The 72,089-nt window shown below is 39.7% G+C and overlaps 1 protein-coding gene across 5 annotated transcripts; it reads right to left on the reverse strand.

Moving 5' to 3' along the window:
* Positions 1-15,059: 15,059 nt before the first annotated feature.
* On the reverse strand, positions 15,060-41,196 carry CNR1 (cannabinoid receptor 1). 5 transcript variants are annotated; one of them, XM_033234567.1, is made up of 4 exons: positions 40,637-40,749; positions 39,090-39,127; positions 24,268-24,381; positions 15,060-20,569 (listed from the first exon to the last, which is right to left on the reverse strand). In XM_033234567.1, exon 4 carries the CDS (start codon positions 20,504-20,506, stop codon positions 19,088-19,090), a length of 1,419 nt encoding a protein of 472 aa, XP_033090458.1. In that variant the 5' UTR covers positions 20,507-20,569; positions 24,268-24,381; positions 39,090-39,127; positions 40,637-40,749; the 3' UTR covers positions 15,060-19,087. The 5 variants fall into 5 exon arrangements, with proteins under 5 accessions (XP_033090458.1, XP_033090461.1, XP_033090460.1 ...); XM_033234570.1 differs by lacking the exon at positions 39,090-39,127 and having other exon boundaries at positions 15,060-20,236; positions 20,404-20,569; positions 40,637-40,730; XM_033234569.1 differs by lacking the exon at positions 24,268-24,381 and having other exon boundaries at positions 40,637-41,196.
* Between the last annotated feature and the right edge of the window lie 30,893 nt (positions 41,197-72,089).

A 72,089-nucleotide genomic window follows, 5' to 3' on the forward strand; every position in this document is an offset into this window, starting at 1 on the left:
ACTCTGTTTCTTAAACTGAATCTTGATAAAATCTTAAGAAAGAAAGCAATAGCTAATTATAGTCTGTTTGGTTTCCCCTCTTCATTACCCTCTGTGGAAATTGAATATAGGCCTGCTGTCTCTAGCACGGGGCTCCACAGTCACCCAAATGCTAGGTAAGGCTTCCTAATCAGGAGTGGAAGTGAGGGTCAGCCATACACCCAAGCTAACATTACCAAGAATAGAGCCCATCGATTGTAGCTCAGTGGTATATCACTACTTTTAAAGAAAGTAGGTCCAGGCTGGGTGTGGTGTGGAATTAAAGCCTGTAATTCCAGTACTTTGGGAGGCCAAGGCGGGTGGATCACGAGGTCAAGAGATCATGACCATCCTGGCCAACATGGTGAAACCTTGTCTCTATTCAAAATACAAAAATCAGCTGTGTGTGGTGGTGTGTGCCTGTAATCCCAGCTACTCAGGAGGCTAAGGCAGGAGAATGGCTTGAACCTGGGAGGTGGAGATTGCAGTGAGCCAAGATCGTGCCACTGCTCTCCAGCCTGGTGACAGAGCAAAATTCTGTCTTAAAAAAAAAAAAAAAGAAAGAAAAGAAAAAGAAAGTAGGTCCAGTTAACTGTAGGGCTTTTATTTTGTGATGGGGCATACAAATTGGGGCAATACTGTTACTAGAAAGGGGTCCTGATCCAGATTCCAAGAGGAGGTTCTTGGATCTTGCACAAGAAAGAATTCAGGGCTGTTATAAATAAATTTTTGATGCTGCAAAAGCAATAGCACTCGAACATAAATTTAATTTTCTCAGCAAGGCAATTTTTACTTCTATAGAAGGGTGTAACTCACAGATGGAGTAATGACAAGACCACCCCTGAACAAGGGAGGGGAAGGTGTTCTTATTCCTGACACAGGTAGCCCCTACTACTCTGTCATTCCCCTATTGGCTAGGGTTGGACCTCACAGTCTGAGCTAATTCTGATTGGCTATTTTAAAGAGAGCAGGGGTAGGAGCCAGAGTGGTGGGCTGAGTAGTTTGGCAGGAAGGACGGTTATGGAACAGGTGACTCAGGATGATTCAGGTCGGAGCAGGTGACCAGGGGCGACTCAGTACGGAGCAGGTGACCAGGGAACAGATGTGAACTACTGATTAGAACTGGTGGGAAAGTTGTTTACTGAAACTAGAAGCAATAGGGCAAAGAGAACCGGGAAGTTAAACTTTAAAATGGAGAACAAAGAATAAGAGAGCTGAACATACTAACAAACTGATTCTTTGAAGAGAAACATGGAGTTCGCTATATTTAACAGGGCAAGTCTATACAATAAAATAAAAGCAAGTTTATTAGAGAAGTAAAGAAACAAGAGACTGGATAGTCCATAGTCAGAGCAGTGGCACTGGCTGCTCAATTGAGTATATTTATGGTTATTTCTTGATTACATGCTAAACAAGAGGTGGCATGTTCGTGAGTTTTCTAGGAAAGGAACAGGGATTTCCTGGAACTGAGGGTTCCTCCCCTTTTTAGACGATGTAGGATAACTTCAGGATGTTGCCATGGCATTTGCAAAGGGTCATGGTGCTGGTGGGAGTGTCTTTTAGTACGTAAATGCGTTATAATTATAGTATAATGAACAATGAAAATGACCAGAAGTCACTTTCATTGCCATCTTGTATTTTTGTGGGTTTTGGCAGATTTTGTTTATCCTGTTTTATCTGTAGGGTCTTTGTGACCTGTATCTTGTGCTGACTTCCTATCTCATCCTTTGACTGAGAATGCCTAATCTCCTGGAAATACAGCCCATCAGGTATTAGCCTAATTTTACTCAGCTCCAGTTCAAGATGGAGTCGTTCTAGTTTAAACGCCTCTAACAATACTACTGGTGGTTTTTCTCATTGAGTCTCCTTCAGAGTAATACTCACCTTTTATCTTACATGTGTCTTGAAAAAATCATTCATGAAAATCCATTCCAAGGGATGCCAAATGATTTAACTGCCCAGGGCTGCCACAGGTCCAGTTCAGGCCAGTGCAAATGAGAGCACTATGTCACAGCATGTTATGAGATAGATAGCCTGTTGCTGTGTTCTTCACTCTCCGAGACCGCCCATCTCAAAAAAGAGGAAAGCCCCTGACCTCACTAAAGTTTAACAACTATTACAGGTAAAGGCACCATCTTTGAGGCTGAAGCTAGTCTAGAGGTAACTTTCACTCCCAAAGTTTGTTTGTAAGGAGGAAGTGGTTGTTTGGAGGAAGTTTTCCTATAGACATCTTTTTATTCATGGTTCTTGGATAACCAGATCAACCCACACTCTGCCTGCAGAATAGTATTAATAGTGCTTTTAACTAGACATAATCATTATTTATAAAGGAAAAGGAGGAATGCATTTGGATGCAAAGAATACATCTCTTGACAGGTCACAGTGGCTCATGCCTGTAATCCCAGCACTTTGGGAGGCCAAGGCGGGCAGATGACTTGAGGTCGGGAGTTCAAAACCAGCCTGGCCAATATAGTGAAACCCCGTCTCTACTAAAAATACAAAAATTAGCCGGGTGTGGCAGCATGTGCCTGTAGTCCCAGCTACTCGGGAGCCTGAACCAGGAAGTGGAGGTTGCAGTGAGCCAAGATCATGCCGTTGCACTCCAGCCTGGGTGTTGCAGACGGATGCTGTCTCAAAAACAACAAACAAACATAAAAAATAATACATCTCTTTCCCTTAATGGCAGGGTTAACAGAAGCAGCATTTGATGACACAGCATTGTACTGGGAGAAGGGTGAAAGGAAAAGGAAGATGGATTCCTTTAGTCAGGGTGTAGTGCTTTTTATACTTCTATATGTGTGTAGTGAAAGAAAATGCTTGATATCAAATATAAGAAGGCCCCCTGTTAGTGTTCTGCACTGGAGACTGCAGGCATTTTGATTTGTGGGTGGAGTGGAGGGGTGGGTTGGATTCCAAGTTATTTTAAAGCCCAGGGGTGGGCTGTTTGGCAGCATTAGACTGTGGTCCTAAAGTAGATTCCCAATAGTTCTTTAAAGAACAAGGAAGTGATTGACAAATGAAAACCTTTTGTGTGTGTGGCCAAAATATTGGAACCAGTATGAGATGCCAAATATTATAATGTAAATTCAGAAGCATTCCTGGAGTTTTTTTAGAACCAAACCACAATGAAAGTGCTCCTGATGAAACTTTGCCACAATGAAGAAACATTCAATAGGTCCAGTACCCCAACCTTTGTATCTGCCCAAGGCAGACCATGTTTGCAGGCAACAAGGGTAGGGACGGGTTGCCACAGAGCTGAGGAATACCTGATGATACAGGTAGAAGTTATCAAAGTGGAAGGCACCTACCTCAACATATTTTTTACTCTAGAAAATGGATTATTTGGAGAACAGATGTTCATGATAATAAGAAAAGATGAGAATAATTGGTTTTTATTTTATTTTATTTTTTATTTTTTTGAGATGGAGTCTCACTCTGTCACCAGAGTGAGTGCAGTGTGTGCAGTGAGTGCAGAGGGAGTGCAGTGGCATGATCTTGGCTCACTGCAACCTCCGCCTCCCGGGTTCAAGTGTTTCTCCTGCCTCAGTCTCCCAAATAGCTGGGACTACAGGTGCACACCACCATGCCTAGCTAATTGTTGTATTTTTAGCAGAAATGGGGTTTCACCATGTTGGCCTGGATGGTCTCGATCTCTTGATCTCGTGATCCGCCTGCCTCGGCCTCCCAAAGTGTTGGGATTATGGGTGTGAGCCACCATGCCTGGCCAGTTTTTATTGTTCAAGTGGTTGACTTACATTGCTATTTGTGTGTATTTCTTATGAACTCTCAAAACTATACTATGAGATAGGTACAAATAGAGAAAACTGGAGGTAGAGAGAAACTCAATAACTTGCTCAAGGTCACAAAGTGGTGGAACTGGGTTTTGAACCCAGGCACTGAGGCTCCAGAACTTATGCTCTTAATCAGCTAAACCCCTGTAAACTTAACTGCCTCTTAGTCTCTCTGGATTTATGGACAAAGGAATGCAGCAGCTTTTTGTAGTCTAACCTCCCACAGGTGGAAGAGCCTCTGTTTTCTAAACTTTGCACTTAACCTCACTTATTCTGCAAATTCAGGTGTTATGCAGCGAGACTGAGGAAATTTTCAATGCATTGACTTAATAGTTTGGGTATTTCCGTTGTTATTTCCCTCCCCATTGGTCTCCAGTTGCTTTCCAAACCCATCATCACTGCATTGCTTTTGGAGGATATTACAGTGGCTAAAATGTTTTAATTCCTAGATCTGCTATGTGTTTGTACATGACCTTAAAACTAAGGAATTCTCAGGTGATTCTAGTATCTACATTTGTAAATAGCAGTATCTAGGCTGTAAATGGCAGGTAGTGGCTATTGTCTGATGGGTTTGTACAAAGCAATTTCTTTGTAAATGACTTTTGGCTTCTTGGGTCAAAGCATTACATCAATTAAATCAGAAATGAAAGGTTCTGACGTGACGCCAGTTATTACTAGGAAACAGAAGAACATGCCTACAATAAGAACCATGGAGATCAGAGAACAAATACACTCAATTGAGTGAAAGTAACAAATTATTGGGAAAAAAGTAGAAAAAAATGACATGTATATGAACAATAATATTATTACTAATTTTGAAAGAATATAGAACCTCTTCCGTTGCAGCCCATCAAAATCACCTTTAACCATTTTTGTTTGGAAAAATGACTTACTATAATATTTTCTTTAGAGACTGAAATTCCTAGCTGGGCTTGGTGGCTCATGCCTGTAATCCCAGCACTTTGAGAGGCCGAGGTAGAAGGACTACTTGAGCCCAGGAGATCGAGACCAGCCTGGGCAACATTGCAAAACCCTGTCTCTACAAAAAAATACAAAAATTAGCTGTGTGGTAGCACATGCCTTAAGTCTCAGCTACATGGGAGCCTGAGGTGGGAGGATCACTTGAGTCCAGGGGATGGAGGTTGCAGTAAACTGAGATCACTCCACTGCATGCCAGCTTGGGTGACAGAGCCAAATCCTGTCAAAAAAAAAAAAAAAAAAAGAAAGAAAGAAAGAGAGAAAGAGAAAGAAAGAAAGAAAAATGCTGGGCACAGTGGCTCACACCTGTAATCTCAGTAGTACTTTGGAAGGCTGAGGCAGGCAGATCACCTGAAGTTGGGAGTTCAAGACCAGCCTGGCCAACATCGTATAACCTCGTCTTTAACAAAAATACAGAAATTAGCCAGGTGTGGCGAAACACACCTGTAATCCCAGCTACTCAGGAGGCTGAGGCACGAGAATCTCTTGATCCTGGGAGGCAGAGGTTGCCGTGAGCCGAGATGGTGCCGCTGTACTCCAGCGTGGGTGAGCGAGTGAGACTGTCTGAAAAAAAAGAAAAATGAAAAAAATAAGCCGAATAAGCACTTATTTCATTGATTGACAGAACTGGAAACTTAAAGGACATTAGATTGAGGTGGTGAAAGCAGCTCATAGACATTCTCAGAAATGAGATCAAGTTGTGCACAGGAGAATTACTGTTGTGAATACATCAGGATCTACAGAGCAGATATTATTTAAACACAGACGATGTATATAGCGACATGGATTACAGTATCTCTTCCCTAAATACCAGAACCATATCAACTTTAAATCTGCCTAATGGTACCCTAAGAACTGATGAAGAAAAATCCTGTTGTTTCACCTGAGGTTAGAAGAGGTTTCAGACAGGTTAGAACAATCCATGGGCTTCTTGCTCCACATTGTTCAATGCCTTCCAACTCCCCTCAAGACATGCATCATGCTCCAGTATTCCCTATTCTATATAATTGCCAAATTAAAGCTCAGTTTCCTAAGTCAGACATTTTAAACCAATGTGTGAAAAAAACAGCTTTGGGAGGGTTGAGTTATTTTCCTCAGTCCTTAGAGTGGCTAGATAGGGCCTGAGGCCAGTGGTTTCCAGCCATATGCAGCTTTGGCGGTTTATTCTCATATAATATGGAAATAATATTTCCTATGCATGTTGTGTCTTTTTTTTTTTTTTTTAAGTTAGGGAAGAACTTTAAACTGGGAAGAACTGTCCTGAGTACAGCAGGTAGACACTCTGATTAATATTACAAGATGAGCTCATGCTAATTGAGGAAGCATTTGGAGCAGTGTCCAGCACATGGTGAGTGAAGTTTAAGTGCTTGTCAAAAAATACATATAATTGAAGCTATCATTTAAAAGAATTTACACTAAAGTATAAATGACTAATATGTTCAATGTACCATGAGGGTGTTAGCTGACTAACAAAAGATCTTGTTAATCTGAATTAATTTCTAATTGGATAAATCACAACTTGTGTGATGAGCCCTTGCAATCTGTGCATTTTGTGCCTTGCAAACTAGTCCTATAAGGCATAAAAGGCACAGATCAATGTTGTTTTACAGTAGAAAGCATCCTGTCACCTACACTTCTCTATTCTAACACCCTTACAAGTGATTTCATATCCCACAGCATTTGGTAAAAATAATCATCATTGGAGCAAGAAGTGAAAGTTGGCAAGCAGCATAATGGATATTTAAAATCAGGGAATTATACACATAAATCAATAAATAAATTCTGGTTGAATTAATGCCAAATATTATCAAAGAATAGAGTAAAGCAATCTAGTCTTTGCACAGTGTTTTACCCTGTCAAGGACAATGTAGCAATAAGCAATTTTACCAAAATGTCATAACACAATATCTGAGAGTTGAGAATTATTGTACAATCCTATTAATTTGATTAGTCAAATATACAAGTTAGATTTTTCAATTTATGTTGCACTGATTCCCAAAATTAGATTTCAAATTGGGACTGAAATAGATGTATCAGTAACATGGAGAAGTTTCAAGTATATTTCTAAATCCACTAGGAATCAACTATTGCTTTTTTTTTTTTTTTTTTTTTAATTTTCAGTGCCTTCAATTCTTTGCATATATGTAACCTTTGGGAAAAAATATATATTGCAGGGTTTGACATTATGTATGAATTCTATGCACATAGATTGACTGCTACTGAGGCTCCAGGAGGCTTTGGAGAGAGCAAGGTGGCACTGAATTTGATCATAGAAGACAGAATCATATTTTTAAAAGAATTCTCCCAGCAATTCAGCTAGATAGCAAAGGTTTGTCACTTTTCCTCTCAAACCCTTCTGGCTGTCAGTCCTCTAAGAGGAAGGTAAGGAGGAATGCAAACAAACTGCTGGGGTGAAATCCAATAATAGAGTCGGGCCCTATTGGGGGTTCCTGTGAAGAATCAGGCCGTCTAACATTACTTCCACTGCTATCTCATTGTCCAAATCCTGCCATTAAAACCTTTCATTAGGCTGGGCGCGGTGGCTCACGCCTGTAATCCCAGCACTTTCGGAGGCTGAGGTGGGCAGATCACCAGATCAGGAGTTCGAGACCAGCCTGCCAACATGGTAAAATGCTGTCTCTACTAAAAATACAAAAATTAGCTGGATGTGGTGGTGCACACCTGTAATCCCAGCTACTCAGGAGGCTGAGGCAGGAGAATTGCTTGAACCTGGGAGGTGGAGGTTGCAGTGAGCCGAGATCGCACCACTGCACTCCAGCCTGGAAACAGAGCAAGACTCCAACTCAAAATGAACTTTCATTAATACTGTACCTTACAGACTTAAGGTGTGGCCAAAGAAGTGATCCTGTCTAGTCACAATGCCAGCCTATTTTCCCTTTGAAGCAACCAGGAGAACGATTTAATGGGGCCTCATACATGAGTTAGGGAAGAAGTACAGCCAACACCAAAATGAGCTACTAAATCAGGGTTTCAACTCAGGCCTTAGCACCCTTTCTGCTTCGGCACAGTAGCTTCACTGAGTCTCTGCAGCTTTAGGGAGCCATTGCCTGAGGAAGTAGCTGGTGATCATGGCCATTTTGGAGAGCCTTGGGACAGGATGCAACACACTATAGGAGGCTGAGGTGCTTAGTCTTCTGGGCATGCAACAGACATGGACAAAACCATTGCTGAATGGCAGTAAAATCTGCTCAGCGTTCTTTGCCTTGTTTATGATCTTCTCCTTGTTATTTAGGAACTAATTACGCAGTCTGCAGGATGTCTCTGCTCCCAGGCCTTTGCTGCTCTCTGACCACTTGCCTGCCTGTTATTTCTGTCTGTAGACAGAGGTCAGCGAGAGAAGCCATCAGACTTTAATCAACCTTCTCTCCCACTTGTTAATATCAGTGACAAAATCTTTGATGAGGACAGAATGTTTCATACTTGACTATCAAGGATTCGGGGATCTAGGGATTATTTATGGATTTCATTACACATTTAATTCCCATCCACTGTTACTGTGAATAGCTGAGGTTTGCCTACATCCCTAACACAATTTCAAATCTGCAGAGGGGCTCCTATGCCCTGAAGTGCTGAGCATGTTCAGGTTGCCATGCCTATCCAAGAATTCTGGGTTGCAGAATACAAAAATATGCAAGAAGCACTTGTGTAGGATTACAGGGTAAGATAGGTGAAAATGTTTTAAAGTATAGGAACATCTCACTTTGAACAATAGAGCGGTTTCAGAAAAAGTTCTTGTAAAATGGATTTATGAACATTTAGTGACATTTTAATCGACCAGAGGGGTTAACAACTCAAGGCTCACTGTGCAATGAGCTCTTTTGCAGGTGCAAAGTATTTATGTGAAGAAATAATTCCCTTACCATTTATCTTTTTTACGAATTTGAATTTTAATATATCAAGTTGTCTTAAAACACCTGTATAGCTAAATCTGCCAAGATGCTTTTCATTGAATATCTGGTAGATGAAGGGACTCATTCTCCCAGGGAAATATTATAAACAGCCTGGCTGTTTCCACTTTCAAAGCTGAGAAATGCTTATTGTAAATTGAACATAAAATTTTCAATGGGCCACGCCTAATTAGGTTTCTACACTTCTTGAACACTCAGTCTCCGCATATGGGAGAAAAGCAAGGAGACCAGTTCATATAGTCTGGTTTAGAAGCTTTTGCTTTTTTAATGTTAAATCTATTTGTTATTGTTTTTATGTATATTTGGGTAAGAAAGGCTTATGTATTTGTTTTTGTTTTAAGTTTCTAAATCTTGTATCTTTGCAAATACTTTAATCACTTGCCTACAGAATTTTCATTTAGACTCAAAGAATCAGAATAAGCTCATTTTCATTTATAAATTTCATCTTTTTCTGCTGTTTATGCCTCATCTTTCATCTTCTACTCCTAGACAAAAGCTTGTGTTTTTAGCTCCCATTTTCCAGATGATTGCTCTGTCTTTGCTGTCATTTGTGCAGACGTCTTCAGAGTTCCAGCACAAACATATAGTGCCATAAAAAATAAGCCAGATTTAAAAAAAAAAAATGTTTAAAACATAGTAAATCTGCTTTTGCTTACTGTTTGACTTTCTCTTGGCTCACTGCCTGACATCCATTAGGTACACTTGGAGTATTCTAGCCCTGGACACGAAGGAAAGAACTTGCTTTTAAGATTGCTTTGTATTATCTAAAGTCAGAGATGATAGTAACCAGAACAATGGCCTTGTTGCCAAGTCTTTTGGTTTACAGCTCTTCCTTGGCTTTGGTATTCATTCTCGTCTTTGCATCTGAGATGAGAAGTCCTATTTTGGTTAATGACAACTTCCCTCACACATGCCTAATCATTCTTAGAGGCAGACCTGGAGGCTCTTTTGGTTGTTTAGGCGTATGTTCATTTTTAAATAAAAATGAGTGTATTCTGATTCTTCTGGTCTAAATGAAAAATTCTATAGGCAAGTGATCAGTTAGTAACCTATCCCACAAGACAGGGAGGAAAAATTAGAAATGGAGAGGCATGGAAGCTGACTCCGTTGGTGGACACCACATTTTAACCATAGTATTGTTTGTTTCTGGTTCCTAAGCACCAAGGGTAGTCTACTAGAATGCACACAAAGCCTCAAGAAGCTTCTTTACTTCAGGCATCTCCTTAGGCCACCTTGGTAAAGAATTTACTTCCTAATCAGTTTCTACGAATCAGTATTTCTTTTCCTATTTTCCTCCACTTGGACATAATGTGATTAGAACAAAGAGTTCTCAGGCTTTGGGACTGATCAGACTCATCACGAAAGAAAATGCTACCAACAGTCCTACCTTCATGCAGGAACCCTGTTGTGTTCCCTCCACTTGCACATCATAATGGCTGTGAGAAACGAGGCTAAGGAGGAAGTCAATTCACATAGGGCCCCATCTTCTTGGAGGGCTCCCTGGGAGGGGCAACTGCACCAAGATTTGTGTTGAAGCATATCGGCTACAACGATGGCGTGTCCATCACACTCATCTCTCTCGAGAGCCCCCTGGGAGATAATGGCATTTTGCAGTCAGTGAGTGTGGCCTCTTCTGGGTCATTCCAAGGAATATTTGGATCTATCTAATTTAGGTAAATAATGATGAAATACATAGGAGTTTTCCCTCTCCTAAGAACTGGAGGATGTTTTCTAAGGTTTTCTCCAATCAGTAGGAGGGTACAAACACTTGAAAGTATTCACACTGGATTACTGGGTAAGACAAATTGCTCATAGCCACCCAGGTTGGAAAGATTGGGATTTAACATGACAAGCCATCAGAGACTGAACTGAATGGTTAAAGGGTCTGTGTCCCTTTGTGGAATAATCAGAGATTGTTAATGAAGCACAAACCAGAAAAATTATTAGGCTTGTAAGTGCTTGTAATATAATGTGTCCAAAAATATATGGCAAAGCTCTCTCTCCCTTAAAAAGACACAAAATTTACACCAAAAAATTGTGTGAAATGTGTATGGTAAAATCTTTATAAAAGCTGTGAAATGTGCCATTGATTTGGAAAAGGGTTAACGCCAGAATATTTTAAAGCTTTACTCCCCTCCTTGCAGTGCAACCCAAAGATATCTTCAGTTTTTTCCTTCCTTTATAAACTCAAACTCCTAATTGAAAAGCAGTCTGTGTTACTCAATATGAATGACTTGGGTCCGGTATAGGGTTGGGTTGCTTTGGACAGTTTAAAAAGATTCTCCTCTTAGCCCTTATCTGTTTGTTCCCTGAAGGATTTCTGTATCCCTTCAGGCAAACCAAGCAGTAGCAGCAGCAATAATCTTATTTACAAAAAGGGCAGGAGGGCAGAGGGTTGGAAATCCCAAGGGCTAGCGCTCAATATGGTCCCTGTCATCTTGAGATCAGAGGGTTTGCCCCAGCTCAGGTGAATAATGACCAAGAACACTTTGTGACTGATGACTCTGCTACATGTGGGGAGTTAATTGATGTCCCTCTGTTCCAAGTGAATAATCCACTTTCTCGCAATGATGGTGATGTCATCAAGTGGGAAAATATGCAGCCAGCTAATGTGGAAACAAGATACAGAGTCCCAATCCCCACCTGGATGCTCTTCTGGGCAAGCAGGAAGTGATACTTTTACAGATATATACAATGCTTTGTAAAGAAATCTCATTGAGCCAGCAGAACTAGGAGAAAAGCTATCTAAACTTTGACCCTTTTGACTAATATTATGAATCTGCTCAGACCTCTGTAAACCACAACGCAGGGGCATCAAGAACAGTTAATCACCTTAGCATCTATGACCCTTGGTTATCTGATCCCAAACCCTCATCCTTATTACTCTCCTTCAGGTACCATGTCCTAGACACATGAGGCTATATGTCATTCACTGGACATATCACACTTTCTTACATCTCTCACCTCTTACCCCCAGATAAACTCACCATAATTTAGCTTCCTTTATCCCCATTTTTCCCTTTCTTCTTTTCATAGCTAGCTCCCGCTTTGTCTTCAGTGCTCTATTCAAGCATCACCTCTTCTTCCTAAGTTAGGTTATTTGTGTCCTTTCTAGCTTCCCCTAGCCTCCTCCATTTTAGCATTGATCGCATTGTGTTGTAATTATCTTTTTAAGTGCTCACCTGCTTTCATTAGATCTTAAGTAATTTGATGATTCACCATGGTAGATAATAAATGTTGCTTGAGTTGAACAGGATATATGCACAGCACAGTTGACTTATATGGAAATTGGCTTATGGGTCTCAACTCAGTAATCTAATAGCTAAGAGTCAATCTGAGCTATACCACTTACTAGTTGTGTGATCTTCACCAGGTTACTGTCTGTCAAACTGGAATATTAATACCTCACAGAGTGGCTGAGAAGATTAAATGAGATGGTTCATCTCATACTGAGATAAATACCAACCATTGTTATCAATGCCAAGTATGAGGTAGGTTCTCAGCAAATACTTGCTAAATTGTGTTTTACAGTTTTCACAACTTACATTTCACTGGCTATCAGAGTATTATTTCTTCAATGACGTATTCTATGTACAAGTTAAAAATAAAAGAGAAGTTTTTTTTTTTTAATAAGTGAGCTAAAATCAAAACAAGAAAGTGGCCAATAGGCTAGAAAACTAGCTACTGTGGGTGGGACCAGGAATTATTTTAGTGCCTGGCTCTGGAGATAAAATAAATCTAACTTCCCCTCAGCCACTCTTTCAGCTATCCAAGGTGTGTGATGATTCATATGAGGCCAAGTAACAAAGAACACAAATTTAATTTATTTTGACATCCAGAATGTATTTGACAAAGTTTTTGAATTGCTGCTGTCTGGAAAGTGAAGGAAAGGAAATAGAAACATGTACCTCATCACACCCATGCTCCCTTGCAATGTGGTGTGATGGAAAGATCCAGAGTTTAGAGACAAAAGACCTGGTTTGCATTCAAGAGCAACTTACTAACTACCCACGTAAACTTGGGCAAGATACTTGGCCTCTTTGAGCCTACATATGTAGAATAAGATGTTAGAACTTTAAACATTATTTTTACTAGGCATTCTGGTAGGTAGAGGTGGTGGTTTACATCTTTAAATTTGTTAGCACACGGGAAATTTTCAATAAATACTTGTGGAATATAAGGCTTTAACTGAAAGAAAAGTGAATAAAAGGAGGCACTGCTTAATAAAAATAATTTGGACCTTGGAATCAGGAAGTCCTGGGTTCCAACCGTAGTTATCTTGTCTTTACCTCACAGAGTTTTCTTTTTGCTTATAACATGAAGTTAGTAAGAGGGACATCACAGGGATGCTGTGAGGGTTAAATAATATATGTTAGGTGCTGGCACAATGCCTGACATTCAGTAGGCACAATAAAATAGAGTGTCTTTGTCCTGATCACTAGCTAAACAACTGGTATAGACATTATTAACTGAATAATTAAGGCAAAATGAAGTATTCCAACACAGATTAATTCTAACACTTTACATTGTTGTAGCCTTTTGTAGGTTTCAAAGCTCTTCAGAACACTTTATACCATCTGATGTTACTGCTATTTTCAGAGCTGGCATTTTTACAGATGAGAAAATCGAATCGGGGTTGTGGCTTGTTTGAGTCTAAACCGCTAGAAAGTGAGCACGCACTTCTACATTTCCGCTACGAGTGGGTCTAAATCTACACAGCTGGTAATTCCTCCTCCAGTGTTCTTTCCAACACGGTGGCTGCCTGGGTAAAAACTGGGTATCTTTGACATTTGCCATGATTCTGATATTAGCCAAAAAGATTGTATACTCAGTAAGGAACATATGAACATTTTCAACTAGATCAGGCTTACCCAAAGATGTATTCTATTATTATTAAAATAAACACATGAAGTGCTGCATTAGTCATCTATTTCTTAGTATTAAGAGAACAATTATTTGTTTGCTCCAGAAATATTTGAGCAAGTTCAAAGTAATGAGGTGCTGCAGTTAATACCGGGAAGTCCCAGTGTCTGATTTTTCTCTTAAGCTAAGATTGCAACTGTAATATTTTAATTACTCTTCCCATTTGTCAATTTCTTTTGGTCATTTCCCTTTTTTTTTGGATATGTCACCGGGCGGTATGTAGTCTATAAGCCCAGGTATTTGTTATTTACTGTTATCCAGAAACTTTTGAAGTGGTTAAGACAGTACAAATGACCAGCATTTCTCAGATGTTCAGAGACCCACCCATTATCTGTTTCACCTCCTAAGCTAAACAGATATATAACCTCCAAATTTCTCCTATCAGCATTCCAGGGGTAGGGAGTAAACGAACGATGATGACATGTACAGTTCATTTTCTAAAATCCAATATGGAGCCAAGAACTTTACATGTATCACCTTCAATCCAGGAAAAACTTACAGAATATTCTAGAGATGACTACAGAAATTTTCCAGTTGGAACCATCCATGAGGCAAACTGGAGTTTCTGCATGTCCTAATTGATTTTGTTTCTACATTACCCCAAATGTGTATTTCAATATAGATAGCAACACATATTGATTGTGGATTAGTTTTTAAGTCGTAAGATACTCTATGAAGATACTGAAATAAGTATCTTTCTCTCATCAAGTCTCAGTATGAAATTTCAGAGTTAAGAATACGATAGGAAGCATTCAGCGTGCACCTAGCTAGTATTTACTAAAAGAGGCAGAACGATCGATTTTTGACTATAGTCATTAAGAAGCAAAGATAATCTACTCTCAATATTTCAATATAATCTATTTTCAAATATTTAATTACTTGAAAAATTTAAAATCTTTCAAAATTGACTGCAAACATACTTTATTTCAGACAGTAATATTTAAACTTCATTGTAATGCTTTCTTCATAATAAAATTTAAAGGTATTTTCTCTTATTGCTCAAATGGAAATTATGAGTTTTTACAAACTGTGTTGAAAAGCACTTCTCTCTTTTCTGGGGTTCAAAATATACAATGCTCATAATTTTTTTCAGTTTATATTGTACTATGTCTGTTAAGTCTCAATTTAATTTACACATTATGAATGGTATGTTTGCTTTAATTTACTGCAGAATCATTTAAATCTTTAACGAAATAATGCTTTTTAAAGATGTGGTAGCCTTTTCTGCTTTATTGTGTAAAAAATAGCTTTTTGTGTGTTTTTCCTATGTTAAAAATAAATAGATTAATCCAATATGTCCCTACTTTTCAAGTAAAGTTCTAAGTGCTTTTTGAGGAACAAATTAGTTCGGCAATCTTTTAGAAATTAAATCCTTAGCATTTTGCCATCAGACTGTGAAATAAGGCACAGTTCAAAGGCATTTTATGTTCTTCATGGTAATCTAGAATTTTTATTTGATTCCAGGTAACTTTGGACAATAGACATGATGAGATGTTTTCTCTTTGAATAAGTAACAGTTTAATTACATCACTGAAATAAAATATACTGTGGGCTTAATACATTGTAAATATTACAGAAGAAGTACTACTTTGCTATAGTAATTTAACGACTGAAGCTACATTTAATAACAATCTTACCAGTACTTGTATACAAAGTATTATACAGATTACTAACGAAGATTTTGCAGCAGTTGCAACAATGTTACCAGCTCAACAAACATCTAACAATACAATATTCTTCTAAGAGGAAAAGTAATAATGTTAGATTTACAGACAATAAAGAGTCATGTTTTCCACTTGAAACACTGGAAATAAATTTGAATCCAGATACAAGAAAAGGTTTCCTTTCTTGGGAACTCTGATCCCCAGTAGGCCTAGTACAGTCAATTTACATGAAGACAGCTTTTAAGATGCCACGGCAATGAAAAGAAACTCTCCCATCTGAAAATTACTGATTTGTAGGCCACTGCTCAAACATCTGACTTTTTAGAAACCCATTGACATACATTCAGCCCAAATCAGTAGATAGAATGTTTTTTTTTCTATATTACAATAGGCATTGTTAACATTTCATCAGAAGGCCAGTGCAAGACAATTAATTGTTAATAGCCATTGCCCAGCATTTAGGAGATTTCAAAATATCATACAAATATACAGTTAAGAGTGTGAGAAATCTAATTGTGTGCATGATACGAGTGATCTCTTTTATGGACATGAAATGGCAGATATTAATCAACAGGACAGTAACTAGAGCGCTACTCATTCAGGGCCTAATTCTCATCTGGTGATTGGGCCTATTTCCTGCACAGTGGGTTTAGGCAGCAAAAGGTCCTTGGCATTTAATACCAGAGAGACTTAACTCGAAGTGCCAGAGAGGCTTGGAAATCATCTCAAGTGTAGGACAGATGTCTACAGCATCTCCCAGATCCATATTCTTTCACATATATTTCATACAAAATAAATCAGAGGTTCCTCTTGGAGGCAGCCCTACTTGTCCAAAATGAAACATTCTAGGACTGATTCATCATGACTCTGAGAAAAAAAAAATGAGCAGGTTGGGAATTTGGCCCTTTCTGAAGACATGTGTGATGGTACAATGCATGGTCAGGGTAAGTACATCATCCTCAGAGGAAAGTAAGATACCTCTGATGTCAGACCTTATAAAACTTACTGAAATTTAAATCATGATTAAATTAATGGAGTTAATTATGGGGCTAATTAATGAGTGATATTAACAAATGGTCATTCTAATGAGTATATTCATTGGGGACAACATTTTCATCACTTGGGTTAAGAAATGATATGAAAAGTGTCAAAGTGAATCTAACTAGTTTTCAACTTTTTTAAATGAAGGTTGTGTAACATATGTGATGATACTTCACAGATATTTCTTAGAATATCAATAAGCACCAAGTTTAGTGCTGTCAGCCCCATTGTCCCTTAATTTATTATATATGATTTAAATCTTGAAAGCACAACACAGTATAAAATCTACATCGCATACGCACAAATGCAGTTTCAAAAATGAATCCTGAAATTTTTCTACCATAACAAGAATTTCATCTCTACTAGCTCTTCATAGCTGTGAAAAGAGCATTGGTACTGCCTGGTGAGCTCTGAAACATGTGGATTAATATTCAGGATGATGCCGGACAAAAGACTGGCAATTCTTAAATGGAAACTAGACCCTGGTGAGTCTTTCTTGTAAATAATCTCTCCTCTCTTTAGAAAGAGATCTTACTAATCCCTCTAGCACCCTGAGCCTTCATCTGCATATGACAGAGAGGTAAAGTAAGGGAACCAGCAGGCAGATTCAAGGTGTGCAGATAGACAATGCAAAGTATCTCACAAGCCACATCCTGCCTTAAAGCATGAACAGCAAGAAGGGGAATTGCCCCATCATGCTGCTTGGGTATCTCGAGAGCCAGAAATCACCAGATAGATGCCAGCTCTCTACTTCACTTCAGACTATGCAGACCTTGGGGCCTTGTAAGAGTCATGTTTTATCTGTATAAGAAGAGATTGTAAATACAATTTGTCAGGGTTAAGTAGATTCTTCAGCAATATCATTCCTTACTGGAAAAAGGCCCAACAATGAGCACCCATGGCGCCATTAAGGAGTATGAGACCAGGGTGTAAGAAAGGAGCTGTGTTTATCTGCATGCTTTAGTGTATCATGCTGACCACGAGCAAAGGAGAGGTCTGTTCCTTAGCCCAAACCTACCAAGACAGAGCTGGGTGCTTGGCTGTCACCAAGGGCATGTGGGCAAAGCACAGATGCAGTATATCTAGACCTCAATCCCAATTGTGTTGGCTCTTCACTGCCGTTTTGTGGCTCATCCACTGTCGGATTCAGCCTTTCTAGCCACATGGGCTGGGTGTGATAGTCCTACTTTAACATGATGTATATAGTGCATACTACCTACACACACAATTGAAAAACGTTACCTTTTTTTTTGTTGTTTTTTAGAATTGTCTTCCTTTTAGTGACTGACATCTTGCTCAATATTTGGTGCTCAGAAACCAAAGTACTCTCCTTTCCCGGCAATAACACTATAAATAATAGCCCTTACTTGCATGTCTGTCATTATTTCTTGCTAAACACTGGTCTTATGTAATTCCTAAAGGTCAATTTAGTAATACTTGATCCAATCTCCTAAGGAGGGATGGGGTGAAATTTCTGAATGGTTAGAGTCAGTATTTTTATCAGTAAGATTACAGGAAGAACTCAATTTTAGAAACTGAATCCATGTGCAAGAGTGCAGCAAGTGGTAACAGTTTATACTTGGTCACAGTTTTCTCACTTTATGACATTACTGTAACAGTTACAGGAGAGAAACACACATACACACATTTCTATTCACACTCACACACAGTATAATTTTACTGATCCAGACAATACTTCTTTTCAATTAAAAAAAAAATGAAGACTGTTGTTTGGCCACCCAGGCATGAAATCTACTTAAACCTGGAATATAGGAACACAATACTATTCAAGTAAACAGCAACTGCACAGTGATAACAATATACATTAAGATTAACACATGCTGTCTTAAGAGATCCAGTAATAGCTAAAGACTAAAGAAAGTCAGAGATGTCGCTCAAAAAAGTCAATATGTTTTCTCTCTTCCATTCTGATTATAATCCATTAGAACAGCTATAGTCCAGAAGATAATGTGTCTTCCTATGAAAATGCAGGGCTAATAAATTTTTAAGTATGAATGAATTCTGCTCAATATTTTGAAGTCTTCAAATTCTTCTTGTTGAGGTAACAGAAAAATAAATCTTTATGGTCATTTCAGTGTCAAAATTAAATAGAGATATTTGAAGAAATATTAAGGTTTATTTCTAAAGTTATATCATGGGCAATAATATAGAAAAAAAGTGCTCTCGTTGACATATACCCACTGCTTGTCCATTGTTCTCATCAAAGTCTACCTTTCAATTTTGCTGAACTAAACAAATATTAATAGCACATAATAAACACTGGTAACACATCTCACAGGACATAATACATTTTACAAAATATCTCTACTTTAGTACTATAACTGTTGTAAAAATGGACATCTCTGATACTACGGACAGTTACATTTCACATTATAATGAAAGTTGTGGTTACAAAGGCATTACTCATTTGATGGCATTTTTCAATGGGTACTTAGACTTCCAATTGTGTAGCCAAAGGTTTCCCTCCTATTTCATTGAGACTTTGAAGGATCGTTCAGTCACTTAAGCAACAGGCTTTCTTCACTGTAAACCCCTGGAGAATGGAGTTTGAGTACCTAAACTATGGAAACATTAGCAAACTGATAAGTGATCATGGTGACAATCACCTTTTCACTGAGCGTGGTAAACTTAAAAAAATATAACCGAGAAGACAATAGACTCTTCTAGATTTTGAGCTTAAAAAAAAAAATTCTTTTCCTGTGCTGCCAGGGAGGCATCAGGCTCACAGAGCCTCGGCAGACGTGTCTGTGGACACAGACATGGTTACCTTGGCAATCTTGACCGTGCTCTTGATGCAGCTTTCTGCGGCCCTGTGAACACTGGCTGCGTTGTTTGCGTGTTTGTGCAGGCAGTCCGAGTCCCCCATGCTGTTATCCAGAGGCTGCGCAGTGCCTTCACAAGAGGGAAACATGCTCCGGAAAGCGTGTCGCAGGTCCTTACTCCTCAGAGCATAGATGATGGGGTTCACGGTGGAGTTCAGCAGGCAGAGCATACTGCAGAATGCAAACACTGTCTTAATGAGCTTGTTCATCTTCCCAAAGACATCATACACCATGATTGCAAGCAGAGGGCCCCAGCAGATGATCAACACCACCAGGATCAGGACCAGGGTCTTGGCTAACCTAATGTCCATGCGGGCTTGGTCCGGCCGGGTCACCTGTACCTTCCCATCCTCAGATGTGTGGATGATGATGCTCTTCTGGGTGCCACGCTGAATCATGCGGACGGCGTGGCTGTGAGCCTTCCAGAGAATGTACATGTACGCATACACGATGAACAGAAGCAGCACGCTGGTGACCCCGATCCAGAACATCAGGTAGGTTTCATCAATGTGTGGGAAAATGTCTGAGCAAACAGATTGCAGTTTCTCACAGTTCCAGCCCAGGAGAGGCAGCACGGCGATCACAATGGCTATGGTCCACATCAGGCAAAACGCCACCACAGCCTTGGGCCTGGTGACGATCCTCTTATAGGCCAGGGGCCTGTGAATGGATATGTACCTGTCGATGGCCGTGAGGAACAGGCTGCCCACAGAGGCAGTGAAGGAGGCTGTGACCCCACCCAGTTTGAACAGAAACACATTGCGGCTATCTTTGCGGTGGAACACATGGAAGTCAATGAAGCTGTAGACAAAAATGACGCTCCCCAGGAGGTCTGCCACCGCCAGGCTGCCGATGAAGTGGTAGGAAGGCCTGCAGCGGAGGCTGCGGGAGTGGAGGATGACACACAGCACCAGGAGGTTCTCCAGGACCGTGAAGGTGCCCAGCGTGAGGGACAGGACTGCAATGGCCAGCTGCTGGCTGGGGTTCAGGACCATGAAGCACTCTATGTCCATGAAGTTCTCCCCACACTGGATGTTCTCCTCATTCTCCTTGAAGGATGAGAGAGACTTGTTGTAAAATTCTGTAATGTTCACCTGGTCTGCTGGGACTAGCTGGGGGTTGTCTCCCGCAGTCATCTTCTCTTGGAAGGGACTTCCCCTAAAGGAAGTTAAAGGGAATTTCTGTGGGAAGTACCCTAATTTGGATGCCATGTCACCTTTGATGTCTTCGTACTGAATGTCATTTGAGCCCACGTACAGGAGGTCAGTGGTGATGGTGCGGAAGGTGGTATCTGCAAGGCCATCTAGGATCGACTTCATAACCTCAGTCTTTGATTAGGCTGAGCTCAAAATGACTGAGAAAGTGACCCCCAGGGGGCAATCCTAAGAGGAGGGAAAACAAATAAGCTGAATGGTGAGAAACAGGGAGAATAAAAACAAAGAGACACTATAAATGTGGCAAATGTACTGTCATGGCAACTCATTCCTGTCTTTGAACAGTAGGAGGTCAAGTCCTCATCAGATTCAGTCAGCAAAATGAGTCAGTCACTCAGAGAAAAGCTCCCCAAAGTTCGGGTATGGCATGACACACACCAGAAACATATGATCTTTTCATTATTTAAACCCTCTGTATTGAAGTCAGTGTGTGAATCCAGGAAGGCCCTCCAGGGCCTAAATGAAATGTTTCTTGGGGCAAGGTCCATTTCATAGTCACATTAGGAAGTGTTTAGCACCTGGCTTCTCCTATCACATACACATGGTATCCCAGTGCTGGTGGGGCTGGGGAGAGCACTGATGTGTCACATGACCACTACTCTTGGAGACCTCACCTTGTCAGACTAATGAGACTAAATGTAAAAGGCAACCAAAGAATAAGACGGTGTAGAATCAAGTGGTGAGTTGTGTGGTCTGTGTGTTACATGTAGGGCGGGGAGCAGGGAGCTAGTGAGAAATGAGGAAGCTTGAGGCCATATGGGGAGAGCTGCTCCTCAAGACAAGTTTCTTCACCCAGAGAAGGGGAGGTCTGGACTGAGCCATGGCTGACATGAACTTCTAGGATGTCTACATCAAACAAGAAAAATGTCACAAAGACCAAACTTGCAATGAGGCGTATAGGAAGACTGAGTTGTTTTTTTTTTTGTTTTTTTGTTTTTTTTTTTTTTTTTTTTATACAGAGTCTTGCTCTGTCACCAGGCTAGAGTGCAGTGGTATGATTTGGGCTGACTGCAGCCTCCGCCTCCCCAGTTCAAGCGATTCTCCTGCCTCAGCCTCTCGAGTAGCTGGGACTACAGGTGCACACCACCGTGCCTGGCTAATTTTTGTATTTTTAGTAGAGACAGGGTTTCACCATATTGGTCAGGCTGGTCTCAAACTCTTGACCCCAGGTGATCCACCTGCCTCGGCCTCCCAAAGTGCTGGGATTACAGGCGTGAGCCATTGTGCCCGGCCAAGACTGAGATTTTTAACAGCGGGGAGAAGGACAATGGAGGAGGCCTTCTGACAGCCTCCCTCATGAGCAGGTTGGTGACACAAGTGTGCCTGGTGACAGGAGACAGGCCGGAGAGTGTCCAAGGATTTCCATGTGAACAGCTAAGAGGAAAGGCCCAAACTTTAAGGCTCCTCAATTCTAAGCTAAGCAATTTGGTTTTATTTCAAAATAAATAGCCAGAGAACTGATCTTACTATTTATAAATCTTTGTTTAAAATGTGGGCTATTCATTTCTTTAGTTATTTAAAAAAAATTAGAAGTACAGAGTGGTATCTATAACAATTAAAATAATCATTAAAACAATATATTATTTGTTAATTGGCATTTGTTGTTCCTAAAACATATCACACTGTATGAGGTGGGGGGAGAGACAATCATTATTTTAGAACAAATTTTTAACATGTTGAACTAACAATAAATTGAGTTATTAATTCAGAGACCCTATATATCTGAATAATTCATTTATTCATGTATTAACAAATTATGGAACATCCACTATGCACTTGTATTATGTCTAGCTACTGTACTAGACACTAGTGTTGACAGCATCAAGAAAGAGTCCCTGCCCTTGCCCCGGCGCAGTGGCTCACGCCTGTAATCCCAGCACTTTGGGAGGCTGAGGTGGGGAGATCACGAGGTCAAGAGATTGAGACCATCCTGGCCAACACGGTGAAACCCCGTCTCTACTAAAAATACAAAAAATAAAAGTAAAAAATTAGCTGGGCGTGGTGGCATGCCTGTAATGCCAGCTACTCGGGGGCTGAGGCAGGAGAATCGCTTGAACCTGGAGGCGGAGGTTGCAGTGAGGCGAGATCATGCCACGGCACTCCAGTCTGGCAACGGAGCAACACTCTGTAAAAGAAAGAGTCCTTGCCTGCATGAAGGATATGGTCTAGCAGAGGAGGCAGGCAGCTGACCCAGAAATTAAAAGAAAGCATGGGGAGAGCTACAACTGGGAACATACAGGATGCTCTGAGGATACCCAGTCTAGAGGGCTGAAGGGGTTTCCCCAAGGAAAAGATATTTATGCTAAGAATAGATAGTATCAGTGTAGGTAGGCACAGAACACAGAGTCAATGAAAATAATTTTATTTAAAACCCTAATGCCATGATTCTTAAGAACAGTAATTGGGAACAGGCATAAAGTGCTAAATGCGGCCCACCTTCCCACATTCTGCCACCTCCACTTCCAGGATATCATCACTGCTCACCAGAGCTAGGGCCCCTGCTTCCTGACCAGTTTTCCTGCCCTTCTCTGGCCCTGTTCCTTTTTGATCAATTGCCACACAGCTGTGGGGGTGATCTTCATAAATGTATGCTGATTATGTGACTCCCCTCTTTCAATCTCTTTGCCCTACAAACCAAATATAAACTTTCACGCAGTTTCCCTTTCAGGCCCAGGCCCTCCAGACATGCATGCAAGCTCGTCTGCCTTCTATGTTTCCGTCCAGCTGAGCTCCTTTCCAATTCTGACCCTCAGGCTCTTGTCCTTAATCCTCTCCACATCCTGTCTCCCTAAACAGGATGGCTTTCTATCTCCCACCTACAGGATGAAGTCTAGTAAAAAGTTTCCTGTGATCTAGCCCCTGCCCACCTCTCCAATCTTCTTCTTGCCAGCCCTGGCCTTGCCACTTGGGCTATACCAGATGAATTTTAGTTCCATAAACACAACAAATTGACTGCTCTTCACCTCAGTGCTGTTGCTCCCATTGCCTCTTACACTCCCGCCTGGTCAACTCCTTCCCATCACTTCGATGTCACTTCTTGCCATTGCTCCCTGCTTCCCACGGCGATGAACACCCTCTCTGGGCTCCCAGAATACCCAAACAGAGTTCTATCATGGTACTGACCAGATTTTCTAATACTTCTTTATGTTTGCATCTGTTCCACTACTTCCTCCCACCCACTAGACAGTAAGTTCATTGAAGATCTTACTGGGGACTTTATCTTAGTATCTACTCAGCATTTAGTAGAATGTCTGACACACAGAAGGTTCCAAATAAGCTGGTTGATTGGATATATGTATTTCAAAACAGAACAAAAACAAGAAGCTCTTTTCTACCCAAGGAACAGGAAAGATTCTCCCAATGCTGATAAAAAAAAATGATCACGTAACTTGAATCAAGGTATCTAGCCTGGAGAGCTGCCCAATCCAATTGTGGTAGAAATATGCTCCACTTAGGGAAGGTTATTAGCATTTTAAATGAAGCTGCCTATATAATTATCTAAACTCTCATGGAATGAGCTGTATGCAATAAGCAACTTTGGCTACAGAGAGGCAAACAAGACTATTGGCAATGCCATACCAAATGATGAACAGAGAAAGAGCCCTCAGCACTAATATGGCAGGTAAGCCAAAAGGCTCCCTTAGCTCCTCCATGGTTGTGTAACCCTTTTACAAGACCACTGTAGCCTGTGACGGCAGTAGGAGGCACTGCCCAACTGAGGGCCCCGAATCTCCCATGGGTAACTTCTATCATCACTAAGAAAATTGAGGGTTTTTTTAGTCTGGGCTTCTGAACCGGTTCTGCACACCTCTCCTGCAGATGGGATTCTTTGTCATAGAACAAAGCAGATGGGAGCCATCACCTACTGGACCAGAGGCAGGAGCTCCAGGGTATAAGTCACACAGAGGCACCCAGTGTGCTGGTACAGTCTGCTAACGCCAATCAAGTCAGGGCAGTGTCTCAGGGGCAAAGGCTAGCAGCTACAGAAATAAAGGATGCAGAAATAAAAGACCAAAGGCCAACAGCCAAGCCAGTTGCCCAGTGCTTCCTGGCTCCTTTATCTAAAATATCTCCTGAGTTCCTAACCTCAGCCTGGCTCCAATGTTAACTCTTGAGTATCCTTAGGTTCCCCATTCATCTGTCTGTCTGTCATATCCTTTCTCATATCCTCACTTCTTCTAGAACATGCTCTATATGTCCCACCGTTCAGCTATTTCTCAGGAGTCAACTCTTGCTCTTTGCAAACTTATGTTTGCTAAACAACGCCATTTACATATGGAAGTTTTCATCCATAATCAAAGGGACACAGAAGACAGTCACAATATATGAGAGAGCTGCTCCTTATACGGTCCTGACACATGCACACACCTAGCTTTTGCCTTTCAACTCCCACCCATACTTAAACACCCGGCTTACTGGCCCTGACTTGCTGCTCTTTGAATATACCATCATACCTGCACACCTTCCTCCTTCACCTTGCCCCTTATTCCATCTGGATACTCACTTCCAAGCTCTCTGCCTACTAAACTTATCTTTCTAGGTCTGTGCCAATGCTACTTCCATGTCTGAGACCTTCCTGACCAGCCCCTCCCACTGGGCATAACTTGTTCCCCAGCTCATCCCTCTATTACAGGCCTTATCATGTCATGTAATCAAGAGTTCATATATTTATTTCCATAACTAGAATGAGATTTCCAAACACAGAATGGCATCTTTTTTTCTTAAGTGATTTACCAGCCTGATAGCGTGATAGCAGAGAGCTGAGTTCCCACAGAAATGTTCCCCTGAACTTAATAAAATGGCAGTTGAATTTTTATTAGGTGGTACCTTAACAGTGATTTGCATTAGCCTTTTTCTCAAAATTAGAGGACAGAAAAAGTAATTAATGCAATAGACATTTAGCCTGAAAACCAGAGTTTGAGCTTCCGTCTCCAAGTAGCTCCTGGGAGCCATTCCAGTTATCTTCCCATTCCTTACGCCATGTTCCCTCAATTAACTAACTCCCCCCTTACACTTTCCAACTGGAAACTAGTTTATCAGAAATTTTGATTGTCTTTATGTATTAGATATACAAGATTCAAGATTCAAAAGGTAAAGAAAGACATACAGAGAAAAGTCAATCTTTCTCATCCCTATATGCCAGCCACCTAGTTTTTTTCCTCAGAGGCAAGGAATAAGTTTCTTGTTACCTCTTCCAGAGATACTCCATGCATATTCAAACAAATATATGTATTTACTCTCTCTCTGTTTTCTTTTTAGCAAATAGTAACTAACATTATTATACATACCTTTCTTTTCCACTTAGAAGTACACATTGTGAACAGTTCCATATTAGTATATAAAACCTCTCTCTTCATCTGGCTGCCTTAAGGATCTATTAGATGAATGTGACCAGCCTCCTACTAATGGAGGTTTAGGTTGTTTATCATCTTTTGCTATTAGAAATGATGCTGCAATAAACTGACTCCAACCACATCATTTTTCACGTTTGTGGTCTTTCTAGTCACCTAAGTTCCTAACTTGGACTTACTATGACACCTCCTCTCTCTTGACCTCTACAATCAGGTAGACCGCTGAGTCTTGCTGATTTTCCTCTTTTAAGCATATAGAGAGAGCTTCTTATGGACTGATGATACTGAGCCTATTACATATGTCAATTCCCTTATTTCACAATGACCCTATGAAGTAGGTGCTATTATCCCCATTTTCAGATAAAAGGCACAGAGGGTAAATAACTTGCTATCGGCAAAGCTAGTAAGTAGTAGAGCAAGGACTGCACCCAGATGAGGGCCACATTTCAAGCCCTTAATAGCACCATGTGGTTAGTAGCTACCATACTGGACAGTGCAGGTCTAGGGCCCTTGCTTGTAACTTTTTTTGATACACCGTCTCTTTAAGCTAAGGCAGGGATATTACCATCTTCCTTGTTTTCTTCACTGAGTCCAACCAGTCAAAGCACCTGGTCAATGGAATTAGGAGTTAGCAGACCAAGATTGGTGTTAGATAGTACTTGGGCAATCAGTCTTTCTAAGCCTCAGTATTTCATCTGTAAAATGGAGATGAGGATGAAGACAATAATGCCTAAATCGCAGAACTGATCTGAAATTAAATGAAAATAAATGCATGTAAAACAGTGCCTGACACAAAAGTAAGTCTTTAATGGGTATTATTATTATCATTACTTAGTATTATGGTTCTTTGCTATATACTAATTATATTGTAAGAATATATTATAATAATATAATATGTACTAATTAGATCTCAAGAATGTTCATTGCCTTAATCATTCAATCTTATTTTTGCCTCAGCACTTAAAACATGAAGCAAATAGTAGATACACAGACATGGGTGAGGGATAAGGAACCTTTATTGAATGTCTATGATATACAGCCATTTGAGAAACTTTACATATATTCTGTCATTAAATTGTCAAAGCAACCCTATTAGGTGCTTATTTATAATCTCCATTTCACCGATGAGGAAATGGAGGCCATCAGATGTTAAGTGAATTGCCTAGAATATGATGGATTTGTAGATGAATCAAAGTTCCTCAGACTCCACAGTCTGTTTTTAGATTTTATGTGATGATTTCAGAATTAACCATAACTAGATTAAAGCCATTTTGCATCTTATATTTAAGTCTTCTGGACTCTTAGAAATGTAAATTAAGGCATTTTGCCAATAGTAATTAAGACTACCTGCTACTAAATCCCTATTTCCTATCAAAGCTCATCTAGGTAAGTCTGCCTACTTGCATGGCCCTAACGAGTTAAAATTTAGTCACTATTTGGAAGAGCTATAAAGCTTCTTCAGTGAAGACAAAGGATCGCATACCTTATTCCAGTAATGCAAAAAACATGTTTCTGTGACTTACTTTAGATTAAGATCACCGCAAGTGTGATCACAATTTCCCGTTTTAATGCAACCAAGCACTCTCATTAAAACAAACTAGCTTGTTAAAATCTAAGCTAGGGCATGGTGTGGTTATATGATAATAGAGTAATTTCTGTCCAATATAAGCCAATTTAATTAAAGAATACAGTTAAAAATACACGGAATTCATGTAGTTCAAAGATCTCAGTAATGTCAAAATACTACTGTGCACAGGCTATTTTAACAGTTAATGGGATCATGGCAGGAACACTGCTCTCTGCATTTTGATAATTCTTTCCTTTATTTCTACATTTGGATTATTATAGTAATTTCCACCTTATTATGTTTTGCATCAACAGCTTTCTTTGAGAGTTCATTACTAATATGGCTTAGGCTTTGGGGGACGTAGCTGCCATTAATTTTGTTTTTGTTTGCTACTGGGAAAATCATAATTGGAAATTTCTAGCAAGATGTGTAGATGCACCTATTAAAGAAGCAGTTGGTTTTTATTACAGTTATGGTAAAAGAATGATTGAATGGCATATAAGGGAATTTTCCTAGAATTCTGCCTTAAAAAAATATAGCCAACATATTCTAACAGTGTAAGCTATATAAATCATGACTTCATAGTAAAGATAAAAATATTTTAATGTGTTAAATCTATTATTTTAAAAATATCACTTCCATTTTTAGACTAATAATATCATCTATTCTTTTTGTCTATTTCTTTATATGCAAACCTGCCTCTCCACTACCTCCTTCCAAGAAAACCATATCTATCAGCTAGCAAGCTATGGTATCATCAAAGGAATTTTGTGGGTATGGCTGCTGCACAAAGTTTTTTTTTTTTTTTTTTAATGTTTATCCAGAGTCTTTATTTTTATTTGTGTAACCACAAAGGGTTTTAATGTTCCATGTGTTCTAGGCTGAAAACACTGCAGAAGTATTGGAAGGACTGGTGCTCCCTGATATATCACAGACTGCTTTAACCTACCATACTTCTCTGATATTCTAAGTTTCTAAGTGCTTTAAAGAGACAATGCCTGGCACAGTGTCTACACTGACAGGAGTCCAGGATGTCAAATGCAGAAGTTCCAGGCCCTTGCTTAACCTGTTGTTTTTCTACTTTGTTGGTTCTGTTGTTCGCTTGGCTGGCCTCATAAAAGAGCCTTGTGAAGAGTTCAAGAGAATGCAGGTTCCAGTGGATATATTTGTTGGTTATTTTCCATTCATTTCTGAGAACAAGTCTGTTTTCTACTAATTTGATCAAGAAAATACTGTGCTAATGTATTTCTCTGAAGTTAGTAGGGGAAATTTTAGTTGACTCTTATAACTGCATTATGTCTAAGTCATGTTGTCAATATACATGGCAGATGCCATAGGCCAACATCATAACTTGATGAATGATGTTTCCACTCCAGTTGAATGTGCAATGAGTCTTTTCTAACTCTTACCTAATCATTTGAGTTTTGGAATTATTAAAGAAGCTTGGTCACTTTTCCCTCATCTTCTACAGCAAAGTGAAATGATTGATTGACTTAATTATCCTGATAATTCAGGCAAAAATACATAATCTTTCTTTCTTATATTAATGTCAGCTCCTTTTCCTACATATGAAAGAAAATTCCATTATATTGGTAATACTCAATTGGCTCTCATACCTTCAGTTCTTCATATACTTTGTAACATAAAATAGAAGTTATTTAATGCACCATTTTCTCTAGTCTATTCTTTACTAACACTATATGAGTGTTACATTTTTCGTAAAAATGTATCAATTGATATGAACTTAAGACATTAAGAGACTTATAAGGCTGTATTAGACTGTACTTCTGTTCAAATTTGATGTGAAATACGCCAAAGATTTCACATTTAGAGGCTAGTTAAAACAATTTCAGGGCTCAAGAAAATGATGTCTTGCAATTTCCTTGGGTTAGACACTATGTGGTGATGCTAAAAAAAAAAAAAAAAAAAAGCCTCTTGAATTAATGATACAAATAAAATCATTTGTTGATTTGTATAACAAATTCCATTTACTATTTAATTTTGCTCTTCTGTTTAGCTGTTTCCTCCGATTAAGAGTGCTTTGGCATTTTTCTTGAGAGAGAGATCTTTTCTACATACTGGGTAAAGAAAGTAATGATTTTTTTTTGTTTTTTGAGATGGAGTCTCGCTGTGTCACCCAGGCTGGAGTGCAGTTGTGTGATCTTGGCTCACTGCAACCTCCACTTCCTGAATTCAAGTGATTCTCCTGCCTCAGCCTCCCAAGAAGCTGGGATTACAGGTGCACGCCACCACACCTAGTTAATTTTTAAATTTTTAGTAGAAACAGTGTTTCACAGTGTTGGCCAGGCTGGCCTTGAACTCCTGACCTCAAGTGATCTGCCCACCTTGGCCTCCCACAAGTGCTGGGATTACAGACATGAGCCACTGTGCCCGCCAGAAAGCAATGATTAAAGCAGCCTTCCTCTAACAGAGAACATGCAAAGTTTTCAATTAAGTAAAAGCCATGGCCATATTCAAAATACTCTATAAAACTGTCTTTATCTTGCATATGAGATTTGGTCATTAAAAGAAGGTGATATATTATTCTGGTCCACAAAATGTGTAGAAGCTAGTAAATAGGCTCTTACTTTTGCAGTTCATTATCAAGGAGTACATAGCAAGAGTGAAAAGTATGCTACATGATATCCAATTGTGCAGCACACCTTTCACAGTTTCTTCTCTCTTCATCTATCAATGAAGGCATATTTTCTCTTTGAGTCCAAAAGCATACAAATTAAGTCCAATTAAAAGCCAAGTCTTATTTCTCCAGATTCAAATCTGAGAGAATTTGGGTAAACGCACAATAAAGAAAATCTGAATTTCCAAATATTTTCATTTAAGAAACATTTAAACTTTTATTATATGCCAGTCATGGAAAAAATATATTATTTTTCCTTAATATTTACATGAAGTGGGTGCTATTACAATCTCTATTCCACACATTCAGAGAGAGAAATGCTTTACCCAAAGTCTCTAACTAGACGGGGCAGAGCTGGAACTTTGAGTTCCAAGAACTATTTAATAAGATACCCTTTCATTCATTTACACGGAAGAAGAGTTGGTTTGGGAGAAGGTACACATTATCTAATGTGCACATGATGTTACACAGTGAACAACTAAAATCTGAAGGAATGATCTGTTGACAGCAAAAGGGCTGCCCAAAGCACTTGCAAGTCATCTTTGCTCCACGGTCTTCAGGAACAAAGTATGCCAATTAACTATAAGCTATAAATCCTAACTCTGCATTAGCACCTTGTTTGCAGTCACTGGTGCTCATGGCGGTAACTGGCAAATAAAACCTAAGTCATTTTTGTGACTATTTTGAAAGTAAGGGAAGGTATTTTTTGGCTTCATTAGTCAATTGTCAGGAATATAGATAGTAATGACACTTTCCACAACACCAGCGGGACATGAAGAGGGCACCTTCTTTACGTCTGTATGAGACATGCTTATTAGTAAACGAAACCTTCACACATCCATTCCCTATATGGAGAAATTCAAACACTCAGAATCACTCAACTTCCCACCATGAGCCATGTGGTTTTCTTAGACCAGGGAGAAGAAGACTTCTGTGGCCCATTCCTAAGTTTCTGGCTGGAATCAGGTAGACAAATTACATAAACCCTGCATCATTTCTTGTTCCAACAAATGAGTGACCGTTACCATCTCCTGGTGCCCAGTGGATGTAAAACTGCGTTACTACAGCAATGTGGCTGATAAAGTTCTAGGCCTTCAAATGTTAGATTTAACACTTTTTTATTGGGCATACAGTCTGTGCCTAGGATTGTGGACATTATATTCTAAGATATAACATTTTTCTGTGACAGATGACCCCCAAAATATGTCCATGCTTCACACCCATGTAAGCGACATAGGTCAGGACAAGAAAGCAAGGGAAACGGTTCTCCCCTCCACCCTCCACCTCGAATACAGCCCACCCTTCTGTCTTCCTTTCCCTAGTTGAAAGAGTAGAATAGGTTATAAAAACATATAAAGGGAATATATTTAATCATCAGATAGTATTGGGCTGTGTAAATTCTCTTTCTCTATATGCTTTGAGGTTTTCTCCCAGGAGAGGTGATGGGCATTGCTGAGCCATCCTGTAGTTGTCTTCATTGTGTCTAAACCCTTCAGACCATGAACACCTTGAGAGCTGGGAACTATCTTATAGGTCCTCTGCCTGGCACAGAGTAGGTATTCAGTACCTGTTTACTACGTAAATGTTGGTATGCATCAGCAACATGGAAGATCCAATGTAACAGAACAGCTTTTAACCATGGACAGTTTTTTTCTGGCATAAAGCCACCTGATCATGAGGGCATTAAACCTGAATCTTGGTCTCATACAAACATCCATCTGAAAAGTGTCCAAATGGGAAAATTACATTAAATCCATCAATTATTTACCCCAGGATCTCTTATTTCAGTATCACATAGAAATAATATTGATGGCAAGTGGAAGTTATGGGCTAAGATCAGGTATTTACTTTTTATTCCACTTCTTGTTCGGCCTGAGTATATATTATGAACTGCAAAGTTCAGCCGCATAACAATGACATATCAAGAGGTCTTTTGTGACATGCACAAACTTGAATGAATCTTAATTATATGCTGTTGATAGACCTTTAAAGACAGTATATGAAATTACTATTATAATGGACTTTTTTCTTCCTTCAAATGCACGTTATTATGCATTTATGTTCCCAAATGAGTTTCTCCACTTGCAAGTGTGTTTCTAAAACTAAACTTCTCAAGAGAAGTCATATGAAAATTCAACCACTAGATGGAGTGGCTTTTATAAGCCTTCAGAAATCAATTTGTTATTCTATTCGGTGGACATAGTTCTTGCTTTGGTTGAGCAACTTCTCCTCCTGCTACAACATTTTATGTATTTTACAACTGAATTAATTAAAATACAAATAGGAAAATATGTTATGGAGAGTTAAAATGGGTTATTACTACTGCCTACGAAAACTAAATTTCTAATTACTTTTCTGAGGCAAAAAGGCATTGAGAAAATTTAATATATTGATAAAAATTAATTTTGAACATTTGGAATTCTGCCTCAAGAAAGTAATTAAGAATGAGAAAATGAAAGCAGTTCTACCTAAAACAAATACATTTATACCAAGAGATGTTAAAAGTAAGAGGGGTGGTCTCAGGAACCCACAATCAATATTAATAACCAACTCATTCTATTTTATAAAATATTCAGCTTTCCAATTTCCAAATATGAAATCATCACCACCGGTCCTAACTCTGTGACGAAAAGAATGGAAAATTAATCTCCTATTATTGTAGGGACTAAACTGGAATACTTAACAAGAGAAATGAATCTTGGTTCAAATATTCAAATTGAGGACATCGTGACTTTCTAAATAATTCAATTTCCTTCCTATCATTCTCTCACTAAAACAATTTTAAGTAAGTTTTTATTATTGTGTAAATCCAGGGTTTCCTTCAGACATTATTTTAAAAACTAGGTACTTATGTATCACCTACTTTAGTTGAAATGTTTAGGAAATTTTCTGTGTGTGCTAACAATGCAAGACATAAACAGAAAAATATGTTTTCAAGATGTAAATAATTACATACAAACAGAACTGGAAGAACGAGGTTTCAGTAGCAATGCAAAATGTGCTTTGGAAATGTAGTTGTGATTAAGAAGTATGTATGCAAATTGGATGCAAGCGCAGAATTTTTATGCCATTGAAACCATGAGGCTGTTCTATTGTGTTCATTCAGGATGGAGCCCTTCTTAGGGTTTGTGTGATACAATTAAGAATTAAGAGATTTCAGGAACTGAAAGTGTTCAGAAACAGGGATGTGAACATAGTGAATTAGTAAATAAGACAGGTACTAATGGGCTGGAAAGTATAATGTACATCTGAAAGACCAGTCTGAGAAGTTACACAACGGTTTATAAGTGCATGCGGGGTTAGCCTACAGGTCAGTGGCTCTCAAAGGGTGGTCTCCCAACCAGAAGCATCAGCAGCATCTGGGAACTTATAAGAAACACAGATTCTCAGGATCCAGATCAGATCTACGGAAACAAAAACTCTGGGGCTGGGGTACATCTCCATTCTTAGCAAGGCCTTTAGGAGATTCTAGCACATTCTGATGTTTAAGATCCACTGTGAAAGATTATGGAGACATATGAAAAGGACTAAATGAGAAGGGGAAGTAGATTTAACCTTTAAGAAAAACTAAGGTTAAATAAGAAGAAGGAATATTCTATAAGTATAGGTTTTTAGATCATTGAAACAGATTGCTACGGGAGCCAGCTCAAGATAAAATAACCTCCCACAGAAGATCTGTATAACCAAGGTATTCCTATTTGGAATAGAATAATGTCATTTAGCCAGAAAACAAGAATTAAGAGTGGAGAACCTCTCCAGTTTTTTTTAGTCTACAATTCAGGGCTTCTCTGGACTTTTTCAGGAAACATTTTTATGTATTTTGTCCAGCAAAGGAAAGTGGCTTCAAAATGTAATGTGCACTGATATAATATACAGATATATATTAAGATTAAGAACTCCACACCATTTTCTCCTAATTCTACTTACAAAGGCTATGCAAAGCTTTATGGGATTGCTAAGCCATTTCCTTCACCACCACTGTGAAGGAACCCATGATTACTGAGCATAACAAGAAAAATCTAAAAGTAATTAATATGTCAGCTTATTTCTTTTAAGCTGGAAATACTTGTTTCTGCTCTTCTTTTTCCCCAAACCATAAAATACTACACCTTAAGAGATGAACCCAGGAAAGAACAAACTAAAATGAAAATTTTGCTGTAGGCTCAAGTAATACAGATCTACTGCAAATTATTTTACAGAATTACTCTGGTAATTATGCAATTTACACTTCTTATAGTGGACATATTTCAAAAATACCTAAAAGTTACAAATATTTAGAAATATATCCCAAGGCACTTAAATATATGACTCTGGGCAAACTGTTCTCTAATTATTTTGTCAATAAAAATGGATCAGATTACTCACAATTAGTTACTTTAGCTGAGGACTATAAGGATTCAAAGATTTCTCCCTTTTTGTTTATAAGACATTAGATGTCATTTCCAAAAGTAGCTGTGTATCTTCCAAAGTCAAATTCCCACATATGCAGAGACACAAAATTCTTTGGCTAATCTTGCACTTATTTTAGTTATATGTTAAATTGTCTGGCTTTCGTTTTTCACATGCATACTGCCTGCTCACCACAACTTGTACAAAAGCTAAAGAAAACATTTAGCAAATTCTGGTAGCAATGCATTTCAGTGAGCTGAAAATTGGATCCATTTAGCTAAACACCATGGAATAAACCAAAATACTCAGGTCATAGTGGCATTAAGTCCCTCGTATAAAGAATAAACAAATTTGATTTATTTTTAAATATAGGTGAGTTAAAAGCAAACACAAGTGACAATGGTCTAGTACCTAAATGATATATATATATATATATTTTTTTAAAGATCAACAATTATATTGGTTAACTTGCTATATTAAAAACATCATTTTTAGGCCGGCCATGGTAGCTCATGCCTGTAATCCCAGCACTTTGGGAGGCTGAGGCAGGCAGATCACTTGAGGTCAGGAGTTCAAGACCAGCCTGGCCAACATGGTGAAACCCTGTCTCTACGAAAAATACAAAAATTAGCCAGGCATGGTGGCATGAGAATCGCTGGAACCCAGGAAGTGGGGGCTGCAGTGAGCCGAGATTATGCCACTGCATTCCAGCCTGGGTCGACAGAGTGAGACTATTTCAAAATAAATAAATTAAAAATAAATAAATAAAAACATCACTTTTAGCTTCTTGACCCAAAGAAATCAATGTTATGAATTATTAGTACAAGTGTCCGTATAAGTAGAAATTTATTTAAAACAAACTTTAAAAATGTTTTTTTTCTTTTTTATTGTATTTATTTATTTTTTGTTTGTTTTTTGAGGCAAAGTCTCACTCTGTCATCCAGGCTGGAGTGCTGTGACGTGATCTTGGCTCACTGCAACCTCCGTCCCCTGGGTTCAAGCAATTCTCTCACTTCAACTTCCCGAGCAGCTGGGATTACAGGGACATGCCACCATGCCCGGCTAATTTTTGTGTTTTTAGTAGAGACAGGGTTTCACCACGTTGGCCAGGCTGGTCTCGAACTCCTGACCTCAAGTGATCCACCCGCCTCAGCCTCCCAAAGGGCTGGGATTACAGGTGTGAGCTACCTCGCCTGGACTAGAATTTGTTTTTTCAAAAGCATGTTAGAATGTATCACCAACTTGAATGTAACACTCCTTAAAACTTCACTCAATTTTCAGGACTCATATTGATTCCAATTTTCTTCTCTAAAGTTATGATTTAAAAGAATGAATAAAGAAATGGTGAAGGAAAGAGGGGGACCCTCTCATTTAAACATAAATTTTGAAAAACATCATTTCATAAATAATTAATTCAAATAAGAGTGGAAAAATAAGACATTAAGTAGCAAAATATTGTATTTTAGGGAAAATTTATTTGCCATTTGTGTTGAGAGAAAAGGCAAATTAAATTCTTGCATTCAAAAAAATGCAAAATGTACTTCTGGAAACATTCAAAAATATAGAATATTATGCAATAGCACAATGGGTTAAAAAAGAGTTTGCTCAAAAACAACGGTTTCCATCTAACCAGTCTCTACATATTCAAAAACAAAAGAAAACAAAGCAAAGAAAGCAAAACTTTGAAAGCTTTCCTAAAGTGCAGGTGTGAACATTTCTCCAGCTGGGGCTAAAATAGAATTCATAGTATTCCCAGAACAACTGCGATGACTCTGCCATGCCCATTTGCTCAGGTTTTGGGAGTAAACAATTCTTCCCTCAAAAACCCATGCAAACTACGAACCTCAAGAATTTTATGATGATTAAGTTATTAGCTTAACCTGTCCAAGTGAAACTTTTAAATTAGAGGTTATCCATTATTAATTAGTCTATATGGAAAATACTTCAAATATATGGAAAATATCAATGGAAACCAGATCAAGAATATATTTATACATGCAACTAATTGTCCTCTAAACTATTATAAAAAATGTACTTTTTTTCATTATGAGGCACCTTGTTTAATCAAGAAATATAACCCAGGAAAGCTTTTAAAAAATATTTTGATAATTACTAAAATATTTTGATAATTACTAAAAGTAATTACACTACTTTATGTCCTGACTTTGACCTCTTATTACCAATATGTAGTAAACATACCTCTTATCCATGTGAGGAAGTTTGAGATGGAAGTTGCTCTAACACCAAACAATTTCAAAAGTAGCAAGAGAGGTGACAGGGTCCGCTAAAAATCACTCACCTTACAAACCTGCCCCCCTAACAAATTTCCTATAGTTTTAACTCACTTGTGGTAACATTGTAATGTTATATAAAAAATATAACTCTCTTAATATGCATTCTGAGATGTAGTAATAACCTTCTGTATTTTCCTCCAACTTGTATAGCCCTAATTTCCAAAAAAATAATAACTAAAAGGATTGGCTAAAAAAAAAGTCTTAAACCCATCAGTAGTCATGATAAAATTATAGTCAAATGTGGTGATGCTCATCCTGGTATATTTGCAAGATTCTTAGAACACATGGCACTGGCATGGATTTCCACCTATCCTGGAAACCAAGAACGGCCTTGTTTCCATTCAAGGTGGATATCTGTCTGCTTTAACTCTTCAGTGTCCCTCTGCACAGCTGCGTGAATGCGGACATTTCCCCAAATTTGTAGTATTTATTTAAAATCAGAATTATATGTTCAAATGTGTAAAGGCAACATATGTAAATTTTTATTTCAGTCATGATTTACATCTATAAAAATGTTTATACATGTAAATAAAAGTGTGTTTATATGTCCCGTTGTCCAAAATTATGCAATATATACTTTGATACTATACATATATTCTGGGTGAAGTTATTGCTTCTTTTAATCCACGAAACATTTTGGAAAAATCTGAATTTATAGAGTCAATCCAATCTAATCTAAGAAAATACAGTGAATTAAATGCTTATCAAAGCATTAAAGAGCAATTCAATGGCAAAGAGCTGAATCCCCCAAGTCCCCAAAAATAGCATTCAGGCAGCTATAATATCAAGTTACCATTTCTCTGAAAATAGGATTAGGAAAGAACTGGAGAGTCAGGGAAGAAAACATGAAGTTAAAATATTGGCAACACAAAGTATATAAACTGATTTTGATTTCTTCTTATTCTTTGAGTTATCTACCAGTCTTCAGTATATAAGAGAAAATCAGCAAAGAAGGCTGCCTCTCAAAATATAGATATGCAGTATGTAAACCTGGCCCTAGCACAGTCTTTCAAACAATGTTGGGTCCAGGTTGTTTTAGAGCCAATAGCAGAATTATAACTCATTTAAACCCAAAGCCTGGTTTCGCTCAAACTATTTGTCAGTTCAATTAGAAAATGATAAATACAAAAATAGAAGAAACAGACTTACACCGGTGGAGGCATGACACCCTTTGCAGCAGGGAATGAAAGGTCTTATCTGTGTTCTTTATGAACTGAGTTAATATGGAATTTGGTAAGTAAGATGGAGCCTGTCCTTTAGGTTACTGCCTGTTATCATGCTTTAATTGCTTTAATTAGCATTTAATTCACTGTATATTCTTAGATTAGACTGGATTAACTTTATAATATAGATCAATTCAGATTTCTCCAAAATATTTCCTGGAATAAAACAAACAATAACTGTCACTCACAATTCTTATAAATTCAAGAAGCTATAACCAAATCTTTCATTTTGCGAATTATGTGTCATTAGGTATTTTCAAATTCAATTTGTTACTCTTGTTTTTGCAGCATTCCTGGATAGCTAGTTACGGGAAATAATCCTTTATTAGGCCAACTGTTTTCTGGTAAGAAACATTTGGTAAGCGTGGTGAACTATAAACTGCTATTATAAATTCCATCTCATAATAGTTTATTCTTACACAGCAAAGTATTTGAATTCTAATTCCAAACACTAATATGCAAGACAACCAAGGAGCCTGTCTAAATTTCCCGGTGGTTAATGTTAATTTTGAGTCAAAGCAAAGAACAGTGTTATACGACTGTTTTGAAACAGTTTCTCAGGCTTTACCTTAGTAATTAATAAGCTGACACTGCATACTAAACACTTATCAACACAATCAATGGGGCTGCTTCCTTCTTTGGAAAACAGGTAAACCGAATCAAAGAGTTTTCTTTTGGAAGAGCCTGAAATATGCCACAAATATAGTGGTTCTTTTGAAGAATTTCATTCCCAGCAGTTTCATCTTGGTAACATTTAACAATTTCACTATTTTACCATTTTGAAATGCCGAAAGAACACACTGCTCCTGCAGCTAGGCTTATTAGAGAAGAGCAATCTCACAGGCAAGACAGAGAGGAACATGGTCCACTGGGAAATGGGTAACAGAAAAAGACAGAAAACAGTGGATAACAAACAAAGCCAAGCACTACTTCAATGTGAGATCTGCTTTTCATCAGAATTTAAAACTTTACACACTAAATAATAATCACTTATGGCTTATTTAAGGTTCTAGTCATAACATTCTTTTTACATATACATATATTAATGCTATTAAAATTCAGGGGCATGAATATCTAATTTGCTTTCCTAACAACGAGTATGCAAGCACAGTCACTTTATTCTTGAAAGGCCAGAATTGAGCATTTCCACCTTGTGGCATCATTTTATCCCCATGGACACTTAGAAACACAATGAGACCTCTCCCCATCAGACACTTGATACATACCTCAGCCAAGAGCGCTCCTCGCCTGGAGTGGGAGACATCTTTGAAACAAAAAGAGTCGGTTTACAGTAAGTTCTCCTGATAAGCTAAAATGGATTAGTTTTATAAAACCATGTCCAACATCAAGCCTATTGCCCCACTATGGTAACTGTCACTGAGCCTACAAATAAGTGCCTGTAGTATGCAATGTTTAAAATTCTGGAGGTGCATGTCTTCTGCTCACGTATGGATGTAATCAGAAAATAATTTGTCTCACTTAAGAAACTCTACATGGCCTTTTATTTTTATAAAATTGCTCTTAACTGAGTTAGAGAGCGGGGGAGGGGGAGGAGTACCAGGGAAAAAAGGGACAGAGAAAAATCAATCAGTGTATCTTCCCTTGCAAACTGTCAGTAGGGTAGGATTAGAAAAGCAACACTTGAAATCAGATAAAGTCCTACGGGAACCTTAAAGGTTGGTTGCTCTGAGCTTCTCAATATTCTGCAAAATAGATTGATGTCAATGGTGACCCCACTAATACTCAGTGTCCACTGAGTTTCCTCTAAGAAATTGCATTTTCCCCTTTGTTCGAAAGATATTAACTTGGTAACAAAAATGAGGAGAAGTTATGGGCACCATAGAGATATATTTCAACACCTTTAAAACCAGTAAATCTGTTCTAATCTCTTATTGGATTACGTGCCCGAGGAGGCTTAATATATCAGGAAATCAACAACAAAGGCAAGAACAGCACTTATTTGGAGGAAAATAAAAAAAGATGGGAGGCAAAATGATTAACACGTTACTAAACCTTTTTTTTCGTTTTTCTCATCTGTTCAATTTTAAATCTCTGAGAGACAATCTATTAAAATTAGAAACATGCATGTTGCTTTTAAACTTTCAAATGACCAAATGACAGTTTCTCACGTCTATTACAGCAAACATATTTGTATTTGAGAGGTGATCTGTTTATGATTTGTAAGCCTTAACAAGGAATGTCTTGTAAAAATGTAACATTAACTTTAGTCATCTAACGGCTAGTTCTGAGTGAAATGGCTCCATCAACACTCAATTTTAGGTATTAGTTACATGGACATTTGTTTTTCCTCAGAGCAGTGGTTCCTGTAGCTTTTTCTTTATCAAAAGTTTATTATTTGACATACATCTCTTTATATGACATTTACTGTTTTACATTAGTGTTTCTAGGTTTGCAGCAGAGATCGATGTATTTCCCTGGGAAGACTTAGTAGATAATATGGTTTATAGACATTCAGCACAACTCAAGCGCCCGTTTTTCAAACATGCACAATTACACATTTTCTACAAACAGACATCAGTGCATACAGAGCCAGGTGCACACACATTCAATAAATAGTAAATGGTAGAAATCTCCAGAAGTAGCACAGATCACAGTTAACAGGCTGGGGCCATACAGCTAAGTAAACACCGACGCACGATTCGCTCACACGGAATAAGAACTCCACGAAGGACACTTGGGGACCACACTGGTCATACCCGAGGGGGCGGGAGGCGGAAAAAGTATTTCCAAACGCAACTCTGCTAGGTCTTACCCTTCGCATCCCCTGGTCCTTGGGACAGAAGCTCCCTTGGCACCTCTCGCCCAGCTCAGGGACTGGTTGTCCGCTAGAACGAAATGTCCCCCACTGACTACGGAGAGCTCTGCAGGGAGCCGAGGACCCCGCCCGGGCCAAGGGAAGGCGCTGGCGCCGCGGGAGACAAGAAGAGGCGGAGGCGGAAAAGAAGTGGAGAAGCAAGGGATGGCAGAGGGAGTAGCGTGCGGGAGGCGGCGCCGGCGCCGGGCTGCTGGCGAAGCGGGGTGGGGTGAAGCGGGGTGGGGTGGAGCGGGGTGTGCCTCCGGCGGACGGTCAGCAAGTCAGTCCGTCCGCGCGCCGGCGTCCCGGTCTCCAGCGCCCGCCGGCGACAGCGACTGGGACTGGCGCCCCGCTGCTCCGACCGCCGGCGAGCCTCGCCCCTTCCCCGGCTCTTCACTGGGTCCTCCCGCGAGCCCCGCCTGGCCCGGCGTGGGGCCGCCCGTCTCCGCCAGCCTGGGCGCCCGTCGCCTCGTCCCGCTTGCGCGGTCCCTGCCTCTCCCTCCGCTCGCGCTGTCTCTGGCTCCCTCTCGCTCCAGTCCCATTTATGAAGCGCGGTCCCATCACGTGTTAATGAGCCTTTGTCCTGCCCTGGCAGCGGCGGCGGCGGCACAGACCCCGCCGAGGGAACTGCGCGGGGAGGGACCTGCGCGCGGCGCCCGCGGCTCCAAACTTTGCTTGGCACGGGGGACCCGCCGCGTCGCCAGCCCTGGGGCCAGAGGGGACAAGCCTCTCCGGTCCGCGTCACCTACTTCTCCTCTTCCTCCTCCTCCTCCGCCGCCGCCGCGCTCCCGGAGGCCCCCGCTGCCATGACCCCGCTGTGCTCCGGGATACCCTCACACCCTGGCCAGGCCATGTAGGGGCTCGTGCCTGCGCCGCCCACGACCTCGGGGCCATTAATCACGCGCGCCCGGACAACGCGCAGCGCCAACATCTTGCGCGGGGGTCACGTCTGGGGCACCGGGCTGAGCCGGAAGGGGAAGGGGAGCGGGAGCCCAGAGGCCGAGGCGTGCCGGGCCTGGGGGTGCGGTCTCGCGCCCCCTCCCTCCGCGCAAGGCCGCGGCAGCGAGCCAGGGCCAGGCTGAGCTTTGGGACCGCGCTGCGCAGCCCCCGAACCGTTCGCTACCTGGCTGCGGTCGCGCGGCCACCTGTCCTCCGCCCTCGGGGCGCCGCCTAGCTTCACGCTGGGCGCCTTCTCCAGCGCCCACCGCCCCTGCCCGGCGCGACCACTTGGGCTCGCCCCGCCCGCCGGTCCCCAATGCAAACAGTTGGGCTCCGTAGGCGGCTGGCTCCGCGCCTCCCGGCCCGGCGCGCCCCCTCCCCGGCCACCCGGGGCCCCGCTCCTCGCACCTTTTCGCTGGAGGAGGACACCCCACTCCAGGGCCGGGCTGGGGGCTCTGGGACTCGGGGGCGGCCGCGGCGGGCGCCTGGGGAGCCGCGGTGTGCTCGGCGACCGCGGCAGGAATTAGGGGACATGCTCGTTAATTGGTTCCACTATCAGCCGCCGTCTGCCTCCCGTGTGCACGGATCAAACCTTAATTGGTCTTTACATTTATCATGGTGAATTGCGAACCTCCAAACAAGCCCGGGCCGCCGCTTCTGCCGAGGAGGCGCTCCCCTCCCCCCTGTCCCTGGGGCCAGGCAGGGTGTGCGGCGGCGGTCGTGGTTATTTAGACATCTTTATCTCTCATGAGTTGGGTCGGGAGAGGATCGCACGGTTTCCACTTGACGGAGCCGCGTCACGTCGGCCACAAGGGCCCCGCGCTGGGCACTGGGTTCAGTTCCCGGCCCTCCTCTTGTGGCCGCCTTGGCGTTCATTTTATGACACCTTGCGGGTGTTCCCAGACATCATCCCGCATCGCTCTGTTTTACCGACCTCCAAGGTCTTGCCGCCCCTAATCAGACCCCAACAGCAACCGTAATATATCTAGACCTCATATTTGAACTACATGGTGAGAATCCGGGAAAGCGAGCCTCTCATCCCAGGGAAAGAAGGAAGATTGTTGAGTTCAGGGTCCTGGAGTCGGGAAGGCTGTAAATCCGTTTTGGAAACGTCAGGCCAAATCGTACAAAGGCTTCCCGCAGAGCACTAGTGCAATTTTTGAAAATCCCCCTAGACTGCTTTAGACTAGAAGTATTTCCGTCAAGCAAATGACCATTTGACTCCATTGAGAGAGTCCACCGCTGAAATGATTAAGTCCTACTAGGTAGGTGGTTAGCAAAGGTTATCAATAAAGGTCTGATGGACCCATCGATAGATGGAAAAATGACTGGGAGATAGATAGTAGATGTGGGATTAGTGCTGAGCCTTAACCCTGCTGCTTGGGACAGGCTCTACTCACAGGTATTTTTAGCCCACCTTCATGGCAGAGACAGCTCCAGAGCAAGGTTCAAAGGGAGGGGGAGGAGGCTTCACCATCTGTTGCTTTTTTCTTTTAGGGGTGGTGGTTGTTAGGGTTGTCCCTTCACCTCACACCCCTGGCAGTAAGAAATATTTGCAAAAATTTTCTCTCCTCATGACCGCCCAGACTCCAATTTCCCAAGAGGCCAGATGAAAACTTCAAAGTCTCTCCTCCACCTGGCAGCTCAGGTTCCAAGTATTGCTAGTAACTAAAAGAAAGAATCAAGGCAGCGCTTCCTCTGACTGCGATAAGGACGTCTTTAGTCACAAGAAACCTGGGGGAGCTGGACTCCTAGAATGTTTTCAGGCCACAGGATTTCACCTGGATGCTGCCACCTTCCCCTGTAGCTGGAGAGCCTGTGCTGTTGAAGTGGCAGAGCTGTTCAACATCACTCAGCTAAACAACACTGACACACCCTGGTGGTGCCCCTTCTCTGTAAGGAGCACTCTCCCACATGTTGATCTATACCTTCGTGGTGGTCAGTATCAACCTGTGAAAGGTACTCCATGGACATCTTGTATCTCAATTCAGCCACACCAGCTTTTGCTTTTTCATAAAGGGGAACAATCTGATTATTGTGTCTTTACGTCATCCCAAATATTTTTTGATTGATGGTGGGTTTCTTCACTGAATTCTATGAAATTCCAAGCAGAAATCTAAGATTGTTGATGGGCCAGTGTGATCTGTGGCCAGAGCCAATCACTCAGAATCTCATCTAGTAGTAACTCCAGCAGAGATAACTGTTTAGTTTGTTATTCTATTGTTGTTCAGAGTTGGGGGAAAACTGGAGACTGACAGCTGAATTGTACTGACTTTCCATTTAGAGCTCAAGGATAATACTCAGTAATGGAGTCAAAATTTGACTTATGACCTGGCATTTTATCACCACAAGTGAATGCTGTGTCCAAACCAAGAGAGTTATGTTGCTTGGCAAATACCATTCTTGTGGGCATTCATGTGCATCTTTAAATTTTCGTCAAGGTATCACACTGACAGTCAAGAGAGCTGCTGTACTTTTCCCTTGGATTGGGGCAATGGGAAGAGGGGCAGAGATCAGACAGCAGACGGCGTGAAGGAAAGATGCTCTTCAGTACCTTGGAGTTCACATTTTGCAAGGATCACCTTTATGTGGGAGGAAATGATTTAGTTTCCACATGTGGTTGGCCATCCACTGTACTCCTGAGACAGTCAGCAAGAATGACAAATGCAAGCTGTCAGCCTCCCTATTAGGAACATTATGTTGAGAGTACACATAAATTTAACATGAAGTGCTGAATGGCTCTTGGTCATCACAAACCCAGGTTGAATTTGAATCCATTACCTTCTGAGGAAAGGCCCTGGCAGCCCCTTAACAGGCTTCACTAGTCCCTTCAGTACTAGGCTGCCTGGCTTTTCAGATCCTTATCCTTTTAAAATTAGAACAGGGCTATGATGAGCCAATTTACTGCCGTTCTGTGTAATTTAGGTTACTCACTCAGTGAAATGTAGAGGATGAGAGCACAGTTAAGGCTGCATATTTCAACTTCAAAGAAAGATCTCAATTTATGCCTGCCAAAGTGTTAAGAGTTCCACTGGCCATAGAGCATCAAGGAAGCATGTCTGCTTTGGTGAGATAGCTGTGGATCCAAAAGGAGCTCTACTTCAAGATGTTTTTGGTTTTATTTTATTTTATTTTTTGTCATGATTTGTCGTGCTTCTCTCCCACTCCCCAAATGGGTGGTCTGTTGGGGATGATGAGTCATTATTTCCTGGTTTGGAAAGCAACATCACTCTCTTTTAGAGTTTTGGGGGTTCGGTCCAAGTTTGGTCCTCACGTTTTCTTTGGTATTTTCAGTGTGATGCTCACACTACAGGGCTGGAACGCTCGCTGATTAAGGACATTTTAGGAATGGTATTATGACTACACGATTTCATTCTAATTCGGAGCATTGCTTTAGAGTTTCGACAGCTGTTATTGGCTCTCCTTTGGAGCGTTTTGTTTTTCAGTGGCTCTGCATTGCTAGATGGGAATCTGCTTCTTCACTCCCAGTCTAAAGGGTAAGTGTCAGTAAGCCTCAGACTGGGCTGGGGCTCTGCCATCCACAGCGTAAGGTCTGAAATGCCTGCTCCTGAGATGCTCCACCTGCGATGCAAGAAACTGAAAGAAACTCCTGCACCACTTCTGCGTGCTTCTCAAGAACTACAAGTTGGTGTTGGAAAAGAGATTGTTTTTCACTTCACGGTCAGAAATTAAACTTTGTGAGACCTGCTGTAGGTGGAGAAGTGGGTTGCCAGGGTAGGCAATGAATGGGTAAGGAAGGAAGGGCCATGGGCCTCTTTGACCTTGGGAGATACTGTGTTGTATTAGGTACAAAGAAAAGTACTGCCACTTCTCAGTGATCTTCCCATATAACTAAATACACGCTCATTAGGGCTTTTTTTGTTGTTGTTCACCTTCTCACCTTCTTTCATTAAATCCAGGTCTTTAACATTCCGGCTGAGCAGTGTGGGGAAGGCTGAGAAATGACAGGAAGGCATTTTCCTTTGTTCATATGTTTTGTTTTGTTTTTCATCACCAAGCAGAGGATCAGTAATGAGGAGATGGATCATCCTTTCATTTCAAACCATATGAGGAGTATGTTCCAACAGATAATAAACAAGAACATCGTGCAAAGAAGGGGGGTGAGGAGGCAGGTTAATAAAGCTTTTGTTCCCCTTTGATTAAACTCTTACAAACGAGTCATCACAACTTTCCAATTAAAAGGCTCTAAATATTATATGTCTAAATATTTCACTTTTAAAAAATAGGGCAAGCAGCAGTATTATAATGCTAAAATACGGCAAACAATAGAAACATACTACTAAAAGATAGGTACTTCTTAATCACTTGGCCTTCGGAGTAAACTCTCTTCTTGGTGTTTTATTTCAACTTCAGGTAGAAACTTGAAAAAGAAAAAGAAATGACCATCTGTCTTGGTCTATGAGGATTAAATGAAACAATATACATAAAACAACCAGCGTGGTACCTGGAAGTTAGACTGTCAATCAACGATTGCTGTTTTTATTTCTCCCACAACTTCTGCTACACTGTAGCTGCATCTGTGTTAAGCGTATGGAGAGGACCACAGCATGGCTGAGGCTCTTTAATTCTCAAGCCATAGAGCGGGCAGCTGATTCATAAACAAAGTGCTCACATTTTGAGGGTTTCTTGGGGCTCAGCTGTGACTTCTTTGCTGTCTCTCCCTTTCTAAACAGATGCCATAGATTGTCTGCTTTGCACAGTGGTCTGGATGTACTGATACCTTCAGAAGCCCCCATTATCTACTCCCTGCAGTTCACCAGCTTTTCCTTGAAATGCAGCTGCCAGTAAAAATGAGAAATGGTAAAAGCCAATGGAGTGTGTGGTTGGTCTTTGGATTCCTTGTCTGGCTTGTTGTATCTAAAACATTGTTAAAGAAACAGGTACAGCTTAGGCCTTATTGAAGAATTGAAAGGATCAGATTGTTTTTGAATTTTTTGTTTTGTTTTGTTTAAAGAACCATTAATTTAGACAGGCTGTAGTGGGGATTTGAGAACATTTGGGGATATAGATTTTACCCCCAGTTCTGGTGCTGATGGCCCAGGCTATCATGCTCCATTTCTAGGTCTCATTTTTCTATTCTGTGTGATGGGAATAACACTAACCTCTCTAACTTCCTTTATACAGTCTTTGTGAATATCTAATAAGATAATTAAAGGTAGAAATACATTGGTAGAGCTTCAAGAAAAATTCAAGCAATTATTATCAATAATTTATTTGATTTAATGGTCCACTAATTTCTTAGTTGTATCAAATTACATAGAATATTTTAATTATTATTCTCATTTCAAGAAAGAACAATAAATACATTGTGAATCTTAGCGCTTCGACAGCAATGATTTTTGTATTGAAGGCCCATAAAAGAGGATGTAATGTGTTAATAACTAAGTTAAAGGCTCTTAAGCCAGAATACTAGATGAATATAAAGGATGATTATATATATTGAAAGCAATTTTAGTTCATGGCACGATGATCTTTAAGCTGCAAATTGACTGATTGCTGTGGTCTAAATGTTGGCGTCCTTCCAAAATTCATGTTGAAACTTAACCCCCAACGTGATAGTACTAAGAAGTGGGAAGTTTTGGGAGGGGATTAGGTCTTGAGGGCTCCACTCTCATGAATGGGATTAGTGCCCTAATAAAACGGGTTGAAGGGAGCTACCTTGCCTCTTTCACCGTGAGAAGATACAGCATTCATCTCTTCCATCACAGCTTGGTCTTGAACTTCCCAGCCTCCAGAACTGTGAGAAATAGATTTCTGTTATTTTAAAATTACCAAGTAATTCTACAGGTTTTTGCTATAGTAGCCCAAGTGGATGAAGACATTGATCTGACATCGTTAGGTGACATGGCCATAATATGTTAGGACTAATGTACTCAATTGATTGGGTCACTGAGTCAAGTCACAGGTTTAGTACTCAAGTTCATCATCTAATTTTTAGCCCTTTATTATTTTTGAGTAAAAATAGCATTTAAAAATACTGTTTTAATAAATACTGAAACTTACTCATTATAAAGAAAGACTGTGTAATAGAAAGTTTAAGTGAAAGTCTCCACCCCACACTCCCATCTCTCAATTCCTTACCCAGAGAAATTTGCTGTTAAGTGTGATATATAGTCTTTAAGCCATTGTTTGTATATATAATTGGTTGGATGAGTTAAAGGGCAAATCCCTAGAAGTAGAATTTTCCAATCAAAGTTTTGTGCATTTCAAATGTTGAAAGAAAATACCAATTGCATACCAAGACCTTTAAATGGGTTTATCAACTCATTTAAGCACATGGCTGGATACAAGTGAAAACCCCACCTGAACCCATCTCTAGGACAGCATTAGGCTAGCTCAAGTATGGTAGACCAGGGGACAGTAGCACTCCACATCCCAAGGGCTTTGGAAATTTGTAGGAGGAGAGGTATTCTGTTGTCACCATGACTGGGAGCTTAAAATAAGGGATTGGGATATTAGGCTTGATGCAGTGCACAGGGCAGTTTCACACAATCATATGTTGTCCTGTGTCCCACACAATTTACAAATATTTTGGTGGGCATTCATATTGGTGAAGAACCTCCTTATTATTCTGGGCCCAGAGCCTAACTACATTTTACATATAAATTCAAAGTTGGTTTTTGTTCATCATTCTAGTCCCAGCATGTTGTTGTTCATGGTTTTAGGAATATAATGTAACCACCATGTAAATTGAGAGTTAAAACATTATGGAAAATTGCCTCACTGTGGTATTTAAGCCATAGACCAACATATCTTTATTAGTCCACATTCACTACTAGGGCATTCACAGGGATTCTATGTATAATCTGACTAAGCCACGACTATGCCTAAGCTTATAGATTTAGAGAATTATACTGACTTTTAAAAAAATGTGTGGAGTAAATTATATTATTTATTTCACTTAAGGTACACTACGAAAATATTTGTTATAAAAGGAGCTGTGTCAGGCCGGGCACAGTGGCTCACACCTATAATCCTAGCACTTTGGGAGGCCGAGGCAGGTGGATCACCTGAGGTCAGGAGTTTGAGACCAGTCTGGCCAAAGTGGCAAAACCCCTTCTCTTCTAAAAATACAAAAATTAGCCAGATGTGCTGGCATGCACCTGTAATCCCAGCTACTCTGGAGGCTGAGGCAGGAGAATCCCTTGAACCTGGCAGTGTGGAGGTTGCAGTGAGCTGAGATCATGCCATTGCACTCTAGCCTGGCAACAAGAGCAAAACTTCATCTCAAAAAAAAAAAAAAAAATGCTGTGTCTGACAAGGTTGAAACCCACTGCTCCAGAGAGCAGTCACATTTCCTGATTCAGATATGCTCTGCTGGCTCATGTGGTCTCTGCTTCTCTGATTCCACTTGGCTGTCTCCTGAGGTGCTCACCTCCTTCTCCATGCCCCAGAACCCACAGGTTAAGAGTTACTCCAAGCTTACACCACAGTCTCAGAGAACATGACCCAGACCCAGACAGGTCCGTTCTGCCTTGTGCACTCCAAAGAAACAGGCAACTTGTTGGCAGAAGAGTTCCTCTCAGCTCCTAGGAGAAAGCAAGTTGACCAACCTAGTGACCATGAAGCACACCTGAGAGGAGTGAAAACGAGAAGATACTCACTCCCTGCCTATGCCAACTAGTGCTTTTTGCAGTTGTAGGTATGGAAGGAGAGAGTGCAAGTGTAAGAGATTATTTAGTTGCATTTCAGGATATTTCTCAGTCTCCCTCTTATTCTTCTAAAATGATTTATTACTGTTTTTTGAGCTTTGTTTTACATAATGTAAAATTCCTTTCTCCAAAATATTGACTTCCTATGGAATTACAAGACTCTGAAATTTTAAAAAGAAGAAATCTGGATCCATCACTAAAACGTCAGCCTCATCCACCAGAATGCAAGTTCTATCAGTGTAGGGTTCTTCACGTTTTGTTCATCATTCTAGTCCCAGCATGTAGAACAGTACCTAATATGTTCTCAATGATATTGATTGAATTAATAAATTCAGATGTTGTGTAAAGAATCCTTTCCATTTTTTTTAAGTTACAGAGATGTGACAAATATTCCTCTTATTTCCCCATGCAACTGTACTTCCAAACGTCAAAGGTCAAACCTTTTTGTACAACCTTGTTTAACCCTAATCTCCTAATTTATTCCAATGTCATGAAGAACCAGTATTGTGCTGGATCACTGTAACATAGGAATATTGCACAGACTTATAGATAATGAGTATCATCTAGAAATCATGAAATCCCTCTTAGGGCATTTCTTTCTTGAAACTGTGTGTTGTTTGTGTTTTTGTTTTCCTTTTCAGTATTTCTTTTGCAAATCAAATCTATCACTCTTGTTTCTTTTTTAAAGCAATGTGAAAAATCAAGTGTCCTGCTTATTGACATTGTTAAGACAGAATCGCAGTGTTCTGGGGGTTATAGGTCATCAAGCTTTGAGCATATATGTGCTGAAAGTTGGTGTGCCCTGGAGTGTGCCAGGCAATTTTCCTTCAGTCTGTGCTATAACCGGTAGTTTTTGCAGTTTTAGGTGTGGAAGAAGATTGCAAGTAGCAATCTGAAAAATCTGCCTTATCTACCTCAAAAGAAGGGGGCAATGACTTAGCATTGTTCCCAGACTGCTCTGTGTCATCAAGGGTACATGTTTGAAAGACTGGTTGTCTGGCCAGGGGTGGTGGCTCACGCCTGTAATCCTAGCACTTTGGAAGGCCAAGGAGAGTGGATTACCTGAGATCGGGAATTTAAGACCAGCCTGGCCAACATGGTAAAACTCTGTCTCTACTAAAAATATGAAAAATTAGCCAAGTGCAATGGCACGTGCCTGTAATCCCAGCTACTGTGGAGGCTGAGGCAGGAGAATCTCTTGAACCCGGGAGGTGGACATTGCGGTGAGCCAAGATCATGCCCCTGCACTCCAAACTGGGGTACAGAGTGAGACTTCATCTCAAAAACAAAACAAAACAAAACAAAACAAAAAAACTGGTTCTCCATTCCTGTGGTAGGCAGTGTACCCCACAAAATATCACTTCCCAATCAAAAGTCTATATAAAAGTATTAACTGATCATAAAAGAAACAAAATAATAGGCATTCTTCCTATGTTTCTTCATTTATCTACCTTTTGGACATCTGCTGAAATTTGTGTATCCACCATAACTCTTACTCAGTTACAATCATAGTATAACCATTGTATTAGGACTTGAGATAGATGCAAAAATAAGTATGATGCAGTCCTTGGCCTTGAAGATTTTACAATGTGGTAGGGAAATATCGATATAGAGATTTACATGCAAAGAAGTCCTTGAATTGGATAGATTAATGTGGAAACACAGAAAAAAGAGTAATTCTTCCTAAAGTGAGTGAGTGGGTAGTGGAAGAAAATTAGGAAAGGCCTCATAGGAATGAGATCTGTCCTTGGCTCTGAATAATAAAAAGCATTCAAGTCATAGAAGGCACCAAATGTAAGGCTGAGAGTAGAAATAAGGATGGTGTCTCTAGCAAATGGAAAGTTTGGAGGACTTAAAGGGAAAAGTATGGAAATAAGTCAGGAGATGAGACTGAAAGTGGAAGTTTGAAAACTTTTCTTAAAGGATATTATATATTGGGCTGAGAAGTTTAGACTCAAGGACTTATCATATGCTAGATGGAGTGGAGAGAAGACAGGCTGCAGGCATAGTGATCATTAGAACACATTTAGGAAAACTTAGGAGGAGAGATAGCAGGGCATTGGCCTTCAGTAGAAGTGATAACCTCAAAGGCCTTTAGGGCTCTGCAGGTATCTTGAATAATTAAAGGGCTGAGTATAAGGCAACAGAAAGTCGTGGGACCTACAGTGGCAGAAAGACTAGGTGCCGCAAAGCACTGAAATTCAATAAAAAAAGTAACAACAATGACATCTTTGTTGAAAAAATAGAGCTCATCTGGGAATCAGATTTGTTCTGCGGATGTCAGTTCGCCACTCCTTGATCAATATAGAATGATCTGTTTACTCTCTTTTTGGTACCCTTTAGGAAGAGACGGCATCCCTGATCTTCTCTGGTGAACTATGCTGGTGTTCGGTCACTCTGAAAGTCAAAGACTTTGGTACTTTCTCAACTTCTGCTTCTTTAGTTCAAATTCATTTCCTTTTTTTCTACCTTCAGTGCGGCCACAGATAATTTGGTTCCCCCCAACCCCCATTCTTAGAGTCTTTCATATTTTTTACCTTCCAACTCAAAGTACATTTTGTTTAAAATCAATACATGAGATTATAGTAATAACCACAACTAAGATTTGCATAGCACTTCATGGTTAAGATGCACTTTCATCCCCTTCTTTTAAGGTAGATACGGCAAATTTTTCAGTTTAAAAAAAACCCAGACTTCATTTAAATGGCATATGCAAGTCATACAGCTGGAAGATGGCAGTGGAACTTTGGTCTCTCTCTCTCACTAAGCCAGTTTGCTCTTTTCTTGACCTCATCGTGACTTCCATGGCCTCTTTGCAAGTTGGATGACTCACTTGCGTATTTGTTCTGTCTAAGTACAGAGAAGAAGAATACTGGTTCAGAACTTAGAAAACAATGGCATTTTAATAAAAATGACACTTTGGACCTTAAAAACATTAAATTAATCTTTTCTTTAAACCCACAATTTTATTGAGTTGACAGTATGCTAGAATGATGAATATTTAAAGGTTTAATTTTTTTTAATATGGAAAATTTATTCCAGGCACTACTTTTAAAACTCTTGAACTTTGAACTCATTCATTCGTTTATCCATCAAACCTTTGTTATCAGATATTGTGCTAGAAATACAAAAAGGAATAAAACATGATTTCTGGCAGGAACTCAAGCTCCAGATCATTTCTGATGGCCGCCATGCTGGATCTAAGAACTGACTATCTTCTGAAGGCTTTTCCTCTAATGCCCTTCTGAAAGAATTTGTACAACTATATCAATCATTTTAATAGAACCAACTCAAGTTTTACCTAACTATAAGCAAAACTGGCAAGCATATAGCATTCTTTGAACAATAGGTAAACAGAAAAATCATATTGCCTATAAATGTATTTTTAAAGCAAAAAAATGTGGGGGATGAGAGTGATGATCCAACTCAGAGAACAGCCATTTTCAGTAGACTGTTTTGAAAAAATAACTGATTTGTCTTCTTATTAAGATTCAAGAGAGAATTGCATTTATATAACTTGAATAAACATCTAAAATAATTAAGGATTGCCTGAATTTGAAAATCATGACTGCCAAATTTAAAACAGAGATGGAAGCAGCCAGTAGAAGAAAATCAGTTAGTGAAATACAAAAGAATTTGCAAAACTCTCCCAGAACACAGAAGAAATGGGCAAAAGGTTGAGGTGATGAGTGAGATTTAAAAATATGGAGAAAAGGCCATGGAGATTCAATCAAGGAAGATAGAATTCCCAAAAGAGACAACTGAATTGATGGGCCAGAAACAAAGATCAAAGTATTAAGGTAAGAAATGATCCAGAGAAACTCAGTCTAAACATCTAGACATTGAAAGTATGAATAACATTCCCATATGGGAATGGTTGACAATGCTCAACCATTAAGAGAATGCAAAAATCCTAGACATTTTCACCACCCTGCCCCCCTACTCCTGCCCTCACCACCTGCAACACACATAAAATAACACCAACAACAACCCAACAAGTTATCTACTGCGTCTGTTAGGATTCCTGTAGGAAACAGCCACCATCTCTGATGGCTTCATGAAGAGACTTTAATAAAGGCACTACTTACAGAAAGGATTAAAAGAGCAAACAGGAAGGTGAGGCACCCAGAGACTAGCAACAACCTGTTGATGTCTCTTGGGCTAAAGAAACAAGAACGGGAAGTAAAGTTAGCAGAGCAGGGTCCCTGTACGTGTTCTAAAATCACAAAGGAACACAGCTGCTGTAAGAGATTCTGCACTGAGCAAGGGGAAATGGGGAAAAGGTAAGTTCTGACCTCTCTCTCCCCTCCTGCCTTTTGATCACCTGCTGGTACTTTCCATTGCCTGAACCCAGCCCACAGCCAGCAGGCAAGGGGGCCAACAGAGGCAGAAAACAGCTGTGAGCCTTCTAGTGGTCACAGCAGGGTAGAGAAACATTGAATGAATTTGGAGGGCGGGGTGAGGACTTGAATAAGGAGAATAAGTAGTATATTTATCAAGGATCAAAAAACTAGTTCAATTGAGAAATAGTTAGCTTTGGAAAAAAATACTATAGTACATGGATTCCATATTCAAAAATACTGTAGTACATTAATTTGTTGTTCACATGTGAATGAAGTAAAATAATCATCAAGGATAAGCAAGGGCTTAGGGAACCTTCTAGAGGATTCAATGAATATAAGACAAACTCAGTCTCTGCTCTCTGAGCTTATATTCATATTAAAATTAATTTGTAATGAGTAGTGTCCTATGCTGGGAGGAAAAACTTCTCCTCTCCCAACTCAGGTCCTGCTGGTTGGGGGCCTGTGAATTAACTGATAATAAACAGATTAGTAGGAGAAAAAGGTATTAGGCATGCAGGAGTACCTTATATAGAGAGTAGCTCCCAGAACAGTTAGAGTCTCTTAGACTATTAGTCTATCGGTCTAATAAGACAGTCTATTAGTCTCTAATAAGAAGGGCAGAAGTTAGAGTTTCAAAGGTTGGAAGGTTCTGATGGGGCTCATTCACACCATTTTTTTGGATTGTCCTGGTGTGCAAGGTCACTACCTTCCTGAATGGACACCTCCCCACCCCAAAGGGGCTTTAGGGGCAGCTGACTCTCATAAAGCACTGTCAGATGAAGGAAATTCAAAGATTTCTTTCTGAATCTTCTGCAGCTCAGATGTCTTTACTTTGAAGTATCTCCATAGCAGTTTGATGGGCTGTTGGTCTCTTCACATGGTGATGAAAGTGGAAGCACAGGGTGCTACAGGTATACCTCGGAAGGGAAGAACCTGGTTCAGCATGATTAGGGAGACCTTGGAAGGAAGTGGGGTCTTAGTTGAGACTGAAGGATGAGTAGATGTTAATCAGGCACAGCACCTCAGGAGAAATCCAGGAAGACGGATCAGTGATATGCACCATCAGGGTGGCACCCAGTAGGTATTGAGCAACCATGATACAAAAGTTAATTAAAATAACCTAACAACTAAAAGTCTTAAGAAAATGTTCACAGGGAACTGATGTCATATATACATTTAGGAAGTATCTACTGATCATCCGTTATGGAGCTGGCACTGGGACACAAAAACAAGTAAAATGTATTCAGACCCATGCTTTTGACTGGGCAGTCCTAGAGGGAAGCAGGTAGAGACTTAGAGAATTAAAGAAGCCCTTGATGAGAACTGTGTTCAAAGCACCATAGAGAAGTGTGGTTGCTGTGATGCATCCTATCTTCCCACTTGCCTGCTGGAAAGAGCTTTGATTTGGTGTGCTGCACTTGACCCGTGGATCATCTCTTTTCCTCCTCAGAACTTTGCTGGTATGTTTGGGGATATTCAAAGTGTCACTAATAAACTTAATATTAATGCCTGTATCATCCTTGTCAATGAGAACTGTAAAGGAGATAAGATTTCTTATCCATTGCTAGGTTCATAGCTGAGGCTTCTATAACAAAAGACAGATACAGATTAACAAGAGAAAAGCAGACAAACTTATTTAATAGAAGTCTTGAATGACACAGTAGCCTTCAGAAATGAAGATTCAAAAAGGCAGAGAAACCTGTGTATTTTCATTCCTGAGTTTGATGAAGAAATGGATCGCTGTGGAAAAGTATGACTGGGTAAAAGAAGTGTGGTCTAATGATAGTAAGCCAGGAGGAACTTAGCAAAGCCTGTTTGTTCTCTGGGTCTTCAGAGCTCACATGAAGGTCTTATGGCCTATTCAGGCGAAGGTCAGAAACTCCTTTTCTAGAACTAATAGCCTGCTTCAGGGGAGAAGGGTGGGAAAAGGTCAGAGAGAGCCCTTCCTGCTTCTGCAGCTTTCTCAAACACCAAGGTGCCATATTGGGTGATAGCATATCCTCATCCTCATCAGAATCATATTCTCAAAGATTTGTCAGCCAGTTGGCCATACTAACTCTGTCTCCACTTTTTCATCTCCTTTCATTTCTATACTTTATCATGGTAAGAGAAATAGTGCAGCTAACTAACTGTTTAGTTTCCCAGAAATTTGGGTGAAGTTACTGAGGAAATACCTTGTCAAAAACCTCTTTTTAAATTTGTTTATTCAAATGAAGAAAGCATAGGGAGTTCTTCAATAGTTCTACATTAAAAGGCATATCTTGTATTGACTAACAAAGATTTTCTCCTTGACGAAACTTTAGTAAGGCTCCTCTGAGCCCTCTGCTTGACTAGACCCACCTTGGGCTTGTCTCCATCCTTGCAGCAGAGTCCAGTTTGGGCAATAATCCATTCAAGTTGATTTAGCCAGAATCTTCCATCCTCCATATCTGATCAAATTACCTGTACCCATCCCCCACCATGTCCCAGGTGACATCTAATCACCCTGGCCTGCCTTCAGAAGAATCTTGTTAGGTCAGTTTAGTGAAGAATTACCCTACTGATATGGTTTGGCCCTGTGACCCCACCCAAATCTCATCTCAGATTGTAATCCCCATAATTCCCATGTGTTGAGGGAGGGGCTTGGTGGAAGGTGATTGGATCATGCTGTTCTTCTGATAGTGAGTTCTCACAAGATCTAATGGCTTTATAAGTGTTTGACAGTTCCTCCTTCACACGCTGCCTCTCTTGCCACCATATAAGACATGCCTGCCTTCCCTTCCACCATGATTGTAAGTTTTCTGAGGCTTCCGCGTGGAACTGTGAGTCAATTAAACCTCTTTGCTTTGTAAATTACCCAGTCCCAGGCAGTTCTTCATAGCAGTGTGAAAACAGATTAATATATCTACCCTTTTAGTAAGGTTCCATCCATGGAACTCCCAACTCTGTTCATTGGCTGTAAATTCCCACTTCTCCTTGCTGTATTTGGAACAAGCCCAATTTTTCTCCTCTACTGCAAAACCCCATTGAAGGAATCCTGAGTAAAGTCTGCCTTACTGTTCTTAACAAAAGTGTGAGAATAATTTTTTTAAACATGACACACATTTCAGTAATCATTATCCTTAATAATTCTTTAAGGGACATACAAAGAAAAAAAGTAGCACAAAAAAAAAAAAAAAGGAAATAACCACATAATGTACTTGGTAATAAGGTACATATAGCCTAAAATGAGATCATTAATTAATTAGAATTGTTCAAAGTTACTTCTCCTCTGGAAAAATAAGACTTTTATATTTATAGTTAAATGTGTAATTAAGTATTCTATGCATGTCATATATAAAGATACATTTATGCAATGTAATTTTAATCTGCTTTCTATAATATTATTTGTCAATAAAAATAAGAAAAATGCAAGAGTGCTTTGGACTTTAATATGCAGAGTCTTAACTCTCACATACTGTCACTTTTGTGGGAAAATGTAAATGGTTGGATAAGAAATATGCTAATTTAACTTATTTTCAGTTATGAAAATAATGTGATTCTTGGTAGCTACAAAAACAGAGTAGTCTTTAATGAAATGTATGCATGAAGGGAGCTATTAAGTCACACTTTATCTTCTTTATCTGGATTTGTGATAAAATGTTCCCTACTGTTTAAAAAAAGGTGCAGTGAATTGAAGAGCTAAACTCTCTCCATCAAGGGACTAATGATTCTCCTGTTAAAATGTAAATGGAGTGTCCTTGAGTGCTTTAAAGCTTGCTAGGAAAGACTGTGGAATTGTCATTATCCTGTCATTACTGTGGCTCCCCACAGGAGCAATTGTAAAGGGGAAGGAGGGTTGAACTGAACTTCTAAGTGCCAGGGACACTTCCTGTAGCATTGAGACAGTGAAGAGAAGAGCCTGGTATTCCAGAGATGGCAAGTGAGGACGCAAGCATAGGAAACCATTTTGGAAGGTGATGTATTAATAGTTTGGATATTTGTCCCCACTCAGATCTCATGCTGAAATGCAATTCCCAGTGTTGCAGGTGGGGCCTGGTGGGAGGTGTTTGGATCAAGGGGGTGGATTTTTTATGAATGGTTTAGCACCATTTCCTTGGTGCTGGCCTCTAGATAGTGAATTCTTGCAAGACTTGGCCATTTAAAAGTGTGTGGCTCTCCCTTGCCCCACTCTCTCTCTTGTTCCTGCTTTTGCCATGTGATGTGCCTGCTCCCACTTCACCTTCTGCCATGATTTTAAGCTTCCTAAGCCCCCAGAAGCAGATGCCAGTGCTGTGTTTCCTGTTCAGATTGCAGAACTGTGAGTCAAGGAAACCTCATTTCTGATAAATTATCCAGCCTCAGGTATTTCTTTTTAGCAGTGTGAGGACAGCCTAATACACAAGGTCAGCTTAGAGAGACAGTCCTGAGTAGACGCAGAGGCCACAGCCACTGTTGGGGTGGGTCAAGACAGGTCTGAAAAGATTACAATTTTTTTTGGAAGCCAAAATAAATCAGTCTGATGCTGGCCTCAATCTGAACTTTATTCTTCCAGAGCAGAAAGGGGCTCAAAGGCAAGAAATTGTCCTTGGACTGGAGAGCAGAAATGAAGTAAAACGGCAGAGGTCCATGTGCCTCTGAAATTGTGTGTAAAAATGCGTGTGTCTCTGTTTTTTCCTGGGGAGAAGATCATATCTTTAGCAAGCATCAGATTCTCAAAGGGGTCAATAACTCTATCCTCCTTTCCCCTTCTCCCTTCGCCAAAGAAACTGAACTAGAAATGAAACTTCCCATTTATGAAGTTCTTATCATCTGAAAGTGAAGTGTCAACAGGGGCCACTTCAAAGAATTTATTGTATTAGACTTATGCCAAGAGAATTGATTACCCTAAGCTTATATTTGTAATGCTTTCTGCCTCAACTGTATGTCATTTATCTCCACACTCCTTCACACTATAGTGAAATTTAATTGTGCATTGAAGTGAATCTGTGTTAAACTAATGGCGTAAGTGGAATGAAGGAAAATCTTCTGAGAAGAAATAAAAGTCCAGAACTCAAAGGACTAGACTTTCAATCTATTTTCCATAGGATATCTTGCCTCCTGTTCCTCTCACCTTGAGGCCCTAGCCCCATATGTGGCATCAACAAAAACCTGCATTTTCCTACCAGACTGTATTACCCACATGACTTTCACCTTTACTCACAAGATTCATTTTCCATATGATATATATGTTTGGGCCCTTTCTCTGTCTGTTCCCATGCTACTTAATGTGGAGTGGCAAAAGCTGGGTACCACACAGGAGCAACGTGTCATTATCAGTGTGGCAGTGTGGCATTCACTGTCCATGTCAGGTTGGGTTTGCAGGTGGCTTGCAGTCCAGGCATCTGGCAGCTTCTCTTTATGTAAGGTTAGTTCCATTGCAGTTCTGAGCAGCGTTCTCAGGAGGCAGGTAGCATCAGAGGCACATAGAAATGGAAATGGTTGGCCCTGAACTTGGTGACTGGGCTCCTTTTCTGTCATTTAAGGATTTATTCCTCATCTAGCTGGAGGGGAAATATGGGCATGTTCTCAGTAGTTATAAGTTTAATGCCAGAATATAGGCACACATTGCTGGCATCTTTTTAATGATAGGATAAAAAGCTTTCAGAGGCGAGAAGGTAATGGTGGGGAGCAAGAGACTGTGACAAAAATAGGGACGTCATAATATGCCTCTCCTCCACATTCCTGAATTAGAATGTATGGGAAATTGACTCTGGGGTAAAGCTATTTCTGCTCTTCTCTGCTCTCATCCATTTAGTGCAAATGAAAATGCTGAAAAATTATGGACCCAGAAATCCTAATGTACATGATGTAACGGAATCTTAAAGACATGAACAAGAACATCTAAAAATATTTTTCTTGATAGAAATCTGATATAACCAGGACGTTTGATAAGATTATAAATTAATTCACCTATTATTCTAGCAGCAAAACTAGTTAGGCTAAGGATGTGGTGTGTAGTGTAGAAAAGAAGGCTTTTTCCTTTCTGGAAATACTGTTTTTCAAAATGAGTATTCAAATTTTGTAAGATGAAAATTCATACTAGAATTTTATATACATATATTTTTCATGTGTTAAGAATTTTAGAACAAAAACCTTAATATACTCCCTGAATTTTACATTTCATACAAAGGATATTGAATTAAGTATTCAAGAGTGTTTTAAATATATTTATTTTCTGTGGCATTATACTTAGCCAAAATCATTTTATGTGAGATGCATTTTCTATATTTTACTTTTTTTTTTTTACAAAATATAATTATGTACTTGTTTTTATATTAAAGATGATTTTGAAATAATTTGATATTATGGACAGTTCTACACTTCACAGATACATTTGTAAAATTTTAATGGAGCATTTTGTTTAAAGGAGGGACTTTATATCAGACGAACAATTTCCCAGGAGAACTCTTTTCTCAGGTATGATCTCCTACTATTGTAGTTTGAAGTTCAGAAGTCTTTAATAATGTCGCTCCAACAGTATTTGGGTTCTATAAATTAAATAGCTTAAGTAACAATAGGTGAAGGTTGCCAGGCACGGTGGCTCACGTCTGTAATCCCAGCACTTTGGGAGGCCGAGGCGAGTGGATCATGAGGTCAGGAGTTCAAGACCAGCCTGGCCAAGATAGGGAAATCCTCTCTCTACTAAAAAAAAATACAAAAAATTAGCCAGGTGTGGTGGCACGTGCCTATAATCCCAGACACTCTGGAGGCTGAGGTAGAGAATTGCTTAAACCTGGGAGGCAGAGGCAGAGGTTGCAGTGAGCCAAGATTGCACCACTGCACTCCAGCCTGGGAGACAGAGCAAGACTCTGTCTCAAAAAAAAAAAAAAAAAAAAAAATAGGTGAAGGGCATTTATCATCATATTTGTTTATATTTTTTTAAACAAATGTATTTTATATACTAGCTCTGTCTACTGAAAAAGCCTAGAAAGTGACCAATCCAATACCAATAAACTCCTCTACCAGCCAGATGGTGGTCTCTAAGCAATCATTTCCCACTAGAACAAATTAGGGCTTGTTGGAGAAATGGCCGATTTCAGGTCAAGGACAACATGAGCCTTGCATATCATATGTGAAAGGTGGGAAGCTATTAAAGCCAATTGAAGTTATGTCAAAAAAACTCAGGAGCCAACTTGGGGAGGCATCCACCTACCCAAAGATGAAATCAGTGGATTATCAAATATATGTGATACTCAAATTGAAGCATAGCGAATACACTTAAGTTCTTAAGTTCATAATGACATTGGGGGGCAAAAGCTCATTGGAAAAAAAATTGGTCATTAGTCAACTTTGAAGGATGCCAGGGAATCAATTCATTATTCTGATACTGTTAATAAAGGGAAAGAATCTAGCATTCTGGTTTTCCAAAATGAACTGTACCACAAGATAACCAAATGTTTGAAGAGGGGAACTTTCTTTTTACAGAATTTTAACAAATGGTTATAGAAGGAATAATATACTTAGAATGTTACCAGTTTGGAAGCTTGAATGAAATAATGGATCTAGGGAATGATTATCATGAGCTACTAGCATCACAAAAAGAGACAATCATATATTATGTGCCTCCTGACGGAAGTACACACCACTATCCATGAAATATTCCTGCCAAATATTGAACCTGATCCAATCAACCTCTGCATCCAGCTATCAAATTATAGGAGATACATAGGATAGAGGAACATGTTAAACTATTCCACTGGCATGGAACCAGCACAGTCTAGAAACTTAACAGTACAAACAAAGCACAAACCAAGGTATTTTCAGCAAATGAATTTTCAAGGGGAACAGACAAAGGGAGATGCACCTATGAAATAAATGAGATTTGAGACACATCAATCAATTGCAATGCATGAACTTGATTTGATACTGATCCAAACATTTCAGTCATTTAGAAATGATAGGTAAAAGGAGAAATTTGAACACCAACAGGATATTTGATGATAGCAAGCAATTATCATTAATTTGGGTATGTGTAATAATAATGTTGTAGTTACATTTTCTAAAAAAGTTATTTTATTTTATTTATTTATTTATTTTTTCCTGAAACAGAGTCTTGCTCTGTTGCCCAGGCTGGAATGCAGTGGTGCAATCTCGACTCACTGCAACCTCCACCTCCTGGGTTGAAGCAATTCTCCTGCCTCAGCCTCCTGAGTAGCTGAGATTACAGGTACCCCCCACAATGCCTGGAAAATTTTTGTATTTTTAGTAGAGATGGGGTTTTACCATGTTGGCCAGGCTGCTCTTGAACTCCTGACCTCATGGTCCGCCCACCTCGGCCTCCCAAAGTGCTAGAATTACAGGCATGAGCCACCTCACCCGGCCAAAAAAGAGTTATTTTAAAGTTTTGTACTGAAATAGTTACAGATGGAGTTTGCTTCCAAATAATCTAGGTGGTTAACAGAAAGAGGAGATGTGGGTAAGACTACAGATGAAACAAATTTGGCTATGAGTTGATGATCATTAAAGCTGGTGCTTGTCCAGGAAGATTCACTATTTTACTTTCTCAACTCTAGTAAAAATTTTTATAATTAAATGTTTAACAAATATTTTGAAGATTTTTCTTAACGATTGTTCCAGTATCTTTTCTTACCTATCCTTATTAAAGTTTTTTAAAAAGGCCAATTATGATCTCAAATAGAAACGACTCAGATATCTTAGTTCTCTTAATTGGTAAACAGTCAAAACTAAGCTTGTTTCTGAAGCTCCATTTCCTCTTCCAAGACTTCTGGCAGTTTTCTTCCAAGACTTCTCAGTTAACTCTAGCAGTTAGAGAAAATATGCACTTTATTGCTATTCCAAAGGGAGACAAGCTGGGCTGCAACAGCCAGCTCTGCTGTGACACAGAGCATGTTCTTTCCTCCTGGCTTATAACTCACATCTACTGAACAGTAAGGATAAGAATTTAGTGGTGCATGTACACTTCAATAAATGCCCACTTGAGGAACATTTTCGAAGGGAAACATAAATATGCAAACTGAACTCAAAATTTCAAAATGTCATAAAGAAAAATTTTATTTACATATGTGTATATTTATATATTGAACCACAAGCTTTGTCTGAGTACTTACCTTTTTGGTAAGCAAGATAAAATTTCTATCCTTAAAGAATTCAAAACCTTAAAATAAAAAAATCAATGTTTACAACTTATTTTTATAAATATTATAATAGTGTCTGTCTATTCACTGTTTTGCCTTAGCATCTTGCAATATCTGGCACACAAAGAATCTAAATAAATATTTCATAGCTAGATGGATGGACAAATGATGTTATTGAGGGATGTGGTGGGAGGTAAAATAAGAGACACCTGCAGGTCAGGTCAAGAAGGGCCAGGCATACCATGCTAGGAAAATAATCTTTATCTGGAAGGCTAGGAGGATTTTGTTGTTATTGTCTTTTTAAAAAAAATTTTTTTTTTTTTAAAGAACAGTTTCTGGTTCACAACAAAATCGAAGGTACAGACATTTTTCTTCTATTCTCTACCCCGACATATGTATAACCTCCCCAACTATCAACATCCTGCAGCAGAGTAGTACGTTGGTGACAATCAATGAACCCACATTGACATATTATAATCACCCAAAGTTCACAGTTTACATTAAGGTTCGCTCTTGATGTTATACATAGTGTGGGTCTGGACAAATCTGTAATGACATGGACCCACCATTATGGTATCACATAGAATAGTTTCACTGCCCTGAAAAGTCCTCTGTGCTCTGCCTAGTCGTATCTCCCTCCTCACTAACCCCTGGCAGCCACTGATTCTTTTACTGACTCCAAAGTTTCTCCCTTTTCCGGAATGTTAGATAGTTGGAATCACAGAGTATGTAGGCTTTACAGATTGGCTTCTTTTACTTAGTAACATGCATTTAAGTTTTCTTCATGTCTTTTGCATGTCTGGACAGCTCATTTCTCTTCAGTGCAGAATAATATTCCATTGACTGGATGTACCATAGTTTATCCACTCACTCGCTCAAGAGAGCATATTGGTTGCTTTCACATATTGGCAATTATAAATATAACCGCTATAAAAATTTATGTGCAGATTTTTTGTGGACATGTTTTAGACTCATTTGGGTGATACCAAAAAGCACAATTGCTAGATTCCGTGATAAGAGTATGCTTAGTTTTGTAAGAAACTGCCAAACTCTCTTTCAAAGAGACTGCCATTTCTTATTCTTGCCAGCAATGAATGGGAGTTCCTGTTGCTCCACATTCTCACTGGCAATTGGTGTTGTCAGTGTTCTGGATTTTGGCCACTTTATAGGTATATAGTGGCATCTCATTGCTGTTTCAATTAGCAGTTCCCAGATGATATATGATGGTGAGTATCTTTCCATATGCTTATTTGTCATCTGTGTATCTTCTTCAGTGAGGTGCCTATTCAGTCTTTTGCTCATATTTTAATCTGATTGTTAATTTTCTTATTGTTGAGTTTTAAGAGTTCTTTGAATATTTTGGATTACAGTCTTTTATTAGCTTTCTCTTTTGCATTTTCTTTTTCTCTCAGTCTGTAGCTTGTCTTCTCATTCTCTTGACAGTGTTTTTCATAGAGCAGAAGTTTTTAATTTTAACGAAGTCCAGCTTCTCAATGATTTCTTTCGCACATCATGCCTTCGGTGTTGTATCTAAAATGTCATCTTCAAACTCAGGTTATTATCTAGGTTTTCTCCTATGTTATATTCTAGGAGGTTTATATTATAGTTTTACCTTTTACATTAGGGTCTATGATTCATTTTGAGTTAATTTTTGTAAAGGGTATAAAAGTCTTTGTCTAGATTTATTTATTTATTGCATGTGGATGTTCAGTTATTTTAGCATCATTTGTTGATAAGACAAGAGGAGTTTTAAAAACTTTTAGAAATGAGAATATATATCTTAAGAAATCAAAAGAGACATTTTAAAATTGTCTTTCATTTACTCTTCCAGGATAAAAATGCACCCTACCATAATCAAATAAGGTTTTAATTTGCCAATATTAGACATAAAGCAATTTATAACCTCTATCCCAGGAATCCAAAAACACTTATTTATATATTCCATGGTCTTCAAAAGAGTGAGGAATCTCATTTTTTCAATTGCTATAAGGGGACATATGCATATTATTATTAATATAAAATATATAGCTGAATTCACTGAAGAAACAATCACACATGAGGTCTCTAAATTCACAAAACAAAAATATTTTATGAACTAAAGACAAACTGTCAATTCACAATTGATTGTTGTATATATTCATCATTTTAAATAACAAAATAGGATTTTTGTTGTTTAATAAAAATACAAGCTATAAAAGATAATTATATCAAATATAGTTATCATTAATACCTGAAATTCTTGCTGTTACTCAAAAACTGCAAAAGGAGGGAAGAGTCTGTTGTAGTAAAGAAAGAAAAAGACAGACATTACTATTAAATACAATTCATATTGTACCTTGTACCCAGATTGCAAAACTGTAAATTCCATTTGCATTGATTCTAAGTGCAATATAGATAAAGCTAGTTCAAAAACATAATTAATTCTACTAAGTTTTGGGAGCAAAAAGAAATAGTAATATTAATTAATTCACTCAATATTCATTATGCCTCTACTATGACTAAATAAATGAAGAGACTTTTGTTCTATAGTAGAACAAAAGATGCATCAGACAGAGACCCACTCCCAAAGACCACACATTCTGCTAGAGTAGATAAGAAACCAACTGAAATGACATAGTTAAAATAGAAAAAGATCTGGAGATAAAAGAGGCACAAATTAGTTGCTAGAGATTTCAGGGAAGAAAAAAATTATTTCCAGCTGGGAAAATCAGGAAATATTTCACGGAGGAGAAAACATTTGAGCTAAATCTTAGGAAATTGAGGGACCCTACCATCTGCCACAGCCCTTCTGTGCAGAGCCTGCTTGTTTCACAAATCTCAAATACCTGAGTTTGAGGAAATGAGGGTGTTGTCCTCTCCTTGCACCCTCTTCTTGTTTCTATACCACTACTCCTCCTCTATCTTGTAAAAGCTCTGTTCCCCTGAGGTTCACGCCATCGAACTTTCTACCCTCTCCCACTTCTTGATGCTGACGGCCAACAGCCCCTGATGATTCCCCTTCTGTCACTGCCAAACTGGGTTCCTGGGACATCTTCTTTTTCACTACGAACTCCTATGATTCTTGCTGGATTCAAGACACACATAAACAGGGCTGCTGCTTACAGCTATATAAGTCCAGGAGGCTGCTCCATCTGTGTCGCCATCAATGATTTACATAGAGAGTTTGACAGATTCTGGCAGATGATGATAAAACATTTTGAGGAAGGGGGTGCCATTTTCTAATTTGCATAAACTCACCATATTGGCTGGTAGCAGGGCTGCATATGGATAATTCATTCAATGTTCTGACCCCTTTGTTCTTTGACCTCCTCCACACCTATTTCCTTGATCACTACCTCACTTCAGGCATATGATCTCAGAGTCACTTCTTGGATTTTGTCGCCCCCGGATATTAGATTATATCCTAAACAATGAATCTAGAGACCCTACTTTCCTACCTTAACTTCCCTTGTTTCTAGCTCGCTTTACTCAAGTGTGTCTTTGAAACAGTTTTCCTTTCTAGTTGATACCGTCAAGTCATTCTCTCTTCTATTTTATCTGTTAATTAGGTACCGTTATCTTTTATTCTCTCCTGTCTAGCTCTGATTTTATGGTCTTTCATCAGAACCATTCTGTTACATTTTCAATATCCTTTTGTCTCTTCCTCTTTCACATTCTCTAGAGGAAAATCCGATTCTATATGTACCCAACATGTGCCTTCTCTAGGCTGGCACTAATGCAGCTAAGCATTGTTGGAGAAATTACACAGCCACCCCATCCCTTAGCAGACTTTCCCTAACTCATGCAATTCCAGTAACACTGGTCTTTGGATAAATAATACAACAAACTGGGCTATATTGCCTTTGAACATACTGTTCCCTCTTCTTGGAATGCTTTTCCCCAAACTCTTAGCGTGGTTGCCCTCTATGTGGTCTTCAACTCTCAGCTTAATAATAGTGCTAATTAGTAGCTAATATTTACTGAGTACATTCTTTGTACCAGGTGTTTTATAAAAATTAGTCCGATCTTCCCAATACCTTTAGACGCAGATGGTATTATCTTCATTTTACAGATGAGAAAATTAAGGATTAGAGAGGTCAAGCAACTTACTCAAGATGACACACACATAGAGTGGTAACTGCAGAATTTGGTCCCATGCTAGCTGTGGTCTTTCATGCTTAGGTAACCTGCTACTCTGTTCTGGGCTATATCCCCACACTCCCCTGTTACTCCTTCACAGATATACCTTCTCAATGACACCGTTAAAATACTTTATAAGAATCTTCTCAGTTTGCAATTATACATTTATTTACTTGTGTATACCTTACACTTTCATTGTTTCCCTCCTCTCGCTAGACTTAAGCTCTGTAGAGGTCACATGTCCATTTCACATACCACTATGTCTTTAGGGCCTAGCAACATGCCTACCCTATAACAAATATCAGTTAACCCTTGTTAAATGAATAAAGAAAATTTAATATTGGGTAAAGCAAGCAGAGTAGGGCATTCTAGTCAGAACCAGTAATGAACAAAGGCCCAGCAGGAAGATTGGGGATACACTCATGTGATGGCCTCATGTGTTTGTGACATGGAAGAGTTCCCACTCTGTACATTGGCATCAGTGAGATAAGCAGGGCTAATGAATTAACAAGGACTATATAAAACTAAAAAGTGGAAGGCACCTTGCCTACCTGGGTTGGGGACCAGCTGCGAGGTCACTGTCATTGTCAGGGAAGGTGGGGCCAGCTCCCTCTACCCTGAGGTGTGGGCTCAGAAGTGTTGGAGTGCTGCCCTTCCACTCCCATGTAGGCTCCTGCTGAGGTTCAAGGGCATTTCCCAAATAAGTAAGTATCAAGCTATTGGACATGGATTGCCACTATGGCACCTTCTGTAGAGTGGGATGGGAAATTTGAGATGGATAAGAGAGGTAAGACAAGTAGGCTGCAGCCGAGTGGAATTTTATTACCTTTGACCAAAATCATTCTAAAGACACTTAATACAGCAAAGGACAGGTACATGTAATCTTTAAAATAACTGACAAGATCAAAATGGAACAAAGCAAACGTGAAATTCCGAGCGTGCAAAGAGAAAAGACTGCAACATTAATTTTACAAGGGGACTCTTCAAGGCAATAATATATCACTGGGTCATTTTAACAGCCATGACTAACATAGCTTTAACTTTAGATTTTAAAGAAGCAAGTGCAAAAAGAGAGTCTCTGAAAGTTAGGTACATGTTTATGTGCTGTAGTAAGTCACTTGCCTTTTCTGATTTTTTTTTTCTTTTCTCTTTTTTGTTATTATCATACTTTAAGTTCTAGGGTACATGTGCATAACGTGCAGGTTTGTTACATATGTATACTTGTGCCACGTTGGTGTGCTGCACCCCTCAACTCGTCATTTACATCAGGTGTAACTCCCAATGCAATCCCTGCCCCCTCCCCCCCTCCCCATGATAGGCCCCAGTGTGTGATGTTCCCCTTCCCAAGTCCAAGTGATCTCATTGTTCAGTTCCCACCTATGAGTGAGAATATGCGGTGTTTGGTTTTCTGTTCTTGCGATAGTTTGCTGAGAATGATGGTTTTCCAGCTGCATCCATGTCCCTACAAAGGACACAAACTCATCCTTTTTTATGGCTGCATAGTATTCCATGGTGTATATGTGCCACATTTTCTTAATCCAGACTGTCACTGATGGACATTTGGGTTGATTCCAAGTCTTTGTTATTGTGAATAGCGCCACAGTAAACTTACGTGTGCATGTGTCTTTATAGCAACATGATTTATAATCCTTTGGGTATATACCCAGTAATGGGATGGCTGGGTCATATGGTACATCTAGTTCTAGATCCTTGAGGAATCACCATACTGTTTTCCATAATGGTTGAACTAGTTTACAATCCCACCAACAGTGTAAAAGTGTTCCTATTTCTCCACATCCTCTCTAGCACCTGTTGTTTCCTGACTTTTTAATGATTGCCATTCTAACTGGTGTGAGATGGTGTATCATTGTGGTTTTGATTTGCATTTCTCTGATGTCGAGTGATGAGGAGCATTTTTTCATGTGTCTGTTGGCTGTATGAATGTCTTCTTTTGAGAAATGTCTGCTCATATCCTTTGCCCACTTGTTGATGGGGTTGTTTGTTTTTTTCTTGTATATTTGTTTGAGTTCTTTGTAGATTCTGAATATTAGCCCTTTGTCAGATGAGTAGATTGCAACAATTTTCTCCCATTCTGTAGGTTGCCTGTTCACTCTGATGGTAGTTTCTTTCGCTGTGCAGAAGCTCTTTAGTTTAATTAGATCTCATTTGTCAATTTTGGCTTTTGTTGCCGTTGCTTTTGGTGTTTTAAACATGAAGTCCTTGCCCATGCCTATGTCCTGAATGGTATTACCTAGGTTTTCTTTTTTTTTTTTTTTTTTTTTTTTTGAGACGGAGTCTCGCTCTGTCGCCCGGACTGGAGTGCAGTGGCCGGATCTCAGCTCACTGCAAGCTCCGCCTCCCGGGTTCCCGCCATTCTCCTGCCTCAGCCTCCCGAGTAGCTGGGACTACAGGCGCCGCCACCTCGCCCGGCTAGTTTTTTGTATTTTATTTTTTAGTAGAGACGGGGTTTCACAGTGTTAGCCAGGATGGTCTCGATCTCCTGACCTCGTGATCCGCCCGTCTTGGCCTCCCAAAGTGCTGGGATTACAGGCTTGAGCCACCGCGCCCGGCCTACCTAGGTTTTCTTCTAGGGTTTTTATGGTATTAGGTCAAACATTTAAGTCTCTAATCCATCTTGAATTAATTTTCATAGGAGTAAGGAAAGGATCCAGTTTCAGCTTTCTACTTATGGCTAGCCAATTTTCCCAGCACCATTTATTAAATAGGGAATCCTTTCCTCATTTCTTGTTTTTCTCAGGTTTGTCAAAGATCAGATGGCTGTAGATGTGTGGTATTATTTCTGAGGACTCTGTTCTGTTCCATTGGTCTATATCTCTGTTTTGGTACCAGTATCATGCTGTTTTGGTTACTGTAGCCTTGTAGTATAGTTTGAAGTCAGGTGGCGTGATGCCTCCAGTTGTGTTCTTTTAACTTAGGATTGTCTTGGCAATGCGGGCTCTTTTTTGGTTCCATATGAACTTCAAAGCAGTTTTTTCCAATTCTGTGAAGAAACTCATTGGTAGCTTGATGGGGATGGCATTGAATCTATGAATTACCTTGGGCAGTATGGCCATTTTCACGATATTGACTCTTCCTATCCATGAGCATGGTATGTTCTTCCATTTGTTTGTGTCCTCTTTGATTTCACTGAGCAGTGGTTTGTAGTTCTCCTTGAAGAGGTCCTTGACATCCCTTGTAAGTTGAATTCCTAGGTGTTTTATTCTCTTTGAAGCAATTGTGAATGGAAGTTCATTCCTGATTTGGCTCTCTGTTTGTCTATTACTGGTGTATAAGAATGCTTGTGATTTTTGCACATTAATTTTGTATCCTGAGACTTTGCTGAAGTTGCTTGTCAGCTTAAAGAGATTTTGGGCTGAAACAATGGGGTTTTCTAAATATACAATCATGTCATCTGCAAACAGGGACAATTTGACTTCTTCTTTTCCTAACTGGATACCCTTGATTTCTTTCTCTTGCCTGATTGCCCTAGCTAGAACTTCCAACACTATGTTGAATAGGAGTGGTGAGAGATGGCATCCCTGTCCTGTGCCAGTTTTCAAAGGGAATTTTTCCAGTTTTTGCCCATTCAGTATGATATTGGCTGTGGGTTTTTCATAAATAGCTCTTATTATTTTGAGATACATTCCATCAATACCGAATTTATTGAGCGTTTTTAGCATGAAGGGCTGTTGAATTTTGTCAAAAGCCTTTTCTGCATCTATTGAGATAATCATGTGGTTCTTGTCTTTGGTTCTGTTTATATGCTGGATTACGTTTATTGATTTGCGAATGTTGAACCAGCCTTGCATCCCAGGGATGAAGCCCACTTGATCATGGTGGATAAGCTTTTTGATGTGCTGCTGAATCCGGTTTGCCAGTATTTTATTGAGAATTTTTGCATCGATGTTCATCAGGGATATTGGTCTAAAATTCTCTTTTTGTGTTGTGTCTCTGCCAGGCTTTGGTATCAGGATGATGTTGGCCTCATAAAATGAGTTAGGGAGGATTCCCTCTTTTTCTATTGATTGGAATAGTTTCAGAAGGAATGGTACCAGCTCCTCCTTGTATCTCTGGTGGAATTCAGCTGTGAATCCATCTGGTCCTGGACTTTTTTTGGTGGGTAGGCTATTAATTGTTGCCTCAATTTCAGAGCCTGCTATTGGTCTATTCAGGGATTCAACTTCTTCTTGGTTTAGTCTTGGGAGAGTGTAAGTGTCCAGGAAATTATCCATTTCTTCTAGATTTTCTAGTTGATTTGTGTAGAGGCGTTTATAGTATTCTCTGATGGTTGTTTGTATTTCTGTGGGGTCAGTGGTGATATCCCCTTTATCATTTTTTATTGTGTCTATTTGATTCTTCTCTCTTTTCTTCTTTATTAGTCTTGCTAGCAGTCTGTCAATTTTGTTGATCTTTTCAAAAAACCAACTCCTGGATTCATTGATTTTTTGGAGGGTTTTTTGTGTCTCTATCTCCTTCAGTTCTGCTCTGATCTTAGTTATTTCTTGCCTTCTGCTAGCTTTTGAATGTGTTTGCTCTTGCCTCTCTAGTTCTTTTAATTGTGATGTTAGAGTGTCAATTTTAGATCTTTCCTGCTTTCTCTTGTGGGCATTTAGTGCTATAAATTCCCTCTACACACTGCTTTAAATGTGTCCCAGAGATTCTGGTATGTTGTATCTTTGTTCTCACTGGTTTCAAAGAACATCTTTATTTCTGCCTTCATTTCGTTATGTACCCAGTAGTCATTCAGGAGCAGGTTGTTCAGTTTCCATGTAGTTGAGCGGTTTTGATTGAGTTTCTTAGTCCTGAGTTCTAGTTTGATTGCACTGTGGTCTGAGAGACAGTTTGTTATAATTTCTGTTCTTGTACATTTGCTGAGGAGTGCTTTACTTCCAATTATGTGGTCAATTTTGGAATAAATGTGATGTGGTGCTGAGAAGAATGTATATTCTGTTGATTTGGAGTGGAGAGTTCTGTAGATGTCTATTAGGTCTGCTTGGTGCAGAGATGAGTTCAATTCCTGGATATCCTTGTTAACTTTCTGTCTCCTTGATCTGTCTAATGTTGACAGTGGAGTGTTGAAGTCTCCCATTATTATTGTATGGGAGTCTAAGTCTCTTTGTAAGTCTCTAAGGACTTGCTTTATGAATCTGGGTGCTCCTGTATTGGGTGCATATATATTTAGGAGAGTTAGCTCTTCCTGTTGAATTGATCCCTTTACCATTATGTAATGGCCTTCTTTGTC

The sequence above is a fragment of the Trachypithecus francoisi genome, unplaced genomic scaffold, assembly GCF_009764315.1.
Source record: "Trachypithecus francoisi isolate TF-2019V2 unplaced genomic scaffold, Tfra_2.0 Lachesis_group15, whole genome shotgun sequence".
Classification (NCBI taxonomy): domain Eukaryota; kingdom Metazoa; phylum Chordata; class Mammalia; order Primates; family Cercopithecidae; genus Trachypithecus; species Trachypithecus francoisi.

Coding starts and splice junctions, on each gene's coding strand:
- CNR1 (XM_033234565.1), bottom strand. CDS start 20,506: ATGAAGTCGATCCTAGATGGCCTTGCAGATACCACCTTCCGCACCATC.